At 37.3% G+C, this 60,948-nt stretch overlaps 1 protein-coding gene across 1 annotated transcript; it reads right to left on the bottom strand.

Annotated features, from left to right (window-relative positions):
- Window positions 1–8,551: 8,551 nt before the first annotated feature.
- GABRG1 (gamma-aminobutyric acid type A receptor subunit gamma1) lies at window positions 8,552–60,349 on the bottom strand. Its single transcript, XM_041482636.1, has 9 exons — window positions 60,258–60,349; window positions 43,535–43,683; window positions 35,864–35,931; window positions 21,405–21,625; window positions 18,555–18,637; window positions 17,215–17,352; window positions 16,936–17,088; window positions 13,639–13,850; window positions 8,552–8,830 (listed from the first exon to the last, which is right to left on the bottom strand). Exons 1-9 carry the CDS (start codon window positions 60,347–60,349, stop codon window positions 8,552–8,554), a joined length of 1,395 nt encoding a protein of 464 aa, XP_041338570.1.
- Window positions 60,350–60,948: the final 599 nt, after the last annotated feature.

Here is a 60,948-nt window from a genome sequence, read left to right on the forward strand (position 1 = left end):
AAAGAAAACCAAGCAACCAGAGGATGAAATCTGTCCCTTTGCTTTCACATCTCCCCACGTCAAGAAAACTATAAAAAAAAAAAAAAAGAAAGAAAATTCCCCCAAAGGCTACAAAATTCTAGCCTTGAACCATAATTGAACGATAATTCTGCACTATTCTATAGCAATCTAATTTATTTAAAACACTCAGTGATGCCTAGTTACTTTTTTTAAGTACTTGAAGCTGAATGCTCAAGGGATAATTTTTAAAAAGGGCTAAACTTCTGAAAAGCAGATTTTTTTCTTTCATGTCTTAAACTGCACATCAGAAAATAAGGCATCCAAAAATTAAGAGTATAATAAAAAATGCAAAACTATGACTTGATCTTTTACCATGATACCAACAGAGTTCTGAAAATGGAGCGCAGAATCCATCTACTCTGCAAATGCAGGTGAAAATGAGGAAATTTGCTCCTACCTACAGATATGTATGAAAATATACTATTCACATGGATGGTATTTTCATATTTACCTTTAGTGATATAATTGCCCATCTCTTCTTTCTTCTTCAGTAAAAAGGAGTAAAATTAAAAATTAATCCACAAAACCCATCAAATGAAGACCCACAGTTATTTTAAGCTTCTGAACCACTCCTACATGCCAAATGTACAAATTTTAAGTGTTTTTTTTAATGACCTTTTTGGTCACATTTAGAATATAAATTTTATTGGCAAGAGGAATCTCTTTAAAATGACAATCAGAAACTGATGTATACGTTCTCATACCTTGCTTTCCAGCATATATATATATATATACACACATGTTGTTGCCATTGCCATTATAATTTCTATAATGCCCATTGTAGCTGTACATGGGATTTAGCCAGGAGCATAATCTGTTTATCAACTCTGAAGTCTTCTGGTTCAGCCATGATCATTAATAATGTCGTCAAATAGAAAAATGATGTTATCAGTGTTTCATTATAACCCAGCAGACAGAATTTTTCAAAATTGAGAAGCAAGTAAAACTCAATTTAATACCTGAAAACGCTTTAGTTTTGGTATTGCACACAAAAGATTATGGCATTTTAAGAGAAGCTGAAGAAGTTATGGCTTAATCACATTGAAAGACTGTGAGGATACCTTGATGTTTCCAGGTAATTTAATTTAATAATGGATGAATACATTCCAAGACTATTGGAAAAGTACCAAATAACTAAGCAGAACTATAAATATCAGCATAATACTAATAATAGAAATGATAGTAATAATAATAGAAATAAAAATAATACTCCAACTGAGGATGTTTTTGAAAGGAAAACTGAAATGGAAGAATAAATTTGCTTCATCATCATGTACTTATATATATAAACCTTAGAAGCAGCACAGAGAGTTACAACATTTATCTTATATTCCATATTTCTTACAGTAAGTTATCCACAAGGGCATTAATAAATAACTTTAAAAGGAACACTGATGTATAATATTGCAACACTGTCCAATGCTGCCAAAACTCTATCAAATGAAATGCATAGTATAAATATTCACTTAGGTAGTTAAAAATATCAGTATTTTTTTAAAAGATTGAATAGAAAACAGGGATGTACTAGTAAGGAGCAAAGTCTGAGTAACTGAAACATTATGTGAACTATAGATACCAGACAGAGATTTGGATTAAGGGTGCATTTGAATACTGGACCCTCAAGATAATAAATACTGACATATATCATAAAACAACAAGTGTTATTTTTCAAAGATATTTCTGTAAATCTAGTGTTCAGATCATAAATTGCAATTGTTTATAAAACTTTAATGCAGGGAAATATAAATTACAGCAGTATTATGCTTAAGTAAATTAAGAAAAAAATATTCATTTTTTTAACATAGGAATCACTATGAGATGATCAGATTCCTAAGTATATTCTATAGCAATTTAAACGGTAATTAAAGTATCATAACACAACTCCTCATGTTCACACAAAGAGCCCAAGTGTTTGTAGTGGGCAACAGTGGGAAATACAAAAGACACTGTGGAGATGCACAAACCATTAAGATTTTTTTCAGTGACTAAAGTGTGAACATAGATTATATATTAATACTGGGCCTATGAATATGCAAATGTCCATAGTTATCCTTCCTGGAAAATCTGAACTATAAGGCAAGTGCTTTCATTTCTACTGCTCTTAGGCCATCATTGGGCAGATGGACTAACATGACTTTATTGTTTAAAGTGACTATCCCGTTTTTTCTGAATATTTCACAAGCCAAAAGACTCCTATATACCATCTTCCTAAGGAAGAAAAACAATTCAAAGGGAAATACATATCTGTAGTAAAATGATGACTCATCCTCATTTCCCACCCACGGTAACAGTTTTGGATTTTGTTTTTAAATATCAAATTGGCAAAAGTAATACTTCCTCTGTGGAGGCAGTACTGGTCATTGCTTTTAACAGCCTTCAACATTCTCATGTCTAAATGACATAGGAATCCTAATGCCACCCCTGAGAGTAGAGGTCTCCTTATCAGGATCAACTCAAAATCACTTTTCCAATGTTTGGCAGGAAGATATCTCCTACCTGCAATGCCTGTACAAGGAAACTTCAGGAGGAAACCTTTCCTTTTGAATTCAGCAATGCTCAAACCCTGATGATAAAGACCTTGTATGAAGCCAGAAACACACAAAAGAATTACTTCCAACCTGAAAAATATTTTGAATCTCAGGTAGGCCTGCACTGATGTATGGAAAAATAGCTACTACAAAGAATTACAAAAGAGAAGCCTTATGACTGTGAGCAGAGTCTCATCCCTCTTGATCCTGTCAGTGGGACTCAGGCCCTGATGTCAGTAGTAAAATTGTCCTCACTTGCACATGCCAAACGCCTACCCTTCTGAACCTCTTTTCTTGACTAAGAAAAGGAACTGAGAAAGAACAAGCCAGAACAGTTTACAGGTCCTCTGTCTTACATCCCCCATGGCTCTCCTCACACAGCTTAAGTGAGGCTGATGTACCATAAGCACAATCTGCAGGCAGAGCAAGGTTAGTCACGGAGAAGGGGAATAAGAATTTTACAGATATTTTTCTCCCTTAAAATACCATGAGGCTTTCCCAGTTTTTTCAGAATCAACATATTACTAGTGCAGGACCCATCTATGTTAAAAAGGGCTATATCATTAGGTCTGCTTCAGTTTTAGCCAATCTCCTGTCTCCTAGGGCTATCTGAGATTTCTGCTAAAGCTTTCATTACCCCTCTGGCTTTCTCAGTGAGGTTTACTAGTAAGTAAAATCATAAGTTTATTTACTGCCTTTTCACAGTCATCTTAACATCCAAAAGACAACCGTGACTGATCCCTGTGACAAGATTTAAACATTTTGCCCACGAGTGCCACCAAAACTCCTCTACACCACACGGGGAGTATCTCAGTGCCTCGTATCAGGACAGTCAATTCAGTGAACTGCTCTTGTGCAAAGATAAACATTAAATGCAGGGATGCTTTTCCATCATCATGGAAGTCAGAGCACAGATGCATCTTCTGAGGGAAGAATGTTTCAAATTACAGTCTCAGGCAGAAATGACCCTTCCTTTTAACCAGAAACCAACCTCCCTGGAGCACCCCAGCTATCCTAGTTCATGTCTGGTATAATCACAATTCAACTTTCTCACTTCCTGATGGAAACAGAGGATGATAACTGAGTGCAGTCTGAGTCAGGTTTCTATTCCCAAATATTTTAGCCCTTGAGGGGACTAAAAGCAGTTTAGACTGGATACTAGGTCTTTCCCAGTGCCTACTGCACTAATTAGTACTGCAGTAATTAGTACTCAGTAATTTTAAAACTGGTTTTATCTCTAATAATAAAAGGAGATTTAAAAAATACTTTTCTCATTTAACCTGATCTCTGTTTTCTGTTCAACATTTCACCAAAATGTTCATTCAAGATAACTTTCTATTGCTTGTTCAGTCTGTAGTTAATGTATAGGAAATACACAATATTTTCCTTTTTATTTAAAACATTAGACATATTTAATTATGTTGCAGAGAAATCAAGGACATTATCACAAATACAAGTGAGAAACCTATGAACTAAAAATAAGTCGCTCAGATCCATGTAACTTGATTCTGGGACCACTGCCACCATCAATCTTTCCCTCATACCATTGTTTCCTTTCCTCCCACCAGTTTTCAGTGCAGATTCTCAACTGAATGAAAAATGCCCATCACAACAAGACATCCTTCATCCTCCAGCTGCAAACTCCCACCACTCGCCTTGGAGAAAAACTTGGTCATAATCTTGTGTGTTCAGTCAGATGATCCCACCCATCTGTGTGAAATATTAACCAACTAAGAGTAAAATAAAGATATTTTTTCAGGTTTTGTTTCATCTGGCAACAAACAGAGCATTAGAACTGCTTTTGGTGACTGAAATGAAGCAGAAATAAGAGATCTCTGAAAAAAAGAGGACAGATCTATTCCTTTCCTCCATTCAAAAGCTTTTGTAGAAAATTCATGGCATGAACCAATGTAAAGGCCTTTTCTACAGTCTGGAGACTATTCTACCACTCCCTGTGAGTCAGTCTCTCCCTCCAGCACATTCATGAGGCATGTGGACATCCACTGAGCTTTTTTAGGAACAGAAGCACAGTAATTATGAATCCTGGCTTTGTATTTTTCAGCTGTGGAATTGCACATTAGTTTCTATCTTCTGTATCTATTATAATGACTAAAAAATACAGTATCATTTCATAAACATGAAAGATGACATTTAAGGTATAACTGAAACAACAATGGATTCTACAAAAATAATTATAGTAACAGAAAAATGTATTTGCACTAGTTCTCATCTATTTTGAAACAGCAGACAAAAATTATGAGTGATACAATCAAATTAAACATATCTTACTTTAGGCAGATAGACATTTAAATCCAGACTCCTCCTGTTCTCTTTTGATTGTAAGGTGTTCACAAATTACAAAGCACAGTTCATATATCAATTTTAAACAAATGTTTTACTACCATACCAAATAAAGAACAGAAAGTTATAAAAATACTGTTGGAGGTGATTCTCCTTCAAAGTCTAACACAATCCTATATCTCTGAATGCCAGAAAACTGGATAAGGTTAAAGTCTTTGAAGCATATCAACATGTGAATACAAAATACATTACCCAGAGTTCATGCTTTGGTTGCACTGTCACTACATAAAACAGATTTATTCAGACGCAAAAGACATGCACTAAAGTTCAGTGAGGTACAATCATAGACAGAACCTTACCAAAAAGTAACACACTGATCTGTACTCACTACTCAAACAGACAACTGGTAAACACTAATACAGAAATACCAAGGAAAAGTCTCTTTTTTTGAAAAATACATTTCAAGATATGCCAAAGATAGGTGCAGTATAAAACAGTTTTCCCAGATTTTTCCCCCTCTCTCTCTCTGCCTTTACAGCAATTTCTCCTCTTATGTCCCTCCCTTTCTATGAGAAAATCTTTTACTGAAAACGCTCTGGTTCACATCCTTAATATTCAATTATTTGAGCTACTGAACACTCATTATTGAAATCAGTGCAAATTAAGCATGTGTTAATGGCATCAATTCATGATAGCATCACTCTTTATGACAGTACAGAAGAACTCCCTTTTCTGAATTCTGGTACTAATTAGGAATATGTTTAAGTGTGTGCTTATGCAGTGATGGTCAGAATAATATGACTCCCAAAAAATATGATCCCAGGTAAGAGTAAACAAACTTTTTATCCAGTTAAGTTTGAAAAATTATTGCAGATCTAACTCCAATTAATTATACTGTTTGTTTCTTGCTGTTTTTTTAAAAGTATCACTTAGAGTTCTTGGAATCAAATGTTTACATGCAGATTAGAAAGAAAATGGATAGGACTAAAATAACAAATTTATTACATGCCATGTTACAGTTCACTGCATTCTCATTCCTATTTGTACTCACAGTACTATGAGAAACTAAAATTATTTCAGCAGAAACAAATGAAGTACACAGAAAAGTTTGTCAACAGACAGAAGCAAGTGTATCCAAAAGCCAAACAGCCATAACACTCAATAGGTTTAATACTCCATTACATTGTTCCACAGAAATTAGAGATGAAAGACTTCTTATCCATCCCTTGCCAATTCTGAATGTTTTCAGTTCTCCAATTCAGCCACTGGAGGCTGATTGGCAACTGACAACCACATGAATAGAAAAAGCTAACTAGATGAGCCAGAGGAGAGCCGGCTGTGAAATTTGTATTTCCTCTTGTGCAGTGCCAAGTTCCTTTAAGTTTCCTTTGTTTAAAGGTGAATTAATGAACCTCAGGAACTCACTGAATCTGGGCCTTGCATTGTACAGCAAGCTGACTGCTTTTCAAGCACACATCCAACATACTGCTGAAGCCACCTTCATCCCTCCTACAGAGGAAAGTGTTCAGCATGCTGTCAAAAAGCATCAACCTACATTATGGAATAAAAACTGACATGTTTCTTTTGGACTGAACATTTTATGAAAATGAGACTCTAAAAAACCAATAAATTATAGCAGATCAATGTTGTTAATGATACCGTATTTCTACACTCAGTCCAACAGTCAGAAGAGCTGGTACTCAGAAAGGTCATACCACAAATAATGCCAGGCAACCTCATAATCAGGGCTTTCAGATTCTCTCAACCACTCCTATATTTCATCACCTAAATACTAAAAAAAGTTTTCATTAAAATTGGATCTTTTGTCACATCTCTCACCTTCCATAACAACTGCACATAACCTCATCCTCTCTATTAAACTTTGGGACTCAACACTGGAATAACACTTCCTCTGAAATGTGTATTGTATATCATATCTAGCTATGCCTGGTACCAACTAGACTATAAATACAGTAATCCTTTCTGAGAAATTCAGAGGAGGGAGCATATTCAACAGAAATATTGGGGGAAGGGGGGAGCTCTTAATGTAACATTTTCTATTCTTAGCTATTAATCATGTCTATATCTTTGGTACTGAACATCCTTACCTACAGCCAAATACTAATCCCATTAATCCTCTTTAAAGATCTGTAAGGTCTTCTGTGTAATGCTGACTTTTACCTAATGCATATCTTAATTTTACAGTGATTTTTGCAAGCTCACTTGAGACCAATTTGTCTTTAAGAAAGGAGGAAAGACTGCACTTTTCCATAATGAAGACAATGGATTTAGAAATAGAAATTAGATATTAAATGCTTCTGGCAGCAATAGTCAACACCAAGAGGTCAGCACAGAAAAACTACTCCTGAAGGATTTCTACCAAAGCTCTTACCGCAGAAAGGATGGACAACTGGTCCTATGATTCGGGGGGGATGTATGCCATCTTGGAGAAGGTTCAGCAATGCATAAGGATTATTTTAACCCCCCCTCCATAACACATCTTTTCCATTAGAAGCAAACAAATGTCAAGAAGGTAATTACCCATCAATCCATACCACACATTCCATACATTAATACCATTTGGCTTCGGCTCAGTGAGTGGCATGTGCAGTAACAAACCGGATCTACAAAACCACGCTGTGTGCAAAGGGGACCAGATCCCACACTGCACTCTTAGCACTGGGGATTTAACACAGTGCCTTTGAGTACAACGACCACAGCACTGTTACAGGCCTTCCAAATTCTGCTGATACAAATTCTTCCAAATGTAGGGTTATAACTTTTTCTCCAACACTGAGTATGTGAAGAGCATTATGCTTAATGGCCACAATCTGGGCCAACACCAATCTGCTTTCCATGAATTGAGCAGGCAATGGCAGCTGGATAAGCATTTCTGAAAGTTGTAGACCTCTTGGACAATTTTGGGGAACTCATGACAATGAGCAGGAAACAGGAACAGGAAATGGAGCACAGATAAAAACGAAATCTAAGGTTGAAAGCCAAAAGTCTCTATCCATGGTCAGGATAAGACAAGCTCAGAATTATCCTTGGGTGTTTTGATGCATTCATTCCTAGCTGCTCTTATATCTGCATTTTGTATAAATCTGAATTGATTAATTATCATCTAATCACACTTTTTAACATACTGGATAGAACAAATGGCTGACTGAAAAGAGAAATGTTACATTTCAACTTTTTAAAACTAGCGATTAATAAAACCATCACCTTATGGATGAAATGGATGAGAGTAACTAATCCCATTTAATTAAGGCTTTCTTTGCAAAGGTGTAAGAGATGCTACAAAATCCTTCTGCATTGTCATTTAGGATTAAAATTGAGAGCTTATGTAGGTTGGTTCAGTTAAATAGCATAGCCTGTGATTCTGCATTTTCTTAGAGCTGGAAAAAATGTATGTATGTGTGTTCAGGAAAGATAAATCTCAGGGATATTTATTTTAAAATGTTCTCTTCAAAATACCAGTATCAGTTCTACAGCTGATCACAAGAGGGAGACTACATTATCATATTTCCTCTCATTGTTTCAAATTTTTAAAGCATACAAACAATTTGAGTCATTTTGGACCAGCTCTAATATTTGCTCAGTTAAAAGTATTAATGACTATTCAATTAATATTTTTTCTGAGTTTGTCAAACCTCTGAAATTTACAGATAAAGGTAGCCAATCCAGTAAACAAGGTTGAACAATGCAAAGGCAGTTGGAAAGAAGATTCGAGAATAGGAGTCAATTTTTGCTATACGGATGTGTATTCTTCCTTCTCGCCAAGATCCTGTGCGGCAGTCTTCAAAACAACAAAAGAAACTAGCACAGTCTTTTCCTTCTAGGCACTCATATCCATAATCATCATCACGTTCAGGGAGATGATGAATGTTATTCATTGGAATTAGTGTTGATCCAGGTCGAACAGCAATTGCAGGTGGTTTCTTAAGAAAAAAAAAAAAAAAAAAAAAAAAGGGAAATATAGTTTTGTGTGCTTTTATCCTCACATTAAATAATTCCATAGGCTTTCCCTGGCAACATAACCACCTTCAGTACAATATACAGAAATTCTTATGTTAAAGAAAACAGTTTGGGGAGCTTAGAAAATTATGAACTGCTATATGTAATTAGCACACGCAGGCAAAAGATCATGAACTACTTTCACCTGCCACAGTGAAAATTGGGTTGTGCTGGGATTTGGGAATAGCAGATAATTAGTTACACAGACAGGGTTAGGTGATCCCATCTACACAACACAGACAAACATTTTGAAGTCAGTCACTTCTTGACAACTGGGTCACAATCAAGTCCACAAGCAGGCTACAATCACCACTAAAAAAGTAATGGTGGTCCTCCCATCTTTTGGAGTCCTTAGGAGATGTGTTTCTGGAAGCTACATTTTCACAAAAATAAAAAAGCTAATGAGTTTAACACAGCATCACTGGGGAAGTTTAACAGACTGAGACAGGTAAGACCAGGCTATGCCATCTAACCCTCAAATGTTAAATCCCTAAACAATACAGCCCCCCTTTAGAATCCAAAACATGACTCCTTAGGAGAATGCCACTCAAGTCACCGATTAATTAAGTTCTTAATTCTTACTTTTACTTTCTGTGGTCATAACAATCTTCTTGTATCTGGTAAAAACTCAGTGTAATGCGTTATAACTCTCATCGAAAAAATCTGGGTGGATTATTGCCTAGTACATATAGTGTCTGCTATTCCCTTACTTGTGACTTTTGCCTTTCCACCCTCCTTTTACTTATACTAACACAACCCACCTTTTCCCCTTTTATTTCATTTCTCCACAGTTTTATATGCATCATCCTTGTTTTCCTGATTGTTTCAAAATATATTCTCTTTATCTGTCCTTTATCTTCTCTTTCTAAATCTCATGGCTGTTTTAAACTATTCCATAATCCTCCTTCAACTTACCCCACCCGACCCCACATTTGGCATCGCTTCTAAAATCTTCAGACCAAAGAGAAGGGTTACATTAACACTGCTCTTATATTGTGTTCTCTCTTTTCCACATTCTTCATATTTTGTCAAGTAAGGACATAAAACAGCAGGAAAGGAAGCAGTGAGAAAATATAACAGGATATTATTAACCAATTATACATCATAGACAATGAAATAACATGAAAAAAAATATGGAAAGTGGGAAGTCTTCATTTAGCTTCTTGTAATCCTTTAATGTCCTGTTGTCCCACATCCTGTGAAGTACTTTGGCCAGTACACAGACCTCTGTATATTGTTAAGGTGACATTCTTTTGCTTCAGGGGCATCTTACCCAATATCCCAAGGGATGGTGTTAATGCAGTGCAGTATCCACCATGTTTTCAAATAGCTTTATTTAATAAGTGTCTCTACTAGAGAAAGTTTCACATAGACTGCTGTTTCAAAACTGATTATACATGCTGACCTAGGGAGCTAATTATCATCCTGAAGGACCTCATTATTCTTTTCAGTTATGATAAATACTGACAATACTAAGAAACAGGAGTTACATGCTTCTGTCCTAATTTGAGGCATTGCAAAGAGAGGTTATTTTTATAAAAAACTAAAAATAGGTTCAATTTATTTTTGAAATTAAGAAGAAGTCTTTATTCTGCTGAAGATAAACAGGGAAAGATGCCTATTTCTGATCCACACCTAGTCTGTTCTGCTCAATGTTGGTTTTGCCCATGTAAAATTTATGGGATGAATTGTTTCTACTAGTGGGGTAAAACAGGAATCCTCAACACAGAAACATGATGGGAGAAGGAAAAAATTACAGTACTGCTTTCCACTGTTCACAACACCAGCAAAGACTGGAGGTGGCTACTGAATTACATGTTTGAAGAGGTGGCTTGACTGCAGACACAGTCATCCTGTAGGCTTAACTACCTACAGGAAGTACATAAAATGTGTGCAAGAGGCAATGAGAGGGAAAAGAGAAAAAAAGACCAATAGCTACCAAGAAAATGCCTTTATATAAATTGGAAGAAACTGAAAAAAAAAAAAAAAAAAAAAACCAACAAAAAACCCACAACATGTAGATATAGAAGTACATGTTGATTTTTTATGGATAAGCCTACTGAAACTGTAGATAAAACAGCATGTATTGTGATATCATTTATAATACAGTCTGATAGGATCAAACCCCAATTATTCTGCAATAACACTAATACAAGTACAAAAGGAAGCCACTGTCTGTGGAGATCATGGAAGAGGCAATACATTTATTTCAGGTGAAATGATGATCAGAACAAGATCCACAACTAATTAAGTTAAATCTTTCCTGCCTAAACTCATTATCCTTACTAATGTGGATTTGTATAAGCCAATTCATACTACCTTTCTTGGATGATGCCAGCACATATTTTCTAAGATAAAACTGCTGTAATCATTTGCAAAATCTCACCATTTTTTTCACAAGATCATTTATTGTGGCTTATTGGCATCAGTTCCTGGAATAGTAACCATTTATAGCATTTTGCAGTAGAAATAGAAGATCTATGCAAAGCAAGTTTCCCAAGGAAAAAATCACTTGTAAATGAGTTTTCAGAAGGAATTAAACTGACTTCAAAAATTAAATTGGTTTTTTGAGTTACATACCTGTAACTACAAGACAAAAAGAATTAATAGAAGTCTCTGACAAAAATAAAGGGGGAAAAATAAAAGGTAAAAAAAAAAAGAATAAAAAGAAAAGGATTTGTAATGGTATGACTTCCCATTAACTAATTAGATGCCTTCTTTATTTATTTGGAGCAAGAAAAGTCACAGCTTTTTATAAAACATCACCAGAAAAACTTTTACCAAATTAGAATCCATGCATCTACATATATTAAATTTAATTCTCCCTTTCTTTGTGTAATCTCTTTATTTTGTACGGTCTTATAGCCGTAACATGTTTAAAAAATTCTGTTCAAAATGATTTATTTTTTCAACTTCTTAGAAAGAAAAAGCATCATTTAAGAACCCAGTAAAACACGATTGAACAGTATTTTAGCATTATATTGCTAATTTTAATTTTAGTGCAAATTCCAGCTATTTATTCAGTAAGTTCATAGTTTCTATCTCATCATTATTCTGCATTTAAAGTTTTCATATGCCCTGAAAATCTCAAAGCACTTGGCAGATTATTGCACACATGGGTGATGTGTGAACAGATTCTGCAGAGTGGCATTATTTCATTCAATAGAACATACTTGCAAACTGCTTCAGTGTCTTTTGATTTGTCAGCAGCTGATCTTTAATAACTGCCTGGTTTGAATACAGCAGTACATCCTGATATCTTCACCTACTCTTCAGTGTGCATGCCAAGAGCAGATCTACTCATCTCCCCGCTCACCAAGCGCTGTTGAGACCTCATTGCAGCAGCAACCTGAAATTGAATCTGCTGTGCTGACACTGGGATGCCCCCACATCCTCTGTTACCTTTTACCCTCATAACTCAGCTATGCCCTTACCAAAGCCTGTGTTCTGCTCCTTCTGTTGTTCCCACATGTGTTTCTACCACTAACAGGAAGCAGATTTGAGGTTTCCATTTTCCAGTTTTCCTGACTGTGCTGGATTCCCTGAGGATCAGAGTGATGTCTGACCAAGGCAGCACAGGGAAGTATTAACTCTTCACCACTGGCCTTGTCCTAAATACAGAGCTGATCCCCTTGGAACTGCTCACCAAATGAAGCCTAAGGGGTCTCATTACCCTGGAATCAAGCCCCAACAGCCTTGCAGGGTCCCCATAAAAGAGAGGCCCCACAGCAGTGCTGCTCAGAATGGGTGCACCAGTTCTTTCTGACATAAGCTGCAGAATGGATATGGTTCATAACAGGATTTCTGCACTTCCATACCTGCAATTACTTCTTTAATTTCATATCAATTTCTGTTTCACCTCATACAGAGCTGGTATTCAGCCTTCATCCAGAAAAGGCAACTGGTATTATGGTTCAGGTATGCTCCTGCATTTTTTGATGAGATTTGGAAAGGGGCTTTATAACATTTTCCTTTCTCTTATTCTCTCCAATGTTTTCTTACTTTAAAGACTACCTTTAAATATTTGTACTGACTTCCAACAATAAATGTTTTGGAAAAAACAGTATTCTTACTACACAAACAGAAAGACTCTTAAAATTGAATAATACTTGATCCTGAGATATGTGGAGGTTTACAATAGAAACATCAACTTGTAAAAGCAGAAGGTTAATTTAACCAGAAAGAAACACGGAAGCCAATTTAGAAAAGAGTTAAGATAGAATTTCTGTAGTGGGATTCAGAATACTGGCCAATAATAAGCATTTATTTCCTTTTCAAAACTTTTCAAGACTTAGGTGATGCAGATCCAAAGAAATCCTCATACCTTCAGTCCATGCACATTATCTTTACTGCTACACTTTTAGCTGTTGTCTGCCAGGTGCTGTTTTCAGAAGCACTGTGCCCTACAGAACCATATCTGTGGGTACATACTTCATGGGCAGTTCTAGAAGCACCAAGGGTATGGAATAGTATATCAAACCACCTTAGGCTCATGTGTCCTCATTCACATCTGTGAAATCATCTAAACCCTTTGCTCACTAGCTGTATTTACATAAAATTAGTATAAGCACCCAACTGCAAAAAAAAAAAAAAAAAAAAAGAAAAAAAAAAAGAAATATTAGTGTCAATTATCTTTGAACATTAGCTTTTATACTTAAGGAGCATTCATTCAAAATGAATGCTACAATAAAAACCACTCTGTATATTTTTTTTCTTGTTTGACTAAACTTACTGATGGCTTAGATTTTGCCTTCTTTTCTTTCCCTTTGACTCCTTTTCTGTTGCTGGTAAAGTAATGTAAGGTGCCATATTCCATCAAGGCAGCAAACACAAAAATAAAGCAAACTGAAACAAAAAGGTCCATTGCTGTCACATAGGAAACCTTTGGGAGTGACTTCCTAGCAATTGTACTCAGCGTTGTCATAGTCAGCACTGTTGTGATCCCTGTAAAGAAAGAAAGAAAGACAGAAAGAGGGAAATGTATAGGTGATCAAATCATATTGTCACCAAAAAAAAGTAATCATATTAGCTCTTAATTAATTGTTGAGTCATATAAGGACTGACCCACAGGAGGGGTCAAGCAGGTTTATCACTGATTATGTTCACGTCCATTGGTGCTATGGCAAGAATCCATCCCTATGGATGCAGCATCCTCCATGGGATCATAGAGAAAGCAGCACATTTCCCCTTCCCTTTAAATCCCTCCTATTTTCAACACACACTGAACAAACAATGACACTAAGTTTGTGAAGTTTTATAAATCCGACGTGAAATGTACACATAAATACAGTAGAAAAATGGGTACAAATAAGCACACACATTTTATAAGCACAAGGAAGTCCCTTAGCTCAAACGATTAACATGCTAAAAATGATGCATTCAGAAATAAAAGGAGTATTATTTATCAATTTCAAGCTTTTGGTAAACAAAAGAAAAATGAATAATGTTTCCAATTGTCTGCTTCTGAAGAAGACATAGAAGATCAAATTTGATGGCATTCACAGCTTTCTGGTCTCATTGTCTAAGTTATCAGATATGCTTTCAACACTGTGTCTTAAGTGATAGAAAATGTTTCCCTTGATTCACTTACATACAAGCTAATTAAAAGAACAAATTGGCCTTAATAGCTATGTGTTCAAAATCTCAACTATACCACTCTTCATTGGTTTAGCATTTACAAGGTTTTAACACTTTCTTCTTCTATTTGATGCTTCAGGGAGATGCAAATCCATTTACATAGTAGTCCAAAATTAAGTGTGACCTTTCCTTTGAAAAGCAATACTTGAACACACAAACAATTTGGTATTTACATGCACAAGTTTATTAAAAACTGAAACAAAAACAACCAAACCAAAACAAATAAACAAACAAAACGCATTACACCAGGCTAAAACTGTCTATGGCTCACAAATCAAAGCATGGAATCACTGGTCACTATGGACTGTTCCTGCAGCAGGAAGGCAGTAGAGTTTTCCCAACAGATTTCCCAATGAAATTACATGCCTAAAGGGGCAAACAGATAACCAAAGTGTTCTTCAAAAGTGCTTCAGTCCCGCCAGATACTTTTGAAAACTGATTTGACATTCCTCTGTATAACCAAATATTTAAATGTCTGTCATCTCCTCAAATCTTTTCCTCTGGGAAACCACAATCTTCCAGAATCTTCCAATAGATATGAGAGGAAAAGGTCCAATCTTTTCAGGGTACCAGACCCCAGCACACCCTCCAGGTGGGAAGTGGCCACCATTCCCTGTAGTGACTTCCGTTCAGAGTGTACAAAAAGAGACACAAATTTTTCCAGCCTTGTCTGCTACGTTAAAGGCATTAGGGGGCTGTCACAGGGAGCAAACCTTCAACAGCAAAACAGCTACCTGCCCTCACAAACCTTGCTTAGTTTTGGCCTTCTTGTATTAATTTCTCTTTCCATAAAATTGTGTCTGTTTGACAGGTACTCTCTTTCTCCTCCTCCAGAATATTTGCATGTAAGAAAAGTCATCCTACAAGCTGTCAAGTGATGGCTTTTGCATGTTTACAAGAAAGGAGCTCAGAGTTACCTGCAGGGAGCTGTAAATAAGATATTACAAAAGTTTGTATTCCATCTCGAGTAGATGAAGGCTAGTACAGCTGAAGTGAGAGCTTGAAAACTTCAGCTTAACCATGACATCAAAGACAGATTTTTAGGTTCATGGCATACAAAAAGCACTTTGTAAAAGAAAAAACTGGATACAGAACTAGAAAGATACCAATAGAACACTTTTTTTCTGTTATAACTATTGTATTGAAACTAGTCAGAGTCCACAATGATGTTCAATGAGTCAAAGAAATCTGATTAAATTTCTACATCAAGATCTAAAATTATCAAAAGTAATTTTCACTTATTTATTTGAGACCTTAGACTCCACTAAATTTTGCAGCACTTTCAAATAACATAAAGTTAGGGTGCAAACTGAGATTTTCTTCCCTTACCTTTCCATTAGGCTACTGAGCCATGCTTGCTCTTGCTTACTTTCTCTCTTGACTCATTAATCCTGCAGGCTTGCTGGTGGTCCAGTTTCAGTGAGAAAGGCAGGGAGTTAAAGCGTGGCTCATGCTTCTGGTAGCAAATGATCTTGTAGGGTGGGAATGGAGTGTTCACAGCAATACAGCTGATGAGGAAAATTAACTCACGTCTCTAAATTCCTAAGACACAACTCTCAGCTCTTGACCTTTCCCCAAAAACAGGTTAGACTGCTGTCACTAGTTCTCCTACAAGCATCTCTTCCTGCTAAGCTCAAAGCTGTGTCCTGTGCACCCCGTGTACCCATTTATCAGGCCTTACCTGGGGACTACAACTTTCCTCCAAGGCAGCACAGGAATCCTAAACAGTCAAACTTAGCAGACTGACACCATGCTAAACAGGTCAACCAAGATGACACTAGCACAGAATTATCTTTGTATTAGAACTTGCAACACACTTCAGAACAGTCTTTAGTAAAAGCAGGAGTTTTTGTAAATTATAGGCTTAACTTCTTGAAGTGCAACTTCGGTTGCAAATTATCTGTCCTATCCTGGGTCTAAAAGAATAATTGAATCATTCTACTAAAAAAAAAAAGCCAAACAAACCCATCAAACACAAACAAACACAAACGGATCAAAAAACCAATGCCAAAACCACAAAAAAACAAAACAAAAAAACTAAACCAGATTTTCACCATTCTTGGTCATGTAGTAATGACTTCATTTGTTCCACGACGCTAAGTGTCAGACTAATAATTGCAACATGACTATCCCTGGCGATGATAAAAAAAAAAAAAAAAACATAAAGAAGAAAAAACATATTTATGTGAACAACAGCAGACCAACAAACTTGGATCAGGACTTCCATGCTCAGCTTTGCTTCCTTAAACTCTGTCATGCAACTACAGCAGGATTCTCCTACTCCCAGTGTGGCAGTTCAAAAGAGAGAATGACCAACGGTCACAATCCCTGATGCACATTTGTTTTCTTTGGGACTACCAGATCCTCCAAGGCTGAAAAAAGACATTCTTACCCAGAGAAGTCCTTGCAGGAACTGCATCCTTATTGATCCAAAATGACACCCATGAAAGAACAACTGTGAGTATACAAGGAATGTATGTCTGAATAGTAAAATATCCCATACGTCTGCTGAGATCAAAGAATATTGTCATAATAATATAATCACCTAAAATTAAAAAAAAAGAATAAGAAGTATTTATATGACATCTAATATGGTTTTCGGTTGTATCTTCATCTGTTGTGTGGATCTAAATAGATATTGCACAAAATGAAACTCAACACTTTGCCTTACCAGACAAGGTATGAGAAATTTCAGTTGTATTTCGTAGCCCCACAAATGCAAACTGATACAATCTCCAGTATTTTGGATCTGCCACTTCAACAGAGGTTTTCTTCCATTTGTATTCAATTTCATTTCTGGGATATCCATCTAGAATGAAACAAAAAAAAAAAAAAATCAAACATTTAGCCACAGAATGTACTAAAGCACGTTTTCTGATCTCTGAAGTTATTTATAAACTAAACCAGGTCTGTAAATAAAGTTGATTTGAGACCATCTATAGTCCTTCTGCTACACTTAAAATTCAACCACAAAACAAACAGCCTCAATTTTAAGCCTAGGTAAATGTAAGACCAATCAAAAACTGTACAAATACAAACATTTAGAAAATATCTATCTGGCATTCTCGAACTCCAGTAATAAAAACTGGCTCAGAATCATCACTATTAAAACACAAATGTCATTACATTATCATTAAATGATCAGAAAGAGCTTAAAAGTACACTTCTTAATACATAATTTGATGGTTTAGGGAAGACCTGAAAGGAGGCTGTAGCAAGACAGGAGCTGGCCTCTTGTCCCATGCAGTCAGCAACAGGGTGAGAGGACATCGCCTCATGTCTGCATCAGGGCAGGTTCAAGCTGGATATCAGGAACAATTTCTTCACTGAAAGGTTGCAAAGCATTGGAACAGGCTGCCCAAGGAGATGGTGGAGTCACCATCCCTGGAGGCGCTCAAGAAACGACTGGACATGGCACTTCATGCTATGGTTTACTTGAGAAGTTGGTGTTGTCATAGGTTGGACTTGATACTGGAGTTTTTCTCCAACATTAATGATTTATGATTACAATAGCACAATTCCCTAGGAATTTTTTTTAAACATAGTTTGCATCAAAAAATAGAGCCTGAAGATTGTGGTTTCGCTCATATAAACTAAGTCCCACTGAAAGGAAAAGGACTTCTACTGATTCAGCATTTACAGGAGCAAGTTGAAGAAGACATATCTTATTCTTCCTTTTAAGTATACCATTTGGAACAAATTCAAAGTTGTCAAGTCTTGCAGGCATAAGAAAAAAGTTTTTCCAGGACAGTGCATTTCCATTAACTGGAATAGGCACTGTATTAAGACTCCTAAGCAAAAAGACTATTTTTAAAGTTGCAAAAGATACATGTGATTCAACTCATTCATTAGTGTAGTAAACAATGCAATAAGTCTAGTCAAAACATGAATGGTCAGTTCTTTCTTTTGCTGCAAGGCTTTAAAAAGTAAACACTTGCTCTTCTGATGCCAAAATTTAAGTAAATTTAAAGCCTGAATGTAAAGAGGACAAAAAAGTATTTTACGACGTACAGCTTGAAAACTCCAGAGGACAGGAGTGTTCATCCATAGGAAAATTATGAAGCTGAAGATAACACTCAGCATTAATTGTCAACCTAATTAGAAAAAGAAGGGGAAAAAGAAAATAGGTTACATTCAAGAATTCAGACACTTCCTACTACATATTAAAGAACATGCACAGAAATAAATTTTGCCAATTAATAGATATTATGAATAGCCTCCTGTGTATCAGAAAAACAACATCAAGCATTAGCACCAAAGAACAAAACAGGAATTATTATTGCATGCAACCTGAGGATCTGTGTTGTTTCAATTGGCATTTCAAACCATTTCCAAAATTTCAATTGATCTGGGGGCACCTCTCAGCTCTACAAGAAATAGGGGATAAAAATCAGTGTCTCAAGACAGGGGAAGGAGAGGAGCTTATGATAGCACAAGAAGGAAGTTTTTGTAGAATCCATTTATCAAGTCAAATTGCATTTGGCATCGTTGTATCTGGTAGCTTTACATAAGAGAAAAATTGTGGGGTACATTGGACTTGCTCTACACCATGGAAACAGTTCTGATGAAAACAGTATTTGGATAGGAAAAACCAAACTATGTTTCTACCTGTTTAATGTCTATCTAAGGTATTCAAATAATTCACAACTTAGAAACATTTTAGAACTGGTTTAGGATTCATAATTGTCTGAACTAGATCACTTTCTGCTTTTGAAAATGCTATCACAGATTTCTACAGGACTTCCAAGCAGTAAGTGCAAAACCCATTTCTGCTACCCTTTGCTAGTAAGCCAGAGTAAGGGGCTAGACTTCAAACTGACTTCTTTGCATTTAAAATACCTCCTCCTTTATTGGCAACAATGTATAGAAAGGCAGAATGTCTTCTAAAATCAACTTCAAAAATTGCCATAATGCTCACACACTTGACTGTGTGCAATGCTTACATATTAGACAAGAGATAGGAAAAGACTCTGAGACATGCTGCCAGATAGCTTTGTAAGTGTCTGAACAAAGTATTTATTCTACACAAACTGCCACTCTGACCTGACCAAAGGTTTGTAAGTAAAAGTGTATTTCTTAGCATACACTATGGGAGAGCAGAAGAAAAAGCCTTCCCCACACTTTTAAGAAGAATGCTATGGAGATGCTTTTCAAATTTGTCAACTATGATGTATGCATTTATTGCCTTTATTTTCGGTTTTCAATTTTTGGATAGTTAAACACACAAAGAAAAAGAAAACTAGCTGAGCCTTATGTTCAAAGCACCACAACTAGATCTGGAATCACTGATGGTGCAATGGACAGACCACGGGCCACCCTCAGAGGAGATTTAGTAAGGCTGGTTAACATTTTCACCATGTCTGCCCTCTGAATTGCCAACAAGGAAAGAGTGGTGATACAGGGGAGCCCACGAACCTGGAGCACTGTCAGATCATATTATTGTTCCTTCAATAAGCCAGACATGAACCTCTCAATGTTGTTTTACCTTAAGTCAAATTCAGGCCAGATCTTTACTCATACAGATGTTTGTGTGTTGCAGTGCAGGGTGAAAGCCTGTTCTGCTGTTCTCTTACCAGTTCACTGCACTTTATTTCTCATATTCTGACACAGTAATCTTAACCTATTGCTCTGTGAGGGCTCCAATTATTTTTTTGCCCATATTTATTTCCTTTGGCTACTTTGCATATCTTTAGAAGAATTTTTTTCATTGAAAATGAATGGACACCAGAAGGGTAAAGTCCAAGTATGACTCTACAATTGCTAATTAGAAAAAGAAAAAAAAATTAGCATGTCAACAGAAGGGGATCTCTAGAGACTCTTATAAACACCAACTGGCATAATAAACCATTTAAAAAGTGCTCTTCAGAGATGTCTGTATGCTCTCAAATGATGCATACTAAGAAAAAATTCAATGAAGAGAATCCTTATAAAGCATTCTAATTCTTCTGACATTTGATACATGAGAAATTTATACATTGTTCATACAACATATGCTGCATATGAACACAGCATACACAGCATAAGTGATTGAGAAGAAAGTAATTAAAAGTGCCACTTTTTGTTTTAAATAGATAAATCAAATATACAAATAAGAGCAAAATCATATTTATGGTATCCTCTGCATAGACTACTTCTTGATCAGTTCTTACTACAAGATTTTTTTGCTATATTTAGAAAATATGACAGTGATGACCCTAAAATACTTTCTTTAGACTACAGCCTTTCAAGAACTGTTTGAAAAGTGACTCAAAAATTAATACAGATAGCCTTAAGCTTAAAAGCAGCACATGCATCTCCCATTTGCCAAGTAGAATTATCACCAACATGTTTGTTTATGCCTATTTTGGATGAACAGATCTGTTGATTTTAATAGCTTACAAGTATAAATATGTTAAGAAGTACATGCAGGACTGGAACCTTTGCTTTAATCAAACTTGTTATATTTTTTACTATTTGAAGCATTTAATATTTTACTTACAGAATATAATTTAGTGGAAATTAGATTATGAATATTTAGACCAAAAATAATTAATCTGCAACATATTAGTGATAGACCACCATGATGCTATATACCATATAGCACCCTTTTTTAAATCTTGCCTGTACCTAAATGAGACCAAAATTTGCTATCACCTTCAGTTGTACTTAGGCAGTTATCTTTGCATTATATTTCAATACTATGAATTTCATCTTTTTCATGATCGAATGATGTTTTTTATTTTCTTTTTTAATCATTTCCATGAAAATTCCTATGATCCATAACAAAAGAGATGCCAGGAATTTGATTCATACTCATTATTTTCACATTCCTGGTCATAACAGCGTTTTGGTTATTCTTCTACCCAAATAATAAAAACCTACCTTAGAGTGTACAATACTCTTCCATCACTCCAGATTCGAAGCAAACGATTTGGAGTTGTAATCCAGTGAGCATCAGATTTCCTTGAGTTCCGGAAGAAAGTGTCTGGAATCCAGATTTTTCCAACCATATTGCTATTAAGCATAAGCACCTTCATTGAGCTGTTAAATTTTAGACGACTGTCATACCAAGTCTGGGCAAAAATTATATCTATAGTGTATTCCTAAAAACAGAGAAACAACCATATCTATGTTTACATTCACCAACGTCTGCAAGCCACCTGTTTTTTGACTCGTATATAAATCCAAAGCCACTTCCTCTATTCTCTTCTGTATTACCATTTGCATAGCAGACAGCAGCCAGTGAACCCAGAATGAGAGACAAAAGATGCACACAGCCTTCTGTTGCTACCTCCTCTCCCCTGACACACACTGATTACTTCAGGAAGAAGATATGTGATGAGAGTGTAACTTGGAGGTTCCCGCACAGTGCAATCACCTCTGGGGGCCCTGAACAGAAATTCAAGGGCAACCTTAGTACTTTAGGGTTAGACTATGTTAAGACAGATATTCTATATTTTTAAGAACCAAACAAAGCAAGCTTTCTGTGTTTTCCCCCAAACTTTTCAACACACAATTTAACATTTTTCAAGACATTTCAGATTATGAAGAATTCATGAATATGTGGAAATTAAACATGGCAGTTTGCAGAACTGTTACCATCCGCCTTGTACACCTACCAACATACACACAAAAGTATACATAATCATAATGAAGAAGGAAATTTCCCTAAAGAAATTCCACTTTACTTGTTAAAGCCTCAAGGAAGCTCCTTCTGTAATAGAAAATCAAATTCCTCTGTAAACTTATGGCCAGAAAAGAAAGGCGAAAAACAAAATAAATAGATTCCATTTTATGAAATAATTCTTGACACAGTAAAAGTTGAGAGGGATATCAATACAGATGCATAAAAGAATACTTCTTTTTGAAGAATCCAGCCAGTTGTTTCTGCACTGCAGACAAAGGGGTAAAGCAGCAGCTCTCGGTGTTGTCAGAGCTCTAGACCATACTCTAACCTTAAAGGCAAGTCTCACTACCTGATGGCAGATGTGATCTTTCCTGCACAGCTGCCCCATGAGGGCTTCAATGAGCAACTTGGCAGCTCCCCTGCAGGGAAAGAGCTGGAGACCAAGCTGAAACACCTGGTGTTGGTTGTTCACCTCTCAATTACAGGTTGAATGGACAGGCAAAAGTGAGGAAGAGACAGTGTTCACACTCTTGCTTGAGCCAAAGGAGTTAGTGTGGTATTCACATGCCCTCTGAACAGAGAAAAGCTGTGAGACAAGCAAAGAAGGAAAACGTAATTCTTATCTCTCTTGCCGTGCCTGTGTTGTGCTAAAGTAGAATGCAATATTGAGATTGTTTACCCAAAGTGAGGATGTTTTGTTCCCTTGGCCTATCAGGGCCAAGAAGTGTGTGTGTGTCGGACTGTCACAAGACAGTCACAAGAGAATCGAGTTCTGTGCAGTTGTGAGCAAGGGTGAGTGCAAGGCAGATTCAGTTTAGATGCAATGTATATAGTATAGAATAATAAAGTAATTATTTAGCCTTCTGATGATGGAGTCAGACGCATCATTTTCTCTCCCCTTCGTCGGGGGTCGCCCGTGCACTGATAAGTTAGTACTAGCTTACTAAGTCAATAAAAATGCATAGTGCAGTCAATCAATTCTGGTTTTAAATAAAAGCCGAAGGCTTCATTGATTGGAGTGGATTTTTTTGTTCATTTTCCTATTAAGCAATCCCAGCAGCCAACTGTTCAAGTTACAGATTCCTCACTATGAGTTTCAGCAACTGATACCACCCATCTCTTAGGAAAGTTTGAGAAATTTCGCACTTCATCCTTCAGAAGTGCCAAGGCAGATATTCCTAAACTATCTTAATCTCTCTTAGTTTTCCTACCTCTCCAGATGGGAGAAGTACAAGTTCAGGAAACAGATATGCTAGAGGGAGGTTTCCTCTTGCTCTGTGATGTATGGCAGATGGATTACCACCTGAACTGTGGTAACTCAGTGTTTTCCAACGATTATGAACAACTAATGCATGAGGCAAACAGTGGAGAGACAGTGAAAACAAAAATACTGTAAAAATGCAGTTTTAAGGTGAATTTGTTCTAAAACTTTGCATATTTCTTGAGAGTCACTGCCATCAGAGGAAGATTCTGAAGGTCAAAACAAGTCCTTGACCTATTTTTTTTTTTTTTGTCTGTAAATGGAATTCCAGATACCTGTGAAAACCCTGGAACTTTTTAACCTTAAAATTCAGCTTTCTGTGCTCATTTGTAGTTACAACTGAAAACGAAACTTGCCTTGCTGTAGTATAAAGGAGAGCCCAAGGCAGTGCACCAGAGAAGTGTTTTAATGGACTTTAATGGGACAGAATGAACAAAGATTTACACATTGCCTTTACAATACAAATAGGAGAAAGAAAAAAGAAGCAAGCAGAATCAACATACATGATGAAATGTATGAAAAGTGAAGAACATCTGAGTTTGAAGGTGCTACTCTTAGCAGCCACTTCACAGTAGCAATTATATAATTATACAATTTCTCTGGTTTGAGAAAAAATATTATCAGAGTCATTATAGTCAAGTCCACCCAAGCAAGAAAACACAGCTTGTCATAGAATACCAAGCACCCTAATAAGTTAGAATAAAAAAGGAAGATTATTTTGAACACAAAAAACAAGGGAATGGCCTCAGCGGACTCAGATGATTGCGTTCTTTTGCCTTTCAGTATTAAATATGCAAGTTTGTATCCTGGTAACTCCAAACAGCAGCACTGTGCCAGCTACTAAGCAGAAAATTATTTCTACCCCATATGAAACCAGCATGTAATAGAGGAGTTGTTTGGAAAACTTTTGGGGAAAACAAAAAAAACCTACAAAAAAACCCCAAGAACAATTCTTCATGATACATTTATAACTGTTCAAAAGTAAGCCAGTACACAATAACTTAACATCAGAAAATCAGTAACATCTTGTTTCCAAGCATCTTGCTGAATGCCAAATGAGATCCAAGTGCTAGCCTCTTGTAGCACACCTGAAGAGACTTGTCCTCCTTGTATAAGCTCACACTTCTGCACTCAGACATATCCTTCTCCCTCTCTCTCTGGAATCAGCCAACTACAGGCATAATCCTACCATGCATCCCACCTGAAAGACATGGACTTGCAGCCTCATGTGGCAATTCCAGCAGCAGCAGCTCACCCTGCCCTTCAGCAGGGACCTGGAGACAGTGCTCTGATTTCACCCAAGAACATTTATTCCACTTCTACCATCTGCCTTGGTGACATTACTACCTACTTCTTCAGCATATCTATTTATCCTGTGCGTCCCTAAGACCTCTCTTTGAGGGTACATAACACATCCTGAGGTCGCACTTATTCTTCACAAAATGCATCTTACATGGGATCACATTTTTAGCCCAAAATATTTCCTACTTCCTTTTAAGAAGGGGAAATCTGTGTCTCTAAAATTTATTAAAATTATGTAGAATAATCACCATACTGTCTTTTCCGAGAGTACTTTATTTCTGAAACAAGATGAAAAAAATTCCTTTTTTCAGAGATTGCATAAGCATGCACAACAGCAACAAGATTTATACAATATTCTTTTAGCGCAACAAATCTTTCGAGACAACTATCTTGCTCTCCTTGTTTTCTTACAAAATTTAAAATTAACACTGCTATCACTTCTACTAGTCTTTCATTAAACTCACCATTTATTGACACTGGGCAACCATAAAAATTGGTTTACTACCCTCTCTTTCAAATTAAACTAATGGCAAAATAGCCATGCAGAATAAAGTGTAATCCATCTACGGCTGTGTTAGTCACAGCCATAGCATAATTATTCATATTTAGCCTTACAGGGTTCAAGAACAATGGCACATATTGGCTCATATTTGGCATTTGATTAAATTGCTGAGTACTTTTTTTTCACAGCTGGCATGAAGTGCCCACCTGTCTAATTATTTACAGATAACTTCAATCCTCCTACATCTCTTTCTTCTCTAAAAGATCTTAGCAAACTCCAAAGGCTGGGAACAGTGTGACTAATCAGGGATTACTATTAAAGGGCCAGGCAGGACACAAACTGTGACTACTGACAGACAGATTCATAGCCTGAGTGGAAGTCATTTAATATATAAAAACAATTACTTCAAACAAAGCTGGAACAGCTACTGAAGGGGGATAAATAAAATCCTCAATATGTTTACTTGTCATGAACAGTTCAATTAAAGCCAGACTTCAAAACAGGTAGTGGATTGTTTTTTGGTTTTTTTTTACTGGAAAGCTGTAAAAGAAAGAGAGGCAGATATCATCCAATAAAATTTTTTCTCTTTATAAACTACATCACACATATTACAATATAATATCAATATGGATAGGAAAAATGTAGCAAAAAGAAAAAAAGAATTCTTGGATATTTTTCCTGACAGTCCAACAACTGATTTGATATTCCACAAAAAAAAAAAAAAAAAAAAAAAAAGTGGAGAAAGCAAGGAACAAGTAGCTAAATTGTTGGCTGGATTATGCTAAATGCAACACATTTTGTTTGTTGCATTTAACAGAAGAAAGTGGCCTAGTTCTGTTTTCTGAAACAGAAAATCAAGGAAGAGTCCCAAAACCAAACTCAGAACTACAAAAAAAATGTTGCGAACTACACACCTACAATGCAGGCAATGACCAGTGAATTTAATAGAAAAATAAATAAAAACACATTCCTGTCACGTCATCTTTGCTCAGAAACCCAGTCCAGCTTTACTTCCAGATTCAATGTGTGAAGGGCACCTCAATGTTCCTGTAATGGCACATTCTGAAATCTTTTTCATATGTAGCCCCTCAAAGCAGTTCAACTAACAAGTTGACATGACTTTAGTCAGTTATTTTATCACTCTATTCTATTCTGCCTTCTAATTTCTTAAACTGGAATTCAATGTCAGTGATGAAGGGAATTTTTCAGAAAAAAAATTAAGAAAGGGAAACTAAAGAAAGCATTCCACCAGCCTATATGTTTTCACAATAAGAGATATTATTTAATACCAAATACCAATTTAGTATTCTGACGAAACTATTTTAGAAACAAAAAAAGTCATAGACAAAACCAATAACCACATGCTTTCCTAAGAGGTAAGCAAAAAATAAAGCATCAAGCATTAGCTAATTTATCTTCATCTTCCCACAGTGCTGCCAATAAACACTCGTAACCTTTGCCTTTTCCCTCACCCAAATTTCTTTGGACATCAGTAAAGGGCTATAAAGTAATTTATTAAAATACTTAACCTATCTTTGATATATAACCTCCATTAACAAAACGTTGAAAATGTGGCTACTCTGCCTGGTAGATTACTTTAGAAGCCCTTTAAAAAGTTCATTTTTTTCTGAGCTTCAGGGCCAATGATGGTTTCAGAACTTAAATCCCCATGGCTGAAACCAAAGCAGAAGTAAAATTTTTTGGTTTAGTAAACATTTCAGTTTGGTCTCTAAAGCCATCTGAACTTAGTGACCTTAGGGTGAAACCTAATAGACCCAACAAACCACAGCGCCTCTAACACATACCTGTAATACCACATTAATGATGCTGCAGCCATGGAAGAGCTGAGGGCTGCAGGAAATGCAGTGAGCAGAAGTGCATAGTGTGTGCTTCCAGAGTTCTAATCAGTCAGATTGCTATAACTGTACAGATAGTCACACCGGAGGATGCTATGAGAACATATGCACAGGATAAGTGGAAATATGGTAAATCATATCTACAGAAGGTGAGGGAGTACAGCAAGACCTACATAGTCACAATTCAGGAAAAAAATCTCACTCTTCACATCATAATTTTGCATCTGTGCTAATCTAGTCCTTATTTTGAACATGCAAATTGACAGATGCAAACAACAATACGAATAAAAGGCAAGACTTATTTCAATGTTTTGTAGATTATGAACTATCATTAAAATCTTGCCAATAGTGAAAAGATTAGCTAGAAAAGTAACTAAAGCACTTCAGCAAAATCTATGCTTTTATTTCATCAGCTTAGATTCTGGTCATTTGAAGAGAACATAAGGAGAGGAAGTAGATAAGTTATATACATAATCTATATACATTCTCATGGCAAAAATTATATAGAAAGTTTTCATTTACTTTTCAATAGAAATTTGAATATTACAGCCAGTAGCTCTCATGAACGACATTAAACTCTATAAAGGTAAGAGAAGAGAGCTCAGAACAAAACAAAACAAAAACCCACAACAATCAAAAAACCCAACCAAAAAAAAAAAAAAAAAAACCCCAAAAAAAAGAAACAAACCAATCACCAAACATGTGTAAATGGGTAACAGGAATAAACGGATTAAGGATTTGGCTTGAAGATTGTCAATAGTGATTTATCTGCTCCATTGACTGTACTTTCTAAATTAAGTAGCTACATTTACCTCCCTGTAATTAAAGACACTCTAGCCAAAGCTGAACTCACAGGCAATTTTAACAACAAAGCCTTACATTACTCAAGCATACATGGTTTTGTAGTTTCCCTTTATAAGTAAAGGGAATCCTTCACCATTCAGTATGGTGCAACTGTTTTCAAAGCAAGACTAATTGCACACTTATTGTTTGATCTTTAATGTATATGGTTTTCCTGCCATGGTCAAAAATCCCAACACTGACGGCAAACAGACTTATCTGTGGCTTGGTTTCTACTTTGCGACTCCTGTAAAATACATGGTCCCACATGAAATACAGTATATCTATTTGGTTTTCTGGCTGATGGGGCAGAAATCAGCTTCAAACATCAACCATCTGCTACACTATACAAGATACAGAATATATAAGAGCATGTACAGCCATCAAGAACTTCCTAAAAGGAGCCTCTACTTACTTACTAGTCTTACTGGTATCAAGAACATAACCTGTTGTGGGGTAAACCTCTACAATTGAGACAATACTGTTATTCAAAAATGCAACATCTCAATCAGTATTTACTGTATGCTTGTGATTGACACACTTCAATATAGCCCAAGAAAAAGTATTTTAAACGTGCATTGTCCATGGTGGTCTAAATAAGAACCCAGATGTTAAAGACTCAGTGAAACTTCAATCGGGCAAAACCAGAACAGAATGGAAGCCAAGATCAACAGGCAGTGAAGCTGCATTCACTAATCAGCAAAAGCATATTCCATTTCTTAATAGCTACTTGGTCAGTGCAGTCAGCCCTGCTGCCAAGGGAGCAAGGCAGCACTCTCTCCAGGGTAGGGTTACTTTCTTGGTGAACAGCTTGGAGGTGCTGCTGCAGGACAAGGCTTCCGGAGCGCTCCCCTGTCAGCAAAGTGAACTTCCTGTAGCAGTGAGGAGGAAAACCCAGCTGTTGTTGCCTGGCTTTTAGAGAGAAGGAGGTTCTGTAGTGTCAGCACACATGCTGACAGCAGCCCTTGTAGGGGTGTCCTGGTTCAGGGCAAATTTGGGAGAGAACCCCCAAAGGGGCTCGTTCCTCTAGAAAAGCAGATTCAATTGGCCCCTCCCTCAACTGGTTGGGGAAAAAATACCTCCTTGGAGAAAAGTAGAAAAAACTGTTTATTAAACAATAAAACCTAAACAATATTAAACAATAAAACCTCTCGCTGCTCCAAAAGAGATGGCAAACTCAGAAAAGTGCCCTCCCTGGGCTGCTCAGCACACTCAGTCTCTGATCAGTCCCTCCGGCACTGGAAATGCCGCGGCCCAGGCCCGGCCTGGTGGGCCACAGGTGCAGCTGCCGGTGCTCAGGCCAGAGCAGGTTTAAACAGGTTCAAGAAAAAGGAAAACAACCACAGTCCATGGAATTTCTTTGCCTCAGCTAGCTAAAACTAACTAAAACAAAGGAGAGCTCTGTCCTGCTGTCTGTCCATCCTCAGACAACAGTCCAGGAGGAAGAATGTGGAGGAGTGAGTGCAGTGTCTGAAAACAAACTATGTGCTTCTTCTCTCTTCACTCTCTGGAACAAGTCTTAAAGGTGCAAAACTTATTATTCAGCATAAACAGAACAGACAGTTGGGGATAAAAGCATCACACAGTCAACCCAGGACAAGGGGCCAGTAAACTACAGCAGCTCTCGCTGGCGCACAGCCGCAGAGGCGGCCACAAAAACCCCTGTGGTAAGAGCCACTGCTGAGGTCAGCACCTCAACAAGCTGGTACTAGCTACTGCAACAATCAAAGCACACCCTCTGCCTTTTCTCCAAAACCCAGCTCAAATCTAGGCCAGCAGAATTATTCACACAACTGGAATGCAGCACAGCATGTGTCTGTATAGACAGACACATAAGAAATTAAAGAACAGGTGTGTAATGCTCTTCAAAATATTCTAGCTGACACAGAGGTAAGAGGTACAGACAAAAAATTAAATGGATCTCATCTTAGCTGTAGACATAAGGGACACAACACAGCTGAAGAAGACGAAGTATTTGGAGAGGATATTAGGGCACAGGAAGTAAGATAAACTATACATCAGAGCAGAGAAGTAGTCTGTGCAGCTTTGGGGTGAAAAGAAAGAGTAAAGTGCTGTTTGGGTTAGCTTTAACACTAGTCAATATCTTTGTCTTCTCAATGAAGTGCTATGTAATACATTAACATTACTCTTGGTTTAGATCATCTCAGATCACAATGGAACTATGCAGGCACTCAGTATAGCTTGTACAGCATACCTAACTTCTACAAGGTGCTTGAATTTAACATAAAAGGCAAGATTTGGAAAGCCAACAGGGGCATAATTACAGATAGCAGCTTTAGCACAACACAAGCTTAATTCTTTGTGATATTTTGTAACCTTCACAGAGGGGGAAAAATGGGAAATGAGCAAAAGGAAAAGTAAGTTTAAACAGAAAAAAAATGAGAAACAATGAAGTGGCTTTGCACACATTTACAGGAAGTTTCTTTCAAGCATAAAGGGCAGCTTGGGAGAAACTGATATAAAAAGTTGAAAGTATGGGAGCAGAAACTAGCAAGATCTGAGGCAGAAAATGGCCTCTTGAGGAAAGAAAAAAACCCAACTAAAAATCGCTGAGGACAGGTTTTGAAGTACCTTGAAAGTGAAAGGGAACAGTTTATGTGTGAAATCCAATGAAAGAGAAGACAAAAGAAGAACCTGAGCAAGGGATAAGTCAGTAGAAAATGTGGAAAATTCTACCTGTAGGACATTTCTAGATGGTATGAGTGGAGCCAAGCTGCAACTGGAAAGGTTACAGAAATACGTTAGCATAACAGTGGGAATTTGGACAAGAGTTTTCATGTGATGGGCGAAAAAATAAAGAAATATAAAATCCCTTTGTATTCAGAATTTGCAAGACTAAAACTGAGACTCTACTCCTGGTTCTAAGACTCATCACACCACAGAAAATTTTTAGATTTCAGTCCTCAATGGCATAAATTAATGATTATTCACAGCAACTGAGAGTGAATAAGAGGTGAAAATTTGAAAGCTTTAAAGCTGTGATTCAGCCATATTGAGCTAGCAAAACAACTGTGAACACATATGAGTGACACAGGACAGAATTTAGACTCCTTAGGACAAAAGGAGACAAAGAATAGCAAGCTATTGACAAAGAAAGGTGGCTAAATTTGTGCATGAAACTTCCAAGAAGGAACTGAGCACAGGAGAAGAAAAGGTGACTGTGGAAGACATACTGTGCAGAAGCAACAAAGGAAAAGCTTTAAGAAATACATTCACATCAATACTTAAATAGATCAACTGTTATGAACACAAGAAACTAAGAGACTTTATCATGACGCATTGACAGACTGACCACAGAAAAAAAGGAAGCTTTTTCAGAATTGTTGTCTGGCCCTATCCACATCCACAGCTCAGCACTCCTGCCATTTCTTTAGCAAATTACAGAATCACAGATTGGCCCTGTGCAACTACAGAGCACTTACGTCTGAAATCTCAGGAACTTCAGAGGCAGTTTGGTATTGCTCTGGCTGTGAATGCTATGAATCTGAAACAATACAAACAGGATTTCCAAACAGTATGCTGGCACACTCCACTGAAAACAGGGGAGTGAATAAAAATAAACAGTAGTTGTAGTAGGTGTACCACTACTACTACATTGATTATTATCATTACTGCAACCGTGCCAGCTGTGGCTTAAGTGATGCAGTGGTACAATACGAAACCAGTATTTCCTAAAGCATGAACTAATCTAAGATTTAAGAACCAACCCCAGCACAAAAAAGACTGTGGCCTTACATAGCAATGCACATAGAAATTAGGCCATATTTTACAGAAAAGAGCATGGATTTTCCTAGTCACTTGTGTGGAAAATTCAGTACCTCTCCTGGCTTCCCATTTATTAATGGACAACTGGTAAACTGCAGCTGAAAACAGGAAAAATACTGAATGCTGTTTAGAATTGGGACTGAAAAGATGACTGTTCTCTGCTTCAGTTTCAGAAGGCTACAGCAACATTTGTCAGTACAGTACAGTACTGTAAATGTATTTTCTGTACAGTAACTGTTCAGTACATTACCTGTACAGTAACTGCATTTTCCCTCACTCCTCACCATTCCCTTCAAATTGATCACAGGAATTGGGACCAACTGCCAAAAAGGAACTGCTAGGCTGTCCCAGTATGAGCAGGATACTGCATGTATTTAGCCAATTCTCCCAGAACAAGACCATCTTAGAGGTATTTGAGGTTATTTTCCAATAGCAGTAATCAAACTGCAAGAACCAGATTAATCAATTAAAGCCAATCTTTTTGGGAAATAAAAAAAAGAGAGAACAATCATTAAATTGTACTTGTGAAATATTACTCAATTTCTAGAGATGGTAACATAAGAAATATTCTGCTAGAAATATGCTAGCAGAAATATTTGGTTTGACTTTTAAGTATATTCCATTAAAAAAACCCACAATGCTCAAAGCTACTGAAAAAAATATTTACTCAGCTGCTGTACATGAACAGCATCCATCAATCTCAGTCATCTGAGTAAGCCAATTAACCATGATCACTAGCAGTGCTGACAGGCACCACAATGATTGGAATCTATCTTCCCTAACTGAAATAAAAATGTACGCTTGGAAAAAAAAATATAATTCTAACTTATTTTAAAGAAGATACTGTACAATAAGAAACAGGTAATATTCAAAGACCCATTGGTACTTTTGTCCTGTCTTATGAACAAATTGATCACAGAATTCCTGCCATTTGAAAGAGAATTAAACCAATTTGCATGAAGTGCATATACTTGACTTTCCAAAAATTTCCGTTGCTTGCACACTGAATCCACACAACCTTTAGGAAACCTCATAAATTCTCAAGTATGGGCCAAAGTGCATCCCTCATGATCTTCCTTTCATTCAGGAAGCTGCCAGTTTTTCCAGGAGGATGCTGTGGGAGATGGCGTCAAATATTTTACTGAAGTCTAGACAGAACACAGCCTTTCCCTCATCTGCTAAGCTGGTCAGTTTGTCATAGGAGGAGATTTGGTTGATCAACCTGGACCTTACTTTCACAAGCCCATGTTGGCTGGACTTGATACCCTGGTAGTCCTGAATGTGCCACGTAATGGCACGTAGCTGCATCTTACATGGTTGTTGCACAATACATAGCACAGATTAGCTCTAAAAGACAGCTTCAAAAATCTTTAGGCTTAGTATTATAAGCCTAAGTACTCTAGTGATCCAGACACTTGTTTGAAGTTTTTATTCAGGATGCAGATGCCTGAAGAGATCACAAGCTCTAGGAAAACGTGTCTTAATCATGGGGGGACTACAGAATTTAAAATGTTGTGTAGATCTTGCTAAATAGTAAAAGCCAAAATACAACACCTTCAAAAACAAACTCTAATGAATGCCATGCATAGACCTAATTTATGAAAGTGAAAGTTTATCAAACAGCAAAAGGAAAACAGGCAATTACAAAAACAAATCTGTTTCTTCTCATAGTATGTGTTCTCTAAAGCTTTCAGACAAACATACTCCCAGATATGCTGCTTCAGCATCACTGTCAGAAAAAATACCCTCTAGGTCATGCCATATTGTATCCAAACTTGATAGTTAAAGGACATCATTTGCCAAAGTGAATTAACGTATCTGGCAAAGGAGTAATCCAATGGGGATTGGAAATCCCAGAAAATGTATTCTCTTAGTTAGGTGATCAAATCAGGGGCTAAGGACAGCTCTTGAAATGGAAGCAAATTTTGGATTATTAGTTAAAAATCTCAAACAATACTGACTCCAGGGAAAGCGCCTTCCTAATGAAATCAACAGCTCACATTAAAGGCGCTTACAGGGTAAAATTTGTTATTATTTATTTTGCTGAGACTGTTGTTTCCCAGAATAAAAACTTTTTTTGGGAAACCTTAATCAAATTCTTTTCAAGTATATGGTTTTACTTATTTTTACAAAGGTTTGGTCTCTGTACTGAGGTTAGCTGCTCATACAAGTCATGTTCTTGAAGTGCAAACCCAGTGAAAGCACTTGCCCTTTTATGAGGGCCACAGTAGTTTTAGACTGTAATTTTAATTGCTAAGTAGCTTTCTGTCCATTTTTTAAAAGCGTAGAATAGTTTTTAAAGTTCTATGTCTTAGTAACATTTACCTTATTACCTTTTAGTGGTATGTTTCATTATATTTTTTTTCTTTAAAGGGAAATCAGAAGGTTGGAGAGAAACATCCATTATTAGCTATTAGGATCCCACTCTCTATTAAGTAATATGCCTTTTCAGTAGAATGCCAGTCATTACCTTGCACTATAAGTTAACAAGGCTGGATTTTACTAGCAGTATGACGAGGACATCACCACCCAGGTCTAGCACAGCTCTAGCAGATGTGGCGAGACCCCTAAACAACTGACATGCAATAGTTCCACGGCTGGTACTCCCAGGACCTGGGCTGAGTGAGCAGAAGGAAGCTGTGGGCACACGAGAGGTCATGGTTCATAGCTGAGCCATAGCTGGAAGGCTGTCCAGTGGCTGCAAAGACAAGAGGATGGCATGGGAGAAGGGGTAGGATTGTTCTGCAAAGCCAGCCATGTGCTGGCTCTCTAAAACTAGAAAACTGAAGCTGTAAGCATAGCTCATGTTCAGTTCCAGTGCATGCAATACCTACTGGCCACAGGGTGAAAAGTTTACTTAGGTTACTGGAAAAAGACGTCTCTACCACTTGCTAGATCCTCCTTACACATCTTCCCAGTTTGCTTCCACAGTAAGTTCATTCAGAAGAGGATTAGACAGAGAGAAGCAAAAGAGAAAGACAAAGAGGATTAGACAGAGAGAAGCAAAAGACACCACTTACACCGGACATGGAAGCTGGAAAACATTCACCACTCGGTCACTCTTATGCTCTATCACAGATTTCATTACATGCAGTCCTGGCCTGAGACACGGACTTCCCTGCCACAGCCCCAGGCAATGCCAACCCTAAGCTGGTTAGACCTTTATGCTAGAATGACCTGCCACAGACCTGCATCTTTTCCCACAGTATCTAAGTACCACTGGATTTTCTTGCTTGGCTTCCTGTCATTGAAAGTCGCTGTTCTCCACCCCCACATGATGACATATGTCTAAACCAAAAGATCCCTAATAATAATTGAGAATTACTGCACTCTCTGGAAATTCTCAGAAGTCCTCTGCACTGGCATGCTCTAGCCTCTGAACAAAACTTTTCTCTGTCATGGAAATTCAATACTGTCAGCAATTCTGTAGGGAGGAAGTAAAGGAGGTAAACTCAAAATCACCTGAGGGCATTAGTCCTGGGTAGAAGTCATACCAAAAGGCCTTTCTAAAGCCTCCACCATTTCATACAACACACAAACTAAGAGAACTAAGACAATACCACATCCCAAACTTCCTTATAAATGCTGTTACTTCAGTGTTGGTACTAAACAGATAGGTCAGATCTCAACAAACTAAGTGAGATGTATTTCTTAACTTCTAGGAAACCAGTCATGTATACACACACACACTGAAAAGACACAGAAGACTAAATGGAAAAAGAAGGACAAAATAGTTAATTCAAATTTTGATTTTTATGAATTTGAAGAAAAGCCAAACAAACAACAGATCACTGAAAACAGTTTTGTTCAAATACTGTGTCAATTGTTATTTTTCTTAGGCTCTGAAGAGTAGCTCCAGGAAATCAAACCAGGCCAGAGATAAACCAGATATACACAAATATTGTGGAAATGTTCAACACAAACTAAAACAAGGACCTGATACAATGTACCCTGTGTGACCTCACTTTTTTAAGATAAAAACTATTTTTAAAATTACAACAATTTCAGAGGGACTAAATGTATCTCTGCAGTAACTACAATCATATCCAACAACATAAGAATATACAGTAAGAAATAAAGAAAAATTTTAATGACATTAGAATTACTTCATAATATTAACCCATAGCAACATGCAGATTATATTTTCTGTCAATAATCAGAACTTACCATATTGATTGGGTCAACTGGACCGATGCTGTTAACATAGACATCTGTTTCAATGACTGTAGTTCTCACTAAACAAAACAGTAACGATAATAATTACATATTTAATTAACTCTGTGCATTGTTAATGCAATTTAATTCACTTAACTAAAAACAGCATATCTGGTATTCTTTTATTAGATTCAGAATAATTAAATTTCTGGTTTGTTCATTTTGTGAAGGATCATAGGTGACTTGGCTCTCTTATTTCATATGACTTTTTAGAATTATCAACTTGAACTTTTTAGTTCATCATGCAATCTCTGCCCATGCTATCTGATAAATGTAAAATAGATAACAAAGGTGAAGAAAGGAAAAACAAATAAAACAGAAAACCCTCAAAACTCTCTTCCAATATAAAAATACAGTCCTAAAAAGAAAACAAATTTGGAACATTTTTTTCATACAACAAACCATGAGGTCTGGGACAAATATGCTTATCAGCTGCAAGGAATCAATATGAAGTGCTTTCTATCAATTTCTGCTGAGAATATGTAACAGATAAAAAATAACTTTTCACCACAGGTTTCTTCAAGTCATAAAGCCATAGCACACCTAGTGATTACTAATGCTCTTTCATCAGCTTAATACCCTGGTTAAAAAACCAAATTGAAAGCTCATCAATTTAAGTTATTTAAAAGGTAAACACTACCAAACTTATTTTTCTTTAAATACGGGAAAACACTCACTGTGCAGACAAACAATCAAAAACTTTAAAAAATATGTTCCATTACAAAATATACTCTCTACTCTGTGCATTTTCAGAAGGACCCAAAGTCTAAGAGTGTCCATAAAAGGCACACCTGAAGTACAGGAGGCTCTGATAGTTCATTTTTTTCCTTCTAATGGATTTATACAGAAAAAAGGGCACAAATGAAAGAGGAGAGGATGCATTTTTATTTCGTCATTCTACCAAGCATCTTCCTTCTAGTTTGTGCTGGAGAACCAGATTGTGGACACAAGAGAATATGTGTCCTTGTACCCAATGGAATGAAGAGGGATAATAATAATAGAGCTCTGCTGGTCCTTTTATGGTATGACACAATAAAATAAGCACGTCTTTCAAGCTGCAGATAAAAAAAGTGGGAAGGTGCAAACAAAAAGGCATTTTGATTTCATAGGAGAGAGACCCTAGGTCATCAGATTTAATTTTTTTATACAGCAAAACTTCAGAGACTGCCAAGGGTTTAACAACAAACCAAACTTCGGAGAATTTAACAGACATACAGAAAGCAAGACTGTAACACTGACATCCTTGCCAACTACAATGACTTGCAAGATGCATTTCCTAAATATCCAAATATACTTTTTCCCTGCCAAGCTCACTTGGGAGGAAACTTGCCCTGATTCCAAATCTGGTAAATGGTGTGAACATAAGCCTGACAGAAATACAGACTAGTGAGGCTGCACAAAGGATTTTCTGTATGACCACAGAGCACAGAGTCACTTGATCACCATACTGTCCCCAGCATGCTTCAGAGAAAGCTTAAACAGATTCTGGAAACCAATTTATTTCCTGGGGGAAAAAAATAAGTACTTCCTGCAATGATACTTATGGGTCCCTTCCAACTCAAAATATTCTGTAATTCTGTTATTCATTGATTCTGAGCTGCAAATGTTTCCAACTTCTGCAGGGCTCATAAAGGAAGGGGGACAGCACGAGAACTCATACACACAGACTGAAATATCAGAGTAAGAAAAAAGTTTATCATGTGTGTACATAGTCATATGTGTAACATAATCCTTTTGACATATATCACATTCTGCAAACAGATATCCTCTTCCTTTAATTTGCAATCCTATTTATTTTTATAACAGCAGCTCCACTGCTAGACTAGAACACAAGGAGGTGGATCAAAGTATATCTTGCCTTATTCCTCAAGTAATGTTGAATACTTCCTTGAAATACAACTCACAGGATTCTTTCCCCTCCACCTCCTTTTCTTCCCCTCTCAATTCCAGTTATACTGAAGGAGCTAAATACCCTGCAGATACAGCCACTCCCTTTCCAACAGTCTTTGTGTCATCTGCCAGCTTTACTACAAAAATGAATTGCTAAAATAATTCAAAATATCATTATTCTCAATCAAAAACTTCCTATGAGACCACACTATAAATATCCCAGCCACTGGCATCCTTTATTAACAACTAAATAACTGTCAGTGAGACAGTTTTTAATGGGGGCTGTGTCAATTTTAAGAAATTCCAACTTGCATCATGCAGTACTTCATCTGCCACAAGGGCTTTCCTGTAGTGAGCCACTCAGTTAATTTTGCCTTTTCCATACTGCTCTGAGTAAGATTATAAGAAGTATTAAGAGCCAGTGAACAGTTTAAAAATCTGCCTCTGTTGAAATTATTTTAATTGACATAAATGATCCAGAGAGAGAAACTCAGTTCAAGAGGACGGGAAGAAGCTTATTTTGTTACCTTAGTTCTTCTATATGGTACAGAGAAAGGAACTTCTGAATTAGAACGATTAATTAATACTTCTCATGTTCTTGAGCTAGAAGTGATAATAGTTAATGAAAATGACAAACACTGGAGGAAAATACCTTCTTGATACTTTGAGAAGAACAAATTGAGAAGATTTTCCGACCCTGACAGCTTTCTATTTTACTTTAAAACTTGCTATCAGCCCTGAAACACAAGTAGGAAGAAGGCTATTTAACACGTCCTGCATGAAGTGCAGAGCAGCAGTGTTCTAAACAAGAGCAGAAAGGGCTTGAACACTTTAAATATTTAAACTGAAAGACAGTATGAGGCAGGCTAGAGTAAAGCAAGAAGGTGAGAGGACAACAGAGTGCATACTCAAGAGGAAGGGGGAGACAGAGAAACAAGAGCACAAAGAAACAGCTGACCACAAGGTCAGCTTCTAATGTAGCTGAAGGACACAGGGAACCTGTTTGGTAAGCCCAAGACAGAGAGGTATACTCACTTTTTGATTTCCTTCTTTTACTTTTCTTTTTTTTTTTTTTTTTTGCTAGACTAAACTTCTTCTGGTTTTAAAAATTTGAAAAATGTTTATTCCTGATAAGAAAAATCATAGCAATAAAAATCTATCTCAATCATTGACAAATTATTTTAGTAATTGCCCCTGATGTTCAAAGTGCCTGGTTTTTAGCCTATATTTTTACGGGCTCAATTTTCAGCTTTTAATATTTGATATATCTCTTCTTGCTACACTTAAGAGCTCTTCTTATCAGCTATTCTCATTCTATAAACACCTATCTCCTGACACAAATAATTATAATTATTGTAAAAGTCCATAACATTGCACTTTTTATTGCTTAATTCTGCTATTTTCATTCCTCCAATTCATTACTTCAATACATTAACCTAGAGCATGGTAGTCCATCTAAATACACTAACCCCATAGTTTACCACAATTCCCTCATTTTCTAGTGAAGGTCTAAGTCACATCACCTTTGTTTTTAATTAATACTTCTTATGCTCTTTAACTAAGACCACTTTTGTAACTTCATCCAGGCTTATTTTCTTTAAGCATGTTTTCTGTAACTCCTCATTACTTGCCTAAAGAAGCATCCCCTGTAGTGATAAAGCAGTTACTCAGCAAATAAATTTGGTGACTACCATATTCAGAAATAACAAAGTCCTTCAATTTGTAATAGTTTTTAATGAAATAATACAATTCTCACAATCAGCTATCTAAGATTATTATATTGAAAATTCAGCCTCACGTGTCTACAGCAGGCTTCCAAGTCAACCTCTGAAGAATTTTTTCAAAGTGATTTTGATGAAGGCAGAGCCCTGTCGTCTAAATTTTTTACCCTTCTATTTAAAAGCAATCCATCTTTTGCAGATACCCCTCCACTTTTATTATTTCCATGATTTTCTATGCAGTGCACATGTCCAATACCTTCAACATTCCCTGAATAAGTGTTTCTCCATTTTGCTCTTGTATTTTGATTTTCTTCAATTTGGAATATTGGAAAATATTCTTAAACTCAAAATAAATCTCTCTCTACTTTCTAACTCGTATTTTGTTATTGTTTTGCTGCCTGGAATAAAACTTAAGACCGTTCCAAAGAGTGTTAAAATGCAAATGTAAAAGCAAGTCCTTAACAGAAAGCATTCACAGTGACACAACATAGCAATATGCACACATGATGCAGTATTTCTACAATTTTTATAAGGTTATTTAACTAGTATATCTAACAAATATTGTCCAATTAGAAGAACAGTTGGTTAGGTAGTTTACTCTGGGTTCTGCCCCACTGGAGCATCCCCCCCCACTCTGCCCCAATGTTTTAGCCCTGCATGTTATTGTGTCTACAGTGTATGGTGCAAAATAAAGTGTCCTTGCTAGACTAACAAACAGAATTTCAAGAATGGATTAGTAAGAGTTAGCTAAAAGATGGGAGAAGTCAGAAAAAGTACTAGAAGTTATAACTATGCATTAACAGTCTGCAAAGTTACAAATATACGAAAAATATATAAAAATCTAAAACTCTTTAGGCATCATTGTGTGCTTATTACTTTTCTGCCTGTATCATAGTTTCATCACTGCTACACCAGGAGCACGTGTTCAACAGAATACTTTCTAATACAGTTATTTTTTGAGAATCAGCACTTCTGTTTGAAAGTCCTGTGTTTTCCATATATTCTTTATATCTCTTAGAACATCACTATTCACATTAGTGCACTTGAGAGATGTAATTATTTACCCTTGTTCTGCTCATAGGGTAGTAACAACTATCCACATTTCTCTAGGTATTCAATTTTTCTACGTCCATGAGTAATTATCCTTAAATTCCCACCATTCTTAAAATTTCCATCAATGATGAGCTGTCTTAAACTGTTAATGAAAACACTCACTAAAGTGGTAGATATGTGATGACTGTTTCCTATTTTTAATTAAATTTTCAGATAGTGCAGTTGTGTTTCGCACATACACACATCACTGCTGGAAAAAATTATCTGTACCTTGATAGGCTAATATTAATGTATCAGTTCCCCTAGGATGAGAGAGGTGAAAAATGAGAAGCCAGAATTCTTTCCTTTAAGAAGGAAAGTTCAAAAATAATAGCTACTTTGATGCAGGACTAGAGTTGAAACAGTATGGTTATAAAATCATGCACCCAGAAGGTAATGTTACAGTGAGAATAGTACTGCTTTATTAGTATATCAACACTCCAAGGTTGTATCTGTAATTAAAAATATTTATACCACAGACAGGAGACTTTATCTGATAACTACTATTACTCCATACTGAGTAGAAGAATGCTAGAACATTTGTGCTCCAAACACCTCAAGTCTACTACATAAATTGAGTTAAAGGTCAGTAAGATCACTAAACACAGCAAAGGGAAGAAGTGAAGTAATTAATACAACTCATGGATATTTGAATGAGACAAACAGAAAATGACAGAGTGGTTTTCCCCTACTAAATTTCAGTATTGCCTCCAAATTTCCAATTTTCATTTGGCTCTTCTTTAGCATGTCCCTCAGCTAACTGCATGTTCAACAATGAAACTCTTATCTCACTGTGAGATGCTGAAATTCCGTGTCAATACCAGGAAGAAAACTAAATTCTGCTCTGGGATTCAAACCCAAACAGTCCAAGTTCAAAACAAAAAATGTTGCTATTGTAAATGAGCTTTGTAATTCAATCGTAAGAATGTTCTGTGGGATTCTAATGTTTTGAAAGATAATGAAAATTCCAGTTCAATAACCTTGTTGTACAAGAACTGACATACACTCTGAAGAAAGGAATCTGACACCAGATTTTATCCACATATTTGAAGCAGATTAACATGAATAAACTACAGCCTGATTTTGTTTTTCTGTCAAATATCTGCTGCAGTTCCCAAACAACTGGACAGAATGCAGTGCTTTCACCTGAAGTCAGAAATTTCATCTTATGTCGTCCAAAATGTCTTCCTTGTGGCAGAATCATACTTAACATTTCATCAAAACAAAGAGAATACTCCCAAATGTTTCCTTTTTTCTATACTCTGGCTGATTATGCATGAACTTTATGTTCCAGTATAGTGGATGGATGCAGGCCTCAGATAGCAAATGTCACACTGGTACAGAACTTTTGAGAAGAGGTACATCTATGAGAGAGAAGCTAGAACTAAGTGTCTTCTTTTGGGAACTGGTATTTTGAATCCAAAAAGCTGTACATTGAGTTACTCACAAACAGACAGTTCTTGTTCTATCATGACTCAGAATATAACCAGAAAAATAAAGATAAGAATTACATCACTATTCTTCCATGCCCATCTAAATGCATTTGACATGTCAGAATAAATTCCTCCTCTGTATTTGTTCCATTTACTTGTAAGTTTTATGGGGAGAGAAGAGAAAAAGAATTCTCTTTTCTTTCATCCCCACCTACAAGCTAATCATTAGAAGGAATCCTAGAAGAGACAGTTCATTTCCTCACAATCACTTTTCTGTCTGTTGCATCAAACAGGGAAAAACCAACAGTAAGCTATACATTTGTCACACATTGAGAATTTAAGGAAAAACATGCTGGAGGACTTTTCATGTTGTCTAAATGTTTTTAGTAATTCAATTAAATGAACATGAAGGAAAAGACTTAAACCAAACTTTATGAGATTCATATGTGATTATATTATGACAGGGAGAGAATTATTGCCTTTCAACATCTCTAAGATAACAGTCACCAATAAAACAGAACTAAGAAGTTTGGGAAAGAAAACAATTTGTCAGAAGCTTTCAAAGGAAGAGGCATAATTTGAGACTGTGTCTTTTTCTTCCCATACATAAATGAAACAGGTCTAGATTTTGGTGCTGTTTACAGACTTACATGGCATTCCTTTGGTAGGGAATGCCAGGTACATCACAAATACTTATGTCCTCCACCTCTTCCTTCACATTTCAGGAAACAAACCAAGAGAAAATATACTGTTTTTCTTATTTGATCCTGCAGACAAGGAGCTGGCACAGTTTCATGTACTACATGTTTTCAAAACAAGATTCTTCCAGGTATTTATGCTTAATAGTTATATGCAAATTGATGCTTTGACTATTGGAAGACAAAATTGCCTTCATATAGCTGCAAAGTTTGATCTATAGCAATGCAGTTTTTCTTCCTATATTCCATTAAAAAATGGCTCCTAAGTTATATTTTTAGACTCTTGAATTTTTTTTTCAAAAGCTTAGCTAAGGGAAGAAGACAATTGAGTTGAGTTATATTTGCTCAAAATAGACACAATGAATTTCTTACAGTAAGAATAAAATGTCTAGGGATAATTCTTTAATGAAGCCCTAAAGACTTAAGATCAATTTTTGAAATGACCATGGCTGGTTTATATCTACAATTCTTTCTGACAGAAGATCTTTGTTAAACAAAGCAAATTATAATTGCCTTTTAGTGATTTATTACAGATTGCTCACTGTTCCCCAAAACCAGTATCCTCCATAAGAAAAAAAAAAAAGAGATTATAAATAGAACATGAAGTCTTATCTTGCACAGAACATTTTTTTACTAGTTCCAGAAAATGACTGTATTTTATTACTCTTATATTTAGCTTGCTATATTGAATTTCAGATATTGGAATAAGCATAGTTTTGCCATCTTTGACAAATGCACACCATCTCCAGTTCACATTTTCTATTGCACAGAATCATTTTATGAGCTTACCTCCAATATCTGGCCGAAGCTTATTGTCATATCCTTGAAGTAAGGAGTCCAATATGTGAGTTACATCACCACCATGAATCTTTGGTGCAAGGACCCATGTTTTATTCACCATTAGATCTTCATCGTCCTCATCATCTGCTTTATCAGCTCTATGTTGTGTGATTTAAAAAAAAAAAAAAAACAAAAAAAAAAAACAACCAAGGTTTGGAAAAACACAAGACACGGTGAAACTGAATAAACAAGAGTTGGAGAAGAAAGAGATAAAAATATTGAACACTACTTAGAATAGTTTGTGCAAACACAAATGCATTCTAGTGCCAAAAGAAGCAGGCCCTTATTTACACTAGATATATTTACCAACATTTTGTTTTATGATGGTGGAGAGTGTGTTAATAGAGGCATTTACACATCACCCATATAGAAAAACTCAAGCCATGAGTCAAACCCACAAAAGCAGCAGCAGGCATCATCTTACCATCAGCCTTTTCCTGTTTTAAAACAAAAGTGCTATTCCAAAGCTTTTCCCTACATGCATTTTTTTTCCAAACAATGATGCTGATATTGAGAGATGCTCTAAGAGATGCTTCATCTTCATAACAGCATACCTATTGCATGCTACTTAAAAGAGCATCAACAGAATCTCCTTCCTAGTAGCCTTTGTTATATGATGTCAAAAAATAAGACTTGTATACTTAATAAACTCCATTCACATTTTAAGCAAGCAAACATTACACCTATGTGCTACAACTAAGCGTTAGCAGAAGCAGAAGGTGCACTCATATGCCAATTATATATCTGTATGAATACATGGTATAGTTAACTGAAAGGAATGGTACACCATTTTCAGACCATTTGTTAGCTACCTATTTTATCAAGATTAAACAATTGTACAAGGGAAATAATTAAACATTCATTTATTACCTATCTTTTAATTAGATAAGCAGCAGTAGACAATTAATCCCTAGATCATTAAAAAAAATTGCAATATCTTGGTTGCATCTGCAAATTCACTCAGATATCACCAGAAGGTCAAAGAATGCCTGAAAGTAGTTTTCTTCCCATTTCAATCAAATGAGTATGGACTTCAGTATTCCTCCATTTTATTTGCTAAAAACTGCAACCTATATTACTCATCCAGTTTATTTCAAGGAAATGCTATGGGCTTGAGGTCAGGCAAACTACTCAAGACTGACAGCACTAACTAACAGTCACACAACCTACCTTCACAAATGGGCACTGGCTAGCAATTACAGAAAACATGCAGCCCCTGTAAATCAGATCCAATGTTAAGACAAGCACAATATTCCAGTAAAAGAAAGGAATTAAATTACTATCCTTGTGCCAATTCACATTGTACACCAAAACTAAAAATGTTACTGCTTTATTAAGGGCTTCTAAATTACACAGACATATGCTGCCCTCGAAACTAAGAGTGAAAATTTTCAGCAGATTTACTACAGGAAAGAAGACCACCAGTATGTTCCATGTGAAGAAAGGACAGAAAAAGTCAGGAAAGGACAGAGTGAGAGAAGGCATGCCTGCCTTTTACTGCAGCCCTTTGTGGGAATGCCTCAAACCAGTCTGTAATAGAAAGGCATCACCTCTTGGATAACACTAGCAAGTCTCACTGAAAATCAAAACTGTCATGGCTGTGGAAACTCTCAGTGGTTTTGGCATGCCTACTTAATTTGGGAAGTGAAACCCTGCCACAGCTCAATAGGTTTCCAGAGGATGAACAAAAGGCACTGCTCAGCTATCAGAGCTTTCACATCTAGCTTGCTGCAAACAAGTTGAAAGAGTCTATTATAGCAGAAAGTAATACGCAGTCTAAATACAAGGCTCACTGACAGCTTCCCTGTAACAGCCTGAAAAGTGCTTTCATTCTTTTAAATTGAAATGCACCATAAAATACTTAATCTTTACTGCACTACATAGAGAAATGTCAGATATTAAATATTTAACATTTCCCATTAGCAGGATCCCACTAATGGGAGCACTAGAACTAGGAAGCTAAGTTTTGTAAATGTACACTCTTTCTCCCTCAGAGCTACCTATTTCTTTCATGTGTTGCTGCCACACATCTTTTTTATTATTATTATTATTATTATTATTATTATTATTATTATTATTATATCTATTTATGGTCTGCTTGCACTTTTTGGCACCTAATTACTTTATAAATTAGCTTAGAGTTTCTCAGAATGCAGAGGCAATCCCAGCCTTTTCCCAGAGGCATTAAGATGATGAGGAGTTAAAAGTTAATTTATAACTAGCTCCCCAAGGAAAGACACATAACCACCTCAAAACTGACCTTCCTCTTTTTGCCTTCCATCCCATAAACAGTAGAAAGTATAGTGAAATTAACAGAGTTCTTTACATATACAGGGCACTTGATTCTCTGGATCAGCCCAGTTATTTGCAGAGAATTTGAAGTGATTATGACACTACTTTGTTCTGCTTTAAAGTTTTTTTCCACAATGCTATTAAGAACAGCAGAGATTTAGCCAAAATGGAAAGTACAAGAGGTCAAGCCATGACCACCTAAACCAAACAGGAGTTACAACCACAACACCTCAACTCACAGTCACTTGAATATCTTGACATTTCAAAGAGTCCTTAATTTTATTTATAGATTCACAGGACAAATCACGTCAGAAAGAGATCATGAGAGGTCTCTCTAGTCCAGCCTCCTGCTCAAAGCAGGGCTTGCTCTGAGGTCACAGCAGGTTGCTCATGGCTTGATCAGGTTGGTTATTGCAGACATCCAAAAATGGAAGCTGCAAAATCTCTGAGCAACCTGATCTCCACTTGGCTCTTTTCTATGATTTAATATATTTAAATTAACTGGAAATTAACAAGAAGGAAAAATGCAAATAAAAACAGATTTCAGATTTTTACTTTTCATTTTTTTACTTTCTGTCTTACTGAACTGGGGTATGTCTAGTCCTCCTCCAATTTTAAAACTCTGAACTACAAATAGGTATACAATGACAGCTTACAGAAAGCTATTAATTCAATTCCAGGGGGAGAGGGAAAAATTCCATCCCAACATCTGAGTGATTTTTCCAGGCACCAGTAAATAAATCCATTTAAGAAGATAGTTTTATTAGAGGCAACATTTCTTTACTTGGTGTCTGACAAGTCTTGATTTAAAATGCGCATTTCTGACTATTTACACGGAACTACTTGACTTTATCCAGGAAATATTGTACCCTGAAAGAAGTGCCAACCGCATGAAAAGAAACACAATTTACTTCTGTACTAGTACACAAGACCAACAGGAGCTTGTGACTCACTAACCCATTTGCTAAACTGGCAAAGAAACCAACATGAATCAGATAATGATGTAACCAAACGTGTGGAAGACCTGAATTATTGCTGTTCTACATGGTGAAAACAGCTATTCTTACTCTATTCCTATCTCACCAGCCTTTTCACAGGTGATCGACTGAGATCAACCCATCTCACTAGCTGAATACCATCTTCTAAACTTGTCTTTAAAACATGCCCAAGACCACCAAGTGTGCAGTAAAGACTATAGTATCTCTGAAATGTGATGGCACCCAGTTCTACATTCCTAAACCACAGCCACTGACGTGCAGCAAGACTGTGCTAAGAATGAATGATACTAGATGGAATAAGGTAATGACCAGAATATAGAGAAAGTCTTTTGTACACCCTCCAATGAAGCAGAGCACACCACCTGCCAACTTGAAGTGTCAATCCAGTTGGTTTGGGAGGAGTTGCACAAAGCTCCCTCAAAAGAGCACCTAGTCATATGAAAGCAACAGGACAGGCACTGTGTACATACTCACTTCTAGGAATCTGAATTACCAACATTTGCCATGCTAAACAGATTTGAATTAGTTTGTTTTAAAGAATAGAAATCCCTTCAGATGTAAAAAGTCTGCAGAATCAGTTGAGATGCTGTTATCAGTTAATCGACCTTGCTTGACCATGTTCTATAAAGAAACACTCACTTTAGAAAACAAGATGGGTCAGAACTGTTAATCTTTTACCAAGTTTTTGGGTATCTCCAGCATTTTCTCCAGGGTTTGGAACAGGATAGAAGGAAAAACAGAAGGCAGCAAACTTCATTCCAAACCAGAAAATGAAATGTTAAATTCAGGTATGCCATTCAATTATTTAGTCACAGTTAACTTGGGCTGAGGACCTTTTTACTTTTTTGCCATTAAAACAAATCTAAGAAACCTATGAAGATTAATGTCAATTAACTCCATTCCCACTTTAATGGTAGCACTATCCTGTCTCTTTCACAACCCCAAGAAGAAAGGCAAGCTTAATTAAAGAGGAATTCTTTTCCTTTCCAAGTTCATCTAAAGGTTATTTCACTATACACAGAACATAATACTTGATCATCTCTCCATTTACTGTAAAATATATTTGTTCCAGCTAAGTTCACTCACTGTCTTTTTCAGAATGTCTGGACAGATTATGATTTAGAAAAAAAATACATCATCAAACATTAAAACATTTCCGTTCCATGGCACAGTGCTACTTTATGTCTATTAATGCAGGTGCTAATTCTGATTTTAATGATTTTATAAATAAGAAAGAGACCTCACCTCTTAAGAAGCTTGTTGTTGTAATACTTCAGCTACCCTCATAAACTCAACAGTAAACTGCATTTACATAGCTACCAGCAATTAGGCAAAAAAGTGCCCCCATTATGCTCTCTGTCCTTCAACTAACTGGAAACATTACCATGACTAATAAATCTCTGGGCACAAATGACAAAGGACTAAATAAGTCTTTTAAACATCAGGCAACATGCTTCTCTTCAGACATTAATATTATAGGTTTCTGTTCTCCATTAAATATGACAAAAATCAGTTAGACGACCCTTGTGTTGCAATTAACGTATGTCAAGTTATGCAATGAACTGGAGGAAAAACGAATATAGTGGAAGTGTTCTGACTGCTATTTGGATCATGCATGTCAAAGTATTACACACAGAAGTACATGTATGGTATAAGTGAGAGTATTTAAATATGGCTAAGCATCAATTTAGTTGTCCATTCCCAGGCTCCTATTCCTATCCAACGCACACAAGGATATCCAGTCTTCCAAGATGGGCTGATTTATAGGGAACCTATACATCTGGAAAAGAAGAGACTTGTCAAGGAACCTGAGTTATCTCTGCTGAAGCTTTAAGTCTGTGCACAAGCAACTCAGTGAAGCTCTTGGTATCTATGAGATTTAGACAACCTTCACAGGGGCCTTGTCTATTTGGAGATAGTGATCCTTCTGTACAATAAATACTCTGATGATTATTTAGTTAATAAAAAAGGAGGAAAGTGAGCGTTTCAGATAATTTCTATGCTGACAGAGCTAAAACAAATACACTTCTTTCCTTGTCACCTTACATATGTGAATGTAAACAGCAAGGTTAGTTGTGTTACTCCATTTACCTGAGGATCTTCAGCTGCTTCAGGAGTTTTACCAGCATGGGTATGGCACAGTGACACTTACCTAAATGATGAAACATGCCATAAGACAGCTGTTATTCATTGGCTGTGCTCCCCAGGATACGTCCTTTGTCTACATATAATGCAATTTAACCTTTATTTTGTATTGCTTAAAAAAACCCAAAAAACAAAAAACAAACAAAAATGTTTCTTGAAGTGTAAACATGGCAGATTACTTTGTTAGCAACAATACTGCTTCACAGGTTTGTCAAAATAGTGCATTTAACCAGACTGGCCTTCATAACAAGTCAGACAAGCCAGGTAAGGTTCCCAGGGAAGTTTGCCAACAGATCATCTAATCAGACACTAGCTTGCTCCAGAACACCCAGCACTATATGCTTCTATCTGATAAAGTGTACTTCATGGCCCCATCAATGTGAGGTCAGAGCTCACCTGACCTAACCAAATTCCACACATGAAAAAAGACCTAAAGCTCTGCTGAAAAGCTAAACATGGTCACTAATGCACCTGTGTCCAGAGTCAGATATTTGTACAGAGGATGGTGATGATTCCAGTACAGAAGACAAAAATGCAAGTACTCAGTCATGTCATGTGAATGACCAAGGCATAGGACCAAGTGCAGATGAAAATCTGAACTCTGGCAGGATGGTAAGTTTAAGAAATGCCTGAAGCAGAGCAAAGTTCCTTAAATACAGAGAAAAATGCAACTTCAATGTGGAAGGCATGAGTAATTACTCTCATGTCAGAAATTTAAATTATATATTTGCATATGTTCTTGAATCTTCTTAAGATAAAACATGGATGTCAGATAGACTTGTAGTATCCTCAGAAGATGAGAAGTTACCAGCATCTCTTTAGGTATGCAAATACTGCTCTCAAATAGCAAAAATAATTAGGACCACATAGTCATGACTCATAAAACAGAACTCAATTCCATTTTTCTAGAAAAGACTTTCCTGAAAGCTCACTATCACTGCTAGCTGTTGGTAGTGAATGTTTAAACATCTCTCAAGACTTATCTTTCAGACTTTATGGCTGACTTCATAGTCATCAGTTCTGTTATAATTCTGTGGAAGTGAACTGTTGCATTTCATCATCAGCATCTTCACTGATATGCTTTATGTGTCACAGAAATTTTCTGGGAAAATAAATAACTGCAAGCAAAAAAATACAGCTACTGAAAATATGTGTCCAAAAAGCATAACTTTCTCCCTGTAATCCTGTGGGCTATAGAGCCACTGATATTATAGTCCTTCCTCTTTATCTTTCCTAAACTGGTTTAGACATTCTCTTGACAAAAATCTTTTTTCTCCCCATTCCATCTCCAATGTTTTCATCAATTTCCCACCCTTTCTGCCTTGCCAGACTTGGGCATATTCTTTTATGTGTCAAAATGTATTTCTCTCTCCCACTGAAGTATGTTTTCCTTATTCTCTGTATCTTTTTTCCAGTACACTGACCACATACTGTTAGGTTGATTCTTCTTCTGAATACATATAGTGTCTTGTGCTCTTTTTTTATTTCATATTTGTCTGGCTGTTTATAATTTCCTCCTCTGCTTCTTCTTTCCCTTCTTCTTCCTTGGTGTTTAGTGAAGGAATTAATTTGGACATTAATTATCAGGGAAAAGTGTGGAAAAATATTAGGAATTCCTACACAGAAACATTTGAACACTAGATTAGAAGTACAAGCTACACAAGCAAGTTCGCTTGGTATTAAGTAAGCTTTGTTGCAAAAAAATGAACAATCATAGCAATAACAGGATAAGAATATGCACCTCTGGTGTTTACTCCCTGCAACAAAAAGTGTTGCCTATGTATCTGAGTGTTTAGACTATTAACCTCGTGACATCTTCATACATATCACAAGTATTGGGTGATTAACATCTTTTGAGTCATTACATCTTGAAGCACATTATTGTTTAATATCTCTGAAAGATATTAAACATTTTCTCCAACACACATTAACTTCAGTCCAACTAATTTTAGTCGCAGTGATACCTTCACTTAAAAGCATTATCACATTTCCAACAAAATCTTCAACATCGTTGTGATATTTATATATTAAAAACTAATTCAAAATTACTGAACAATACAACCAGACTTAACTCTGAGCACTTAATAAAGATACAATCTGACTGCAAAGAATATTTATAGAAAAGTGGATTTATAACAAGAACAACAGATACTATTAAAGCTATCTTCCAGGAGCACAATTTTGTTCTCAGATCCACACAAATTGCTCTTCTCCAAGTCAATTTTCACATAATGCTGCATACTGTTTGAAATTACACTGGTCAAATGCTATTAATTCAAATGGATTTTACAGATCTCACAAAACTGTCATAAAGACTCAAAGCATCTCAGATATTCTTTATCCATCAGTCTTCTGACATAATACAAAGTTTATCTTCTCTCCTTGAAAGTTCATCCAAACACTGATATGGTCAGATCAGTATAACTGCTGCCTCTACTCCTATCAAGCTGCAGTCCAGAAATCAATTGACAATTTTTCTCACATCTGTCTAGCCAAGTACAGGTAATTCTCTGCACCACTTCAGAGCTGCTGAATTCTAAAACATATTCAGCATGATTAGTATAGCAACCTTACTTTGACCATGTCTTTATCTCCATATGTGATGACAAAAATATTCAGTTTTGTAGACCTGAGGCAGAAAACTACCTGTTTCTAAAACCCTCTTTTTGTCCTACACTATAGAGAGCAATCACTTTGCACAAGATGATTTCTGCAATTTTCCAGAGGAATTATTAGTTTTCACATAAAATTTAGAAGGGATCTTGAGAAGTTTACTTCTAGTCAAAGAAGGGCTGATTCTGAATTTAGACCAGGGTGCTTGCCTAATGCAGCTGGTATATAAAATTCCATGGAAAGACATCCCAAACCTTCACTGGACATCTTGTTCTGCTGTTTATGATCTTCCTAGTGATATGTTTCTTTATATCTAGTTGAGATTTCCCTGTTGCAATTCATCACCACTGTTTATCATTTTCTTACCATGCACCACTAGGAAGTGCCTACCTAAGTTTTCTGGATCATCTTCCGGTAAATGATGGGGACTAATGGGGACTAATGCTGAATCCACACAAAGACATCTTTTCTCCAGTCAGATCAGCCCTTACCTCTTAGGACAGGTGCCCCTGCTTGACCAGCTTGGTATCCTCTCCTGAGCTCCCTGCAAGTTTAAGCCCCAAACTGGATGCAGTATCTCCATGCAGTTTCACAAGTGCTGAGAAGACGGAGACAGTCCATTTCCTCAACTTCCTGAATGTGTACCTGATCCCACGGCCCAGGAGGCTGCTGGCCCTCCCTGCTGCCAAGCTGCCATGCTCTCAAACAGCAACTCCAGGTCCTTTTGGAAGAGCTGCTTCCAAGCTAGCTAGCTCCAGTCCTGCTGAAGGGGGCTTTCCATTCAGGTGCAGGACTTTGGCACTCACCCTTGATGAATTTTATAATGCTCCTGTCAACCCATTACCCCAGGCTCTCCTGCTCCCTCAGAACTGCAGCCCCGTCTGCAAACACATGCACTTGGTAAAAAAGTAATATTTCAAGATGGAAAAATAAGGTCTTCAAGAAACATTATGCTAAAATCATCATTCCTGAGGTTCTGAGCAGTTCTTGCTCTACCCCAGACACGGGAGGAAATGGGACACACTTCTCACTTCTCTTTCCTTGCAGCAATTACTTCATTTTCTGATTACAAACTTAAAGAACATATTGTATGATGTCTTATCATGTTGTTGTATGATGTCTTCTTTTCACAGAATCATGGAACCATTTAGTTTGGAAAAGACCTCTGAGATCATCAAGTCCAACCTTTGACTGATCACCACCTTGTAAACAAGAGCCACAGAGTTGTTTCTCAGACACCTCCAGGGATACCACCTCCCAGCAAAGCAGTCCCTCCCAATGCTTAACAACCCCTTCTGGGAACAAATTCATCCCCCTGTCCAATCTGAACCTCCCCTGGCACAGTCTGAAGCCATTTCCTCTTGTCCTGTCTCTAGCTGCCTGAGAGAAGAGGTTGACCCCCACCTTTACAACCTCCTTTCAGGCAGCTGTAGAGAGTGATAAGGGCCCCTCTGAGCCTCTTCTTCTCCAGGATAAAAAACCCCAGCTCCCTCAGCTACTCCTCACAGGACTTAACCTCTAGATCTTTCACCAGCTCCACTGCCCCTCTTTGGACACACTCCAACACCTCAATGTTTTTTCCCATAATGAGGGATCCAGAACTGAACACAGGACTTGAGGTGCAATTTTGTTTTCTCAGTTGGTAAGTTTTACCCTCTTTGCGGGTTTTGACCATACCATGCAATCAAATAACCAGAATGTTAACAGCCATAGTCCACTGTTCATCTAGACAAAGCAGCAGGAAACAAATGAAGACTTGAACAGAAGGTAAGAGGATAACCAAAGCACATTATAGAACCTAAGTACATACAACTGAAGAGGGACAACAGGTATTAAAGAAAGGTCAAAATATCCCCAAACTGCTAAGGAGGGACACAGCGCTGATAACTTCTCTGGATGCGTGAAACACACACTAACCATGGCAGTACCAGATCTCCTGGAAGTTTCAGACTGATCATCACACAAAAATACAAAGACAGGAACACATAAATCCATGTGTCACACGTCAGCACACCATGCACACACTATCTACACTTGACTGATGAAAGGTTAATTGCCATCAAATTCAAAATGAGCAGATACAGTGTTGATGGGCTAAGTGCTTTGATCCAAGATACACTTTCCACAGTGAAACTAGACTTAAAACAAACCTTTGATAAATGAATGCTGAGAACCATAACCTCAATAAAAAGAAGTTAACATAATTAAATGCCATCCCACACTAACTATAAAATTCATCAAATTGCAAAGTCAATTTTCTACCTCAAAATATCATCAGCATCTCAAAAAATATATCAAATGAGCAATCCTTTATAAGGCATTACCAGTCACTTAAGCTGATGCTATTTCATCATATCCATTTGAACATCTGTTCTAACACAATTAATCACGTATTTCCTGCAAAATCTTCAGGTGACAAGAAATCTACTACAACCATTCATAAAACCAAACTTATTTGAAATAGTCCCAAATTCTGGTACACATGTGAGCAGGTACCATCCTTCTCCCACAAGAGCCAAAGAAATAGGCATGGACTGAAGCAGCAACAGAACCAGAGACTTGCACTGAATCACACACTGTAATTGCAGCATGTAAGTAAATTTGGCTTGAAATTACAGAAAAAGCCATGCAACTACAATAACTAGGCAATGACAACATGTACCCAATAGAAATAAAATTAATAGGTTCTACCAAAATTTTAGTGTAAAATTAGGCAATTATGGACTAATCCAAAGGTCACTTAAGTTAATGAATAATTGTATAGAAAGGTGAATATACTCTGTAAGGAATAATGGAAATACCGAAACCATGTAATCAAAAGCTTGCTGTGCTTCTCTATGCACAGAATTGTCTTCTCTGATGTAACTTATTTTGTATTACATTAACATATCTTTAAAACAGGAGAATTACACCTCTCATTAGATGGTGACTAAAATTTAGGGTAGTCAGAGTTGTACCCTGCTGGACACAACCCCCAGGCCATCAGCTGGACAGCCCTCACTGGCCAAGCAAGAACCTAAGGTCCAGGTCCACAGGTCACCAGCAGCAGGTCTGACACAACCCAATCCATACCCAATGGCTGTATGGTGATGATATTAAGAACTGTTCTCCTTCAGAGAAAAGCACTGAGGACACTTTAAAAAAAAAAAATCTACACAGTTTATTCCGTGACATAAATATAACATTGGACAATGAAATAAAAAAAAAAAATTGTGATTTACATTGGTAGTTTACCAACTAAATACACACTTGATGCTACAAATTTTACTAATATAAATTCTATCCAGGTGAATTTTATTTAGAAAGAAAAACTGAAAAATAATACTACATTACTACTAATAATAATAGCACTTAATCCCTCATGGTACACTGCCTTAAACAAGAAGAAAACCATATTAAAGGAAAAGACTAACAATCTATTTGAGACATCAAATAATTTAATCAAAAGGGAATGTATCTTGTTCTACCTCAATTCTTCCTACCCACTAAGTCTGTCTCTCCTCCTTGAAACAAAGAAAAATTGCTGCATATAAATTTAGAAACACAGAATTAGCCATTCACACCTTACCAGCCACGAATGTAGTGACACAGAAAAGGATTTGACAACCAAGGCAAAAAGAACATGAGTTACACTTCAACAGTATTGGAGCTAATCCTGCGAGAGAGCATCTAAGCAGTATGAAGTAGTAGTGAAGCAATATTCTGTGTGTATTTCTACTTCAGACAAGAAACTGGAAAGCACTTAAAATTGGTTAAGCAAATAATTAAATATTTTATGAAGAAATGCAGGTATCTCAGTTTACTTATGTGAGAGGAGAATGTAAGCAGCTATCAAGGTGTCTCTTAAACTACATATACCAGGATGTGCTTTGAAGATCAGTCCGTATGACTATAGCATGGGTTAACCCAATTCAGTGGACATTTCCACTCTGCATCTCCAGTTGTGACATATCTGTACAGAACTTTCATTTTGGACTAGATCATTCATCCTGCAACAACTGCTTGGAATCTGACCGCACTGGAGCTTCCTGTCACCCTGAGGTGAGGAGATTTCTACAACATATTATGAAAGACTAGGCTGGAAAGAGAAAGGCACCAGGATGCTTTCTGACCAAAATGCTGATTCCTTTAATAATTTTCAGGATTCCCTTGAGATGCTCTGAGTTCTTGTCAGGGAAAAACTTGACAAAGGCAATCAGAACAAGGAGAGCTTTGATGACTGGTATCTTGCTGAAGAGCAGATGGATGCAGACCACACCCTGTTCCTGAAGCGCAGCTGCAGCCACTGGTCTATACCTTGAGGCTACCCTGCAGAACCAGAAGTATAAAAGAGGACATGGATTTCCCCACAATCAGATGGACATGGGAATCCAGTGGCTGAGCCAGGTGTAGCAGGTTGCACTGGGAACAGGAGATCCACTGGCTGGGAGCCAGAGAAACCTCAGACTAGAAATACTGTCTAATATTTCATCAGATTCCTCCTCACCAAGTCTGTATGCAGGGACTTAGTTAAACTGAAGGCGCAAACCTGATAGAGATGCCAGGGTAAAATCTCTAATTTTGTCTAGCCTTTTATACATTCTTATACAAGACCAGATTATCTCAACAAATCCTACTGACTGGAAAATCCCCAATTAAGGCATATTTTAGAAACTATTTCCATCATATCCATGTCACTGAAATTTCCCCCTTTATTGAAATAAGTTCTGCTCTGATGAACTCCTGATGACCTTCCTAGTCTCCCTAGTAACCTCAGTGTTGCGCCATGATTTACCATTTTAGGTTTATATATATATAGAATAAATGTTTTTAATAGGCCTGTAGGCCACTGAACTCACCACAATATTTTCAATCTTAAATAGTGTTCGCATGAGTAAAAATTCAAAATCAGGACTTCTGTGTCACCTTCAGATTAATTCAGTTGCATCTGAATTACTCTGTACAAATTATTACTATTCAGAGAATTTGTTAAGAAATAAAAGTTAGTGTCATTGTCATCCACCAGCCTTTGAAAGGTTCCTGTCAGTGTGTTACAATCATTTATAATTAGTACTTGTCTCTGCTGCTCTTTACCAACTAAGTTATGATATCGTTATTTTACTCACATGATCAATTTAGGATGCAGTGCAAGAAAGAGTTATACAGGTAATTCAAAAAAGTGCTACTCTCTTCTATCATAAATGGTACTACAAAAAAGGACTTTGAGACGGTCACTTTTGGTTTTCTGTGAATTCAACACACATGACTCTTTTAGTTTGTATATATATGATAGCCCAAACCAAAGCAACTCACTTTCAAACAGTGCATAAACCTAGCCCATTTAAGTGGTCCTACCTATTAGGTGTTCTGTTTGACCCCTACTAACACAATTCCTCTAGAGCTTCAAAGAAAAAACACCTATTCTCCTGATGCCCTTGTAATCTACTCTGTAGACAGACTTGTGCATTCAGAAAAAGAAGTTGAACAAGCTCAACAAGTGCTCACCTGTAAACTTTTCTGTCCAGCTCAAAAAAGCTTGAATATGCAGCAAAGGTAGTTTTTTTTAACATCAGGCACATTTAATAAACAGAAAGTTAAAAGTAAATGAAAATTTGTTTCAATTTGCTGAGAGACTATTTAACAGATTGACATAGTTTGAAGTTTCCTTGAAACCGCTGTAAGAAGATTATGTGCAAAGAATATAAGTATTTCTTAGTATTTAGGTCCCTTTAAACTTTATACCAACAAAAGAAAATATTAACAAACTTTCAATAAAATAAACTGTATTTTAAGCCACTGGGAGTGCTGAATAACAAGTTCTTTGTTGTCACATCATGAACAAAGAACGTAAGAGTGAGGATAATAATGAATAAACACCACAGATGTTCAAATGAAACAGTAAATCACTATTATCAAGCACTAAGAAACCAACATTGTTATGACAGGCTTAACTCTGATCCAGGAATTTATAGGAGAGGAAAACGTAGGCTGTATTATATATTTTCCTAAGAGATACTTTGAAAAGAAAATATCAGTTGACATTTGTACCTGCTGACAGTTGCATTTCAATAGAGCATTTATAATTGCTTTGAGAACATCAGACTACAAAACAAAAGGGAAGCTATGGCCAAAATTAAGTTAAGCTTACAATATACTTTTAGGCATGCTGACCAGCACATACCATTTACAGAAGTATAAATTAAAATAAAAGTTACAGTTATGGTGTACTTGCATGGGTGGAACTAAGAAAATAACATTAATTATATTGTCAGTTCTTATGCTCTGCCTATCAATTATCTGTTTATTTGAATTCAACAATAATAATGGGTTTGCCGAACATTTAGGACTACAGTGACTGCTGGGTAAGTACTCTTTCCCTGCACACATCTTGTAGAAAGGCTCACAGCACAATTTCTGATACAGAAGAGATATCTGCTATTGACAACAGTCCTTCAAAATACTGACCCATTAAATTACATCAAGTGCATTGGCCATTCTGACCTGCAAGTGCTGAAGGTGAAGAACTGGAGGTAAACAACTCCTTTATGGGAAAGAGTTCCCAGACTTTGGTGTAATGTCATGGTGTAATGTTTGGTGCCATGTCATGGAACAGCTTCTGGAGCAGTATCTTAAAAGAATAAACTCTTGGTTGGGCTCAACTTCCAGTGTCCTTGCTTAGGCTTTAGCTCCATTTGTTGCAGCTGAAGCAACTTTATTCATACTCAGCACAAAGTACTTTGTGTATACATGCATACTAAAAATGATGCAATTTGCATCCTTTTAAAAATATGTGTTGAAAAGGCAGACTGGCTCCTGCAAGATAGTTTTAGAAAAACTGGCAGAGTTGGTTCAGCCCGGTCTGCTCTTGAGAAAAAGCATTACTCCTGTGTTTTAGTTTGAGCTTCAAGGAAAATCTTGGGCTGAAACTATAGAGAGGCATCCAAAGAAGCAGATAAATAGTATTTCCATCCTACTTTGGAGCAGACTTTAAAGAGTGCCAGAGGTCCTAAGATCCCCGGAAACACCCATGAATTGCAATGCACTACATACCAGAAAATCGTGATCTGCACCCCATGTCCATCTGATGTCACTTAAAAGAAAAAAAAAAAAAAAAAAAAAGGAAGGGGGGGAAATCTTGCAAACACCAGTTTTCCATGTAGCCTCTGAAAAACAAAGTCAAGGCTGAAAACAGTTGATTCAGATACATGGATATTCATAGCAAAGGTTCCCTTTTATCTGAGATGTCCTGGAACACAGAACAAAACAATGCATGTAAGTTACCTCTTTTTCTCACTTCTTATCACCTTATTTATAAATTGTAATGTTAATGAGATGCATCCATAGTAATCTACACCTAGTTTTATAATCCCACAGTCTGACAAGCAAAGCAAATTTTTTTTTTTTTGGTAGTTCTCCTCCTTTGTAACAAAGTCTTTGAACTGATAAATTAGCATGCATATTCTTTTCTCTCAAACCACTTGATAATTTCTTTCACACCTGAGGTACACTATGATCGTTAAGAAACATTCTGAAGATGCACAGCTGCACTGGTATCATTTTCATCAATGCCTTTGAAAAACATTTCCATAATTTATCAAGGTTTTAAAAGACACAGGCTAAGAAAATTATAATCAGTGGTTTTTCAACTAGGATAACACAGCAGCCTTCTGAAGATGAGAGATGTGATGAGATCAACATACCTCAAACATCATTCAGTTTGGGGAAGGGGTCTAGAGTATGATGGACTTCAAAATTTTTAATAGATTTTTTCCCTTTTTTTTTTTTTGCCAGCCTTTACACTGCACATTTTTATACCCTGTAGAATGATAACTTCGTCTTCCATTTAAAACACACACTGAGCAACAGTCAAATACCCTTTATTTATACCTAAAGTGCTGCTTTGTGATTTTTATGAGTGAAACCTGTGGAATGGTTCGTATTAGCTCTGCATCATTAATGGAGTTGAATTATCACGTTGCTTTTCGTTGTTATGGGTACTAATAACACATGTCCACAGCTGTACCAAACTGTTGTTTCTTCAGAGGTCTCCAGCTCAATTTTCTAACTCTCCTTTAAAACGCACGTTTCCAACTTCTGGGACCTGAGCAGCTGCGCTGCTCCATCCCACGCGTGAGGCGGATCCCGCTCCCGAGCGCTGCAGCGGCAGGAGCCGGTGCCGTGCGGGAGGCCCGGCACAGGTCCCACTGCCGCGGTGGCTGCCCCGCACCAGCAGCCGCAGCCGCGCCAGCCGCGCTCCCGGCCCCTCTCCCCGCAGCCGCCGCCGGGGACGGGCGGCACCGCGCGGGGGGCTCGGGGCACCGGGCCGCCCTCGGCACGGGGAGCTTTACCAGCGCCGAGCCGAGCCTGGACTCAGCAACCCGCCCAGCGAACAAGTGGGATGCGGCTGAAGTTTTACTTTGCCGGTGCCGGCTCCCGCCGCAGCCGCCCGCGGGAGCCACAGCGGCAGCACCGACACCTTTTCTGGCCGAAGTTTGGCGGCGCAACACGCCGCCTCTCCTGCTCCTGCCCCTGCCCCAGTCCCTGCCCCTGCCCCGGCCCCCGCCCGGAGCCCCCGGGCTCAGCCTGGGCGCGATTGGCGGTTCGGAGTGGCGGCGGGGGCAGGTGCGCGTCCCCGCCGTACTCACCCGCTCCCCAGGCGCACGGTCAGCAGCAGCAGCAGCAGCCGGGCCCCGCGGCGGCCGATCCAGCGGGGCGCGGGGCCCCCCCATGCATCCATGAGCGTGAAGGCGCGCTCCCTTGCCCGAGTTTTCTCCGGAGAGCCTGGGAAATTGCGACCCTACCGATCCCACCACCCCGCGGCACACGGCAGGGAGAGGGAGAGGAGGGGAGGAGAGGGGAAGGGGGGGAAAAAATAAAATAAAACACCCAAACAGGTAGAAACCCACTCTGCAAGGGCCGAGCAACTCGCCCAATAGGCTCATCAGGTTGCTTCATAAATTATCCTAAAAACTGTTGGACGAATCAATCCCTAGCAGAGGTGGAGCCTCCTTTACTAGAAGGGAAACATGCCTGGGAGAAAGGGTGGCATTGATTTGGGTATTTTTCTCCAAAGAGGGAAATGGACCAGACCTTACGTATGTACATATACATGTAAATATAAATAGGCAAAATGTATAAAATGTTAAATACATGTTTAAAGCTACACATATACGTTTAAATATTTCTATTTTTGAAGCTACTCAGAGGGCGACTCTCAGAGACGCAGCCGGTCCGGTCCTCCCTGCCTAGCGGAGACCCGCAGCCGGGAGCAGAGGCACAGGAGGATGTGCACGGACACCCGCGGGGCTGCGCGTCTCTACGTCTGGCACGATGGAG

The sequence above is a fragment of the Pyrgilauda ruficollis genome, unplaced genomic scaffold (assembly GCF_017590135.1).
Source record: "Pyrgilauda ruficollis isolate IOZ18807 unplaced genomic scaffold, ASM1759013v1 scaffold1, whole genome shotgun sequence".
Taxonomy (NCBI): Eukaryota; Metazoa; Chordata; class Aves; order Passeriformes; family Passeridae; genus Pyrgilauda; species Pyrgilauda ruficollis.

What these genes read in the sequence shown, in the direction of transcription:
- GABRG1 (XM_041482636.1), bottom strand. Translation starts at nt 60,349, where the DNA reads ATGGATGCATGGGGGGGCCCCGCGCCCCGCTGGATCGGCCGCCGCGGG. An exon ending in AGAGTATTGTACACTCTAAG is followed by an intron (nt 18,638 to 21,404) that starts GTAGGTTTTTAT and finishes TTTTCTAATTAG; the next exon opens with GTTGACAATTAATGCTGAGT. An exon ending in TCCTCTGGAGTTTTCAAGCT is followed by an intron (nt 17,353 to 18,554) that starts GTACGTCGTAAA and finishes GTTTCATTCTAG; the next exon opens with ATGGATATCCCAGAAATGAA.